The sequence below is a fragment of the Rhipicephalus sanguineus genome, unplaced genomic scaffold, assembly GCF_013339695.2.
Source record: "Rhipicephalus sanguineus isolate Rsan-2018 unplaced genomic scaffold, BIME_Rsan_1.4 Seq734, whole genome shotgun sequence".
In the NCBI taxonomy this organism is placed as follows: Eukaryota; Metazoa; Arthropoda; class Arachnida; order Ixodida; family Ixodidae; genus Rhipicephalus; species Rhipicephalus sanguineus.
Genome location: NW_023615870.1, coordinates 1 through 60,001, shown reverse-complemented (window position 1 = coordinate 60,001; position 60,001 = coordinate 1). Strand labels below are relative to the sequence as shown.

General features: G+C 46.9%; 1 protein-coding gene and 1 long non-coding RNA gene across 2 annotated transcripts; both read left to right on the top strand.

Annotated features, from left to right (window-relative positions):
• The first annotated feature begins 22,063 nt into the window (after window positions 1–22,063).
• LOC119378208 (uncharacterized) lies at window positions 22,064–23,458 on the top strand. The gene is made up of 3 exons (XR_005180956.2): window positions 22,064–22,150; window positions 22,735–22,950; window positions 23,404–23,458. It is a non-coding gene; the product is annotated as an uncharacterized LOC119378208 (long non-coding RNA).
• A 6,978-nt stretch (window positions 23,459–30,436) lies between these two features.
• On the top strand, window positions 30,437–42,955 carry LOC119378207 (cytoplasmic dynein 2 intermediate chain 2-like; the record flags this gene model as incomplete). The annotated part of the gene is made up of 5 exons (XM_049411723.1): window positions 30,437–30,613; window positions 31,257–31,387; window positions 31,929–32,082; window positions 36,236–36,340; window positions 42,786–42,955. Coding segments are annotated over exons 2-5 (540 nt in total), but the record flags the coding sequence as incomplete, so codon positions are not given.
• Window positions 42,956–60,001: the final 17,046 nt, after the last annotated feature.

The window sequence follows — 60,001 nt, the reverse complement described above, 5'->3', positions numbered from 1 at the left end:
TCCCCCTCCCCATGTGTAGGGTAGCAAACTGGACGCATTGTCTAGTTAACCTCCCTGCCTTTCCTACATTCCTTCTCTCTCTCTCTCTCTTAATATGATAAGGTTATAGTAAAAAAGTCCAGAGTTAGAGCTAATAATTGCGTATAAAAATTTCAATGCTTCGCTCTGATAACGCGAAAGTAGTGGTTCCGTGTTCGGTGACTGTTGAGTTCCTGCTTGAGCTTGTTGGTTTTCCATTTAGTACGTGTATGGCTGCGTGTAGAGGACACATACGAGGAAGGAACACAGTGACACATGTGGAGCGCTCCATGTGTGTCACTATACGTTCCTTCCTTGTCTGTGACCTTTATGCGCAGCAATACACGTAGTGATAGCGGAGCCTGTGTTTGCGAGAAGCCCTGGCTGTAATTTGGCAAACGGGATTGTAACCACGTATAGAATTTAACGTAGCGAATAATTCGATCAATCCTTACTGGCTGTCGAAAGGTTCGATTATATATTCGCCACTTTGTGCATATCCTTTGACATATTGTCCTTGAGGCACATAGAAGACCGGACGGACGGAGGACGGAAGCGGCAACGCGTGCATGAGCTCATATTCCCTACGAGCTGATGCTGCATAGGAATGCGCGAAGGCCCCTTATACGTGCTTTGTAATGTGTGCACGTACCATGTACTCGTATGTGTAACGTGTGCAGTGAACGCTGCCACCAGGGAGCGTGTGTTTGAAGGTACACTAATGGGACGAATCACTTGAGATGCCGCATAACACACACAAAAAAATAGTTCGACAGAACTGACTGTAGTGTCAGTCATCACTGTCAATGCGAATAGCATAACGAAGGCTCGACGACACTCCGTCAGTGTTGTGAAAGCGCGCCAAGTGTCTCAATGTGCTGGCTTGCACGAAGCAAATCCTTGACCAAACCATCAGCGTTGCCAATTGCTAGCCTCATGCATGGTTAGCTCAGTTGGTACAGCGACAGCCCAGGATAGGCGTCGGTCCCGATTTATAACCCCATACTCGGACCAATTTTTCGTCAAATTTGGGAGCTTTACTTTCTGAGAAATCCCTATGCATTTCCCTGTAGATATGTGCTACAAACGCGTGGATGCCAATGTTCCCTTTCCTATGAATACACGCCAACTAGCCTCCCCAAATGTCTGTTTCGTATACCCTGTTGAGCGCGTAAGTGCGATGAGCAAAATTGAAAAACACTTTCTTTCTTTCTTTCTTTCTTTCTTTCATCGGATCATCGCAGCGCCACCCCCCCTCCCTATTAAGTCAATGTATGGGGCATACCTTGCGCCCCCCCCCCCCCCCCCCGCGCACGCCTATGTTCCTCACGACGCCACCTGAACAGTCTGCTGGCGTAATGATTTGCGCCGAAAAGACGGGAAACGCCAGGAGAGGACAATAACGCGCTAATCCTTTGTATTTTCATAGGTTAATGTTTAGGGGCCATTTATCAACGCGTTGTATCGACAAATTAGAATACTATTGGATGTATGCGTCTCCTGGTCTGAGGACGCGCTTTTTGTAACACCTCCACCTGCTCGAAAAGCCTGCTTTCTCGATGCCGTTCGTAAGTGTCCTTCGTAGCGTCGAATCGTATACAGTGCAGCGGTGGGCTTCCGCGCGGAGACTGTAGGGGTGGTTGGTGTTGGAACGTGACGCCGCCAGCGTTGTTTCCACGACAGCTCCTATTGTGCCCAAAGCAGACTGCGTCGGATCGGTTCGAGGTGTCGGGATTCACCTATTGCCGTCCCGATGTATCCATGAGACGCACACGTTCTCACTGTTGCCGTCGGGGTCCACACTCAACTGGCGGTCACCGTCACTGGTGAGTAAGTCAATCACACACACATAATTTGGAGTTGCTGCCACTGCGGTTTGGACTCTGCTGACGGACACCTTCTCTGGCGAACAGTTTACAATCGACTCAGAAGAAAGCCTTCTAAAGGAAATGCATAAGAGACCTCGTGAGTTTTATTTGCTCGGGCACGGCAAAGCAAATTTCGTCACTTAGTTTGAAAACCCTGCGAATCCCGAGATATACAGCCTTCGAGCTCGGTAAGTTTGCTCCATTGCATCTGTTACTGCCTTGATCAAACACGGAAGCCTGTGTCGAGGAGGGTAAACGTTTCCAAATACTAGCGAGGCAGCAAGCTGTCAAGAGAGATGACAGATGCTTGAGTGTGCGAGATGTCATGTGACGATAAGGACACATTCTATTCGAGCTGCGTCATCCCTACGGACAATCGGGCAATGCAGACTGTCGCTGCGAGAACTGACGGCGCACGTTGGTTTTTTATCTTATTTTTTATCCATCCTCGGAGTTAAAACGAACGAGTTTCGGATGTCATAGAACATTAAAACTGCTATGTCCCTGGGCAGTTCATTAATTTGAACAGAGTACCCATCGAAGTCTTCAAACTGCATGCCTATAGGAACTGGGAGTCTCGTTGCCGTATCACTGAAATTTACCGATGATGTCCGGTTTTATTTTTTCGTTTTTTGTTTTGCGAAAATGGTACTTGTCATATAGTTGATGACTGCGATTCTCGAAAAGATAACTTTCTGTTTTAATTGCTACAGCCCGTTCAGCTATGCAGCGCTGAGAGGGCCGTTTACCGACAGAGTGCGCCAACTGTCTCTCGATAGCAGCGCCGCCTTGGTATCGAGGTGCTCTACGGGCGCTTCATATCCTGTATTTCTGGGGATGAGTAAAGGCATGCCACTTATGAACCATGAAGGTTTGGAAACACTATAAATAATAATTTGGTACTAAATTCTGTCTCGAAATGACGGACCTGATTCATCGCTGTTGTGGTGTCATTATGAGACGGAGCGAGGTTTGCTGTCTTTATGTTGCGAAAGGCATGGTGTTGCTCGTGAAGAAATAAGCAATCGTGCTGCGCGTGTTTATTCTGACTGCGCTTGCCTGCGGAGGCCGCAGCGATCTCAGGAACGCAGCGAACCGCTGCATCATGACGTCATGACACAACAACGTACTGGATACCGAAACTATGGACTGGTTAATAGAAACAAATATTATAGCAAATTACTGAGGGCGCTGCGACTCTTGCCAGAATTCCTAGCTCACTAGAGGATCTGGACATTTGCTTAAAGCAATGAGTAAAGGAATAACTAAAGTCGGAAATGCAAATTCAGCGCTCCTGCACCGAGGCGAACAGGACTCAAGTTTACTTACTTGATTTGGATCGCACAATTTTGCCAGAAAGTGCACACGAATAGCTTTGATACTGAACGTGTGTTGCCCCCACTGAAGAGAGTGGAGGACGTAGGACATGACTGTCTTAAAAAACAAACAAGAAAGAGATACAATGTAATGATCGACGGCACGCTGAAAACACGCCGACAGCGACATAAGCCATCATTTATCCGTGGTATGTTACGTAAAAATTACAGTTTAACATAAAAACGACGCCGACCGAGAGAGAGAGAGAGAGAGAAATGTTTTAATGAAAAGCTGGAGATGTTTGCCTGGCTATTCGCCTGACATGCTACTCCAGGTGCTCCAGGGTGATGATTATGATATATACACTGACAACCACACATACATACATAGACTACACTGTTTACAAAGTTTCGGTCAGGCTTGTGGCCCGCAAGAAAGTCAGCAGCGCTTTCGTTGCGCGTCACGCACAGGTGCTGTTTTGCCATGGGCCCAGAATGTGCCGCAGTTCTAAACACGAGTCCTGTTGAAGGTGCAAAGCCGAAAAATCAGACTTCCGAATTGCAAGACGGAACCTAGTAGACGAGAAGAATAAAACTCATCAGATGATACGGGAAGTGCGACCTACGAATTTCTTATCCGTTAAGGCAAGGAGAGATGTTCGGCCTTGCTGGTAAAGCACAGTTACAGATGTTAATCGTTGGGTGTTAAGCGCTCAAACGTAAGCGGGCGTTTTGTGTCTTCGTCCTTGTAGCAGGAACTGCGAAAGATTGTTTTTGTTTTATTTTGAAGTAGTTTGTGCTGAGTATTGGCAGGTGTGCAGGTTTTTAGCAAATGCCGTGTCCCTTAAGCGAGGAGCGGCAGCTGTAAGGGATACGCAACTCCACGTGTGTCAACGAACATATCTAGCAAGTCTATGCCAACTTCCAAAAGTCTGGTGCGGTCGTTTTTCCGTCACTTTTGCAAGCCTCATTGCACGTCACTTCGTAGCCAGCGCGTTATTTGCCACGTAGCCTACAGCCCACCAGTCCGCGAGTCAGTGGGGCCAGCTGGCCGCGCGCGCTGGAAACACCGCGCCGTGCGCGGTCGTTGCCAGAGCAACCGCTTCTGTGTGCCGCTCGCGAACCGATTATCGAAGCGCCCGGTAGGCCGCGTGCTGGATGCGCCCCTCAGCATGTTTTCCGCCGAACTGGTTCACTACGATGAGTTCAGACCGTCGGGCAAGGAGCTTAGGTACGTGTGTGTCCCTCTCTATCGTGCCAGCTTACAGGCCATTTCAATTACTAATTAAAAATAAAAAGAAAGGCTCGTACAAGCAGCGTTTAAGAAAACAAAAAACTATCCAGCTACAAACTGGCATGTTAAAAGCTATGGAAAGCGATGCTTTCGGGAAGTGGCTAATTAAATACTGTACGACTACACGTAGTGTGAGCAACTGCCTTGATTTCCATCATACGCCACGTGTAATCTCGTGCATTGTGTATACCAATGCACCTCACGGGTTAAAGATTTACTGACAGGCAGTGCTGGGCAGTATCGAAGATACATGTATCTTAGATACTATCTTAGATACTCTATGGGTATCTTGTATCTGTATCGCGATACGACTCCAAAGACGAGTATCTGTATCTGTATTTCCGATACATTCGATAATATATCGTGTATCTTAAGATACAAGATACTTCTATCGCAACACAACAGTGCGAAACAATAATCGCTGCCCAAGCACCGCTTCTCAAGCTGGTACTGGTGCCACTAAGCCATCTGAATAAGTCTAAGGGCAGTGACGTTATTTTATTTTTACGGCCGAGTCATTCAGTGAGGGTAGAAGATCAGGAAGACAAGCACGTGGAAGTCTTCGCGCAGCCCACGTACCTTTTGTTTTCTTGATTTCTTTTCTTTTTAGTTGCGCCAATGCCGCGACACTTGCTCTTAGCCACTGTACTGCGCCGCGTACTCCACTGCGTGCGGCGTCTATCGCGCAAAATCTGATGTTGTTGCAGTGTCGTTATTGAAGATTCTCTTGCGTCTTGCTCAGTAACGAAATGTGATGCGTGCAAGAATGGGATTGCTTTGCGTCGCGTGGATTTTACATATCAGCGATTTGAAGGATCTCGTGGATGTAAGTTTCACTTGCGTGCAATGAATTAACTTATATGCAAATAAGATTCTAACAACTTTAGCACCACTGGTACTGATGCTAGATCTAATAGAGCAAGGGTTTAACTAACAGAAAATATTTTGGCGCACCGTATTTTTACCTTCCATCTACATTTATTCAAAGAATTTATGAAATCATAATTTGTTTATTAGCACAAGTGCTTTCTTAGCTGTCATTTTGCATCACATACATTACCTAGGTCTCTGCGCTGTTTTTCCGGTCTGGTCACTGCAATATGTATTTTGTAACGCGTTCCCGAAGTAAGATTTCGGCTTTATTCTTCTGTCTGCTTTATTTCTACTACTGTTTACACATTTAGACGTTGCCAATGCGATTTTGAAAACAAATATATTATTATGGGGGCGTGCCTTGAGTATACAGTACAAAACATTCTGCTTACTGCTTAAGAAAATAACGAAATTGAGTTTGCATTATAATATTGGAAATCATTAGGAGCCATCTTAAAGAGGTTAGGAAGGGGATTCGAGGAACGTTGTTTTACTGAATGCTCCGTTTTATTCATGAGCGTCCCAACGAGCCGTTTCAGGCAACTTTCCGTAGGCACTGAATTTTCTATTGTCTCAAAAGGTAAGTCTACGATACTTCATGCTCATAGCTATTAAGGGCGCCGTCTGTATTGTGTTTCTGTACTCATTCAATGTGAATGTTTGATACACAACCACCTCTCTATTTTACTTGTATTTGTTTCCCTGTTTTAGGCAGTCTTAAATATTTTTCCTATTACTAATCGCCACGTAATAAGAGAGAGAATAACAATAAAAGAAAGGCGGGGAGGTTAACCAGGGCTGAGCCTGGTAGGCTACCCTGCACTGGGGAAGGGGGAGGGAGAAGAAAAGTTTGAGAGGAGTAAATGGGAGCTATAAGCGGCAATAGTGCGAATAGCGGCAGTGTCCTGCGACGCTTTGTGCAACTATACAATACGTCTGAGACATTTCTGTGTTGCACATGTTGTCTCGTTGAAGAAAAATTCTTAAAAGATTGCATGTTAGTGCGCATATCAACAAAGAATCCCTTACGCCAGCAGCTAAATAGAATCATGGAAATTCATTGCAATTTTGCGTCATCTACATATACACCAGGGGTATCAAACTCAGCTGATAGCCGGCGGGCCGCAGTCGCGACATTTAGCTCCAAGAGCCGGGACAGTGAAGATGGTGTGGTCGGAGAGAGTTTGAACAAAATGATGTTGCCATTTGAAAGGATCCCGCATCTCATATATAGGTCATTTCTGAAGGGAATTTGGAGTCAGGATTCGAGAAACGTCGTTACCGATGAACACAACGAGTGAAATCTGGATGCGGATTGAAATGCAGATTTTTTGTTCCACGGCTATGTTTCAGCACATGGTCACCGCAGGTTCCTCACGAAAGAAATGCTTGAGACCAGTCAGGTCTGTGTAGCTCAGGAACATACTTATTTACAAAATAAAAACAAATGGGACGGAGACGGTCATGTATGCGGGCCGGTACGCTAGCGAACGGTCTCAAACCCCGTATACACCACGCGTTCCCCCCTCAAAAAAAAAAAAAAAAAAAAAAAGCCGCTACCAGCGTTGTTGCAGCAAAAACGCCTGTTCGGATATACGGTATTGTGCAAACCTTCTTTTACGGACAAGGTAAAAGTCCACACCGTTATTTGCGCCGTCGTGCGAAGGCTTCCTATTGACGTTATTGTGATTATATGGTAACCCGCTAGCTGGTCGTCAAGCTGAGCAGCGACTCCATTCAAATGCAAAAATGACAAGCAAGAACCGCTGTCAGCGAAGTGTATAAAGAGTTGTCCTGCGAAGAAGCTAAAACAAGCCCCAATAAGTTGTTTTGGAAGGCAACTAATTCACTTTGAGCAAGAAGGGCAAAACTTTTGAGATAATAACAGACATTTCATTCAAGTGAAACAAAATAGGTCACAGTTAATTTTCGAGCAGACATTTTCGTGCATAGGCGTTTGCTGCTACATTATATGAATCTATAATAACAAATTTGAGAATGTATCGAAGTATCTTAAGATACAATTGCCAAGTATCGTATCGGATACAATTATTGCGGCAATATCTTGTATCTGTATCTCCAATACTTTTTGTTTGATTATCTTGTATCGTATCGCGATACAATTTCAAAGTATCTTTGCCCAGCCCTGCTGACAGGCAGGGGCGTAGCCAGAAACTTTTTCTGGGGGGGGGGGGGGGTTCAACCATACTTTATGTATGTTCGTGCATGCGTATGTATGTGTGTGTGCGTGTATATATACGCAAGCAAAATTGAAAATTTTCGGGAGGGGGGTTGAACCCCCCCCCCCCCCCCCCTTGGCTACGCCCCTGCTGAGAGGCATGAGTACGGTCCACTGTTAAAGGGAACACTCGAATTGAGCACCTTTCATTTTGCTGGCTTTCTAACAGCAAGCGGACAGGGAAACATTGCTCATGCGCTGCACTAGTCTGTCAAGAAGATGCAGAACTGTCAACCACCAGTAGTCTTATACAAATCTAAGCCACTTTATTTTTGCAAGAGAGCAAAATCCAAACATGCCCTGCACGCAAGTGTTCCCTTTAACAGTGGACCCGTCTGTACGTACTACTCACAAGTATAAGGTACGCCGGAATACAAGCGCCAGCTCAGGCAGAGGAATATTGTGACACGTCTACGCAGCGATGTCGCGAGTTAGAAGGCGATGTCTGGTTGGTTGTCGAGTGGAGAATGGTGAGTAGATGTGCAGGAAGGATATCAATTATATAAATGCATGTCAGGCTTGTGTACGTTTGTGTTACAGGGGCGCATACCCATTCTGGTGAATTGGCTAGAAAGAGGTTGGGATGGGGGACGTGGGGGGGAGGCTTGAATCCCCCCTGGCCACGCCTATGTTCTTAAGATTACCAGGTTATGTGTGCAATTATCTAACTCTGCTTTGCTGCTATAGTATCCACCGATGCAACCTCTTCGCTTTTCGGACACACGCTTGGACCACCTGCTAATCGACATCGTTGGTTCTCCTCCCCCGTCCCGCAGTGCCCAATACATCCTCACTTACGTGAACCGGAACTCCGTCTGACACGAAGCGTTCCCCTTACAGGACATAGCTACAACTTTGCCGCGGCGTTCACATTCGTCAGTGACTCGATTTCTCGTGTCGGCTGCCCGAACACCGTAACCACTGACCGTGGACACCAATTCGAATGCGATGTGTTCCTCGCGCTGAACGACTTTCGCTATTTCCAGACGGCAGCCCTCCACCCGTCGGCCAATTGTATGGTGGAGCGACTGCATCGTCAGCTACACTATAACTTCATCGCCCGTTGTGCTAATGCCTACTGAGTCGATGGACTTTCCATCGTCCTCCTCGCCATACGCTCCGCCTGTAAGGCCTCGGATGTACGGCAGTTGTGATGAATTAGGACGCGACTTTGCGGCTACATGGTGACCTTTTCGTCCATATGAGTTCAGCATCGCCTAAACATCTGCAGTATACGTTGAGCATCTCGGGCTGCTTTTCAGGCGGCTGCGACCACCACCTTCCCGTGGGCCCTGGCGTCTTTGCGAGCAAGAACCTCGACGCATCGACCCACGTCTTCGTCTCTCGCGAAGGTGTTATGACTAAGAGTCTAAGACCGTCCCTCGCGCCAAGTTACGGCGGCCCTTTTCCAGTCCTCCACCGAACTGAGAAGACGCTCCCAATCCGCGTGAACGGTATAGTGCTAGTGATAAAGCAATCGTCTTCGATAGCTTCCAGCCGGCGTTCGCGTCGAGTACATTCTTGTCTTCTCATGGACGCCACCCGGCATCTGCCCGTATACCTGTACAGCAACCCTAAGGCAACTCGTTAGAAATCGCGTTAGTGTGGTCCTGTTCAATGCACCAAGTGGTATATATAGACCTTTTTGTTGGTGTTTGTGGTCTAAACAACCATTTCTCACAGCCACTGTCGGTGCTAGCAATGCATAGGATGGCTATGAAAAAGGTAATAAACGACGGAATTGACGGGCAAGAGATTGTATATTAAAAATAAAATACATGTGCCGGGTAAAGAGTAGCAAAAAAAAAAAAAAATCCGGCAGATCCCATGCACGGTGGGAACAGATGCAATGCGAAGCAGTCCGAAGAGCTGCATACGCCGCATTGTTTATTTTGAGGCAAATCAAGGCATTCATGCCATGATATGTCGTTCACTCTAACATATTTGTCATGCATGCATGCATACATGCACATTGGGGTATATGTATACCATGCTAATGAAACGCATATTCTGGCATATATACCATGCATCAGGGGCGTAGCCAAGGGGGGGGTTGGGGGGGTTCAAACCCCCCCCGAAATTTTTCAGTTTTGCTTGCGTATATAGGCACGCACACATACAAACGCACGCACGAACATACATAAAGTATGGTTGAACCCCCCCCCCCCCCCCGAAAAAAATTTCTGGCTACGCCCCTGCCATGCATGACCGGTCATTTATGTTTTCTTATACTCATACCATGCTAATTTTGGTATATAACAAGTCACTGAAATGCCGCGAGAGCACCTAGAGCGCGCAATGTAAATAATGACGTCCATGATGTGCATTTCATGATTTTCATGTTGCGACCTGTCATTTACGTTCGTCATATTTTCTTGTCATGCTATACCAATTTTGACATGCAGGGTGTTTTTAACGCGATAGCGTTAAAGATCTCGTTTCGCTGAAATTCCGGTGTCGACGGCGTCGGCGTCTTTGGTTGTGAGCGAAAAAGCAGCGTTGGCCGTGAGCGAAAATTCGTGGCAGACGCAAATAAAGATAGGAGCCGCAGTGCGTATGCACTCTGGCTTTCGTTGCGGCACAGTTTAGGTCTTCACCGAGAAGCGAACGCAAGCTATCGATTGAGAAGGCGAAAGTGTCTGTGTGTTGTGTGTGTGTGCGTGCGTGCGTGCGTGTGTGCAGATATCGCTGTCGCGTTCAACTCTTAAAGGCGAAGCTTAAAGGTCCCCCAATGTTTTCTTTTTTTAGACAGTACAGGCTTTTTATAAATATTCTATGAAAGTCGCGCTCCAGTCGTTTGCACACACGTAATCGAGGCGGAAGTACTTTGCCGCAACATTGACGAGACTAATTAACAAAACCTCGTTAACTTTTTAATTATTGACTTGAGGGCAATTGTTTATATTAGAAAGTTGTAATGCCTGTCAATTTATGACATGCCATTTTTTTAGAAATCACGAAAGTTGCACGTAATTCGAGATATTCTTCAACGAAAATCGAAAGTGATCACGCCCGGCGCGCAGAAAGCGTGGCCTCTCTGTTACGTCCGACCGGAACTACCCGTGACAAGAAAACGTTTCATGACATATGCGACATATCTATCTATCTATCTATCTATCTATCTATCTATCTATCTATCTATCTATCTATCTATCTATCTATCTATCTATCTATCTATCTATCTATCTATCTATCTATCTATCTATCTATCTATCTATCTATCTATCTATCTATCTATCTATCTATCTATCTATCTATCTATCTATCTATCTATCTATCTATCTATCTATCTATCTATCTATCTATCTATCTATCTATCTATCTATCTATCTATCTATCTATCTATCTATCTATCTATCTATCTATCTATCTATCTATCTATCTATCTATCTATCTATCTATCTATCTATCTATCTATCTATCTATCCGCCTATAAGTCTCGGTGCTCTCTTGATCGCCTCCTTAACTTGGTGTAGACCAAGATTGGCGTGGGAGGGTAAGAGGATTTGACGTATATGAGTGTCGGGTCATAAGATGAATAACGTGAAAATCATGTCGCGTACGTCGTCAAAAACTTTTCTCCGGACACGTGTGGGACATACCCGTTTACCACGGGCCGAGGAATACGAGTTTGCGCCACAGGTGACTGAAAGTTTATATCTGCCCAGGAACGGCGAGAACAGACATTGGTAATTTAGATGCAAGAGCGTTAAGAAAAACCGACATCGGCAGCGTTGACCCGACGAATGCAAAGAATAAAAATTAGGATCCCAGCAAGAACTGAACCCAAGCATTCAGCGTGGCAGACAGACATTCCAAGGACATTCTACCACAGAACTACGCCACATTTGTTTGTTTGTTTACCCTAAGGAGACTGGCTCATACCCACGAGGGGGATTAACCACACTGACAATTATATATAAAACTTCAAAAAGAAAAAAATAAGCACGAAACGCGATGTAAATAAAAAAAGGAAAGAGTTAAGAAGTTAACAAAGCCATAGGATAACGATTGAAAAAATATATATGTAATAATAAAAAAGGAAAAAAAAGTTGGTTTCCGTGGTCGGTATCACTAGCAGCGTACTCTTCCTGTTGCTTGAAGGAACTTGTGTATCGCATTTATAATTGCACTGCGGCTTGCCCCAAACTGCGCCACATCTTGAAATTGCCTTGGAAAAAGACCCTGTGCAGGATTATGAAGGAAAAACGGCGCTAAAAACGGACGAGCACCAAGGAAGGGACGACGCAGGCGCTCGTCCGTTTTATTGCGATAGCAATTATATGGGCAGTCTCGGCTGGTTTTTGCCGTCGCCGGCGTCATGCACCGTATATGTATATCTATGTGTGTATATATAAAAGTCCCAAAGAAAAATAACTCAGGAAAATGCTTCCGAAGCGCGGAATCGAACCAGCGACCTCTCGTTCTGCAGCGTGTGGCGCTAACCACTACGCCACAAAGCGCAGACCCTTCAGGTGGCTAACGGCGAGCGTTATATACACACCCTTTACCGCAGTACTCAGAGACCGGAAGGCGCTTAGGGTTTCTTCATTACCAGCGAGATGGAGCGAAGAGCACAACGGGCGCATTTAAAAGTCGTCGGCCAGCTCGCTCGCTTCTTCTAATATTTGCGCAGGGAGAACCTTAGCCTTCCTCTGTCTGCTCGCGCGGTAGTTGCTGCCGGAGGGCAGATGTTTCTGCAGCGTAGCAGCGTGGCAGTACTCAGAGACGGCAGGTGCTTATAAGCGTTTCTTCATTACCAGTGAGATGGCGCGAGGAGCGCAACGGGCGCATTTAAAAGTCGTCGCCAGCTCGCTCGCTTCTTCTAATATTTGCGCAGGGAGAACCTTGCCCTTCCGCTGTCTGTTCGCGCGGTAGTTGCTGCCGGGGGGCAGATGTTTCTGCAGCGTAGCAGCGTGTCAATCACGGGCCGCTTTTTTTGCTATCGCATTCATTGCTTCGCCCTTGCGGCGAAACTGTGACTTTTTAGTGTCACTTGGTGTTGACTTAGTGGTCCTCGTCCATTTTTAGCGCTCTTTTTCCTTCACAATGATGAATCACCAAAAGCTTTTCTTCTAGGACCCTGTGCAGGCTTAATGTCTTTGCAGCGTCAATTGTGGTTGCAGCGCTGGCTATCTAATTTTATAACAAAGCAATAAACATTATATGTATATGTACTCCTACGACACAGGAGTCATGCCGGGTTAACGTCAATTGTGGTTCCAGTGTTGGTTCCGCTTTCATAGGTCTAATAAACATTACATTTGTGTTCCTATGATTCAGCAAGCTATATTCAAGCGTTTCTCGACCCCGGAGGAATACGCTAACGAATGTTACGTATGATATTCACATCATCGCACCGTAATGTGCCCTTCGTTTCGATAATACTGACGTCTGTGCTCTAACGTGAGTGCAGATGCTACGTCAGACCATATGTTACCTTCTAATCGCCGGTGTTGTCAACGTGCATGACAAGCCCACGATGTGCACACGACTACTACACTTATAAAAACACGTCGATCCACCTCGTAACGCTTTGCTCAAAGCAGAAAAAAAAGCAGCATAGAACTACTCGCTGACTGCTTCGCATGAAAAGGATTCCCACAAGGCGTGGGATCTGCCGATTTTTCATGTCACGACGCGTTAATCGTGTTCGTCGCACACTCATATCTTCCTAAGCAAATTATGGCGTGTACCAAGTGAAGGAGACGACCGCGAGAGCGCCCAGACGTATACGCATATATATAGATAGACAGAAAGCGCCAAAGTGCCTCTGGTTCACCAAGGAATGCTTCGCATTTAATATACTACAGGTTTATACCTTACAGTGGCCCGTCGTCATCATCATTTTGCTCCCCTTAAACGCGCTTCTGCGTCATGCTTGAACTCCTCGAGTCACGAGCTCTCCTGAATGTGTCAATGGCTACTGTAGCTGGGCGAGTTGGCACAGGATCTTCCAAGATACTGCGCCGCAGGGCAGGACACAAAAAGTGAGAGACTGCACTACTCCGTCTCTTCTTTGTGTCCTATCGTGTTGCGTAGTTTGTTACAGGACTGGCCTGATCATTTGCCTACCCGCTTGCCTAGCCCACGAGAGTTCTAACTAGAAGCTCAGTACGGCAAAAAGGTATATTAGAGAGAATATAGACTGAGACCCCGAGGAAATGGATCATGCGCTTATGGGCTTCATTGGCAACCAATACAAGTGCACTTGCTAGGAACCCACTACGCTATAAATCATTGTAATTTTACTGAGACCCCGAGGAAGTGGATCATGCGCTTATGGGCTTCCTTGGCAACCATTACAAATGCACTTGCGAGGAACCCACTACGCTATAAATCATTGTAATTTTTGAGAAGTAGGGCAGCAGGCACTGTGCCATTTTTCGTCATTCTACGGAGAGCGTTGGTACCTGCTAAACGCATGTAAGGCATTATGCGCACTTTGTTGACGCTGTGCCTGATGACGATGAAGAATTATGGCAGATCCCTTTGTAATGGGTTCGAAGCATTCAACAACCTACTCGTTGCGCAATTCGCATTGTGTGACGCCTGTTTACAGAATTCGCGTTGTGCGACGCTTGGTGCTTATTTTACTCTTCAACCACGCTATATTACACATGCTAATGTGGTTCCTTCCCGACATGAAGCCTGTATAGGAGCTTTTTGCAAAGCAGTTTCAAGCACCGGCATGGCTCAGAGGTTGAATACTGGGCTCCCACGCAGAGGCCCGGGTTCGAACCTCGTTCCATCCTGGAATTTTTTTCTTCGTTTTTTTCTTATTTCGAGCGATACTGGTTACGGACACCGGCGGCGGCAGCGGCGGCGGCGGCGGCGGCGGACAACTACGGCGCCAAAAACGGCCGGTGAAATGATCTCATAACAGCTTTCGCTGTAAAACAAGGTGCCTAGATTGCATCAAGGAGTTCTTAACAGTGCTACAAGCTTCGCTATATACCACGCTTATTGAATAACTTCCGCTCGACAATGCAATTCTAACGTTACAGCAGCGTAAAGTGCAGCATTTATCATTTACCAGCAATGAGTTGCACAAGCAGCAGTTTACAAAAGGCGTAGTCACCTTGCAGCAGTTTTATGTTTTATTTTTCGTCACCTTTGCAGGTACTAAGCGTTAAGACAGTTGGCGCTTATGCCTGGATGTACTCAGCGTTAAGACACAGTTGGCGTTAGTAGCGAAACATTTCGTGTCACCCGACATGTGCGCCCCTGTGGAGACTTTAAGGCGCTGGCAGTGTAAGGGCTGTAACTTTTGTTGAACTTTCGTCCCGTGGCCTTATAATCGCCGGCGCGACTGTTCAAGTGTTCAGTATATATGTTCCGTTGTCTTTAGAAAATGTTCTTAGTTAAACCATAAAAGGCCCTGCCCTCCACGCGAACGCACAAACTGGGTCGCACAACTGACACTGTCAAGACACGTACTTCGCATATGCGCTATAGCACTATAGAGCAGCAGTAGCAGGGCTATCTGGGCACGTTACGACAAGCGATTGCTGGGATAGAACGAAATGTTAAAAAGCAGGCGAGATAAAGTGTAGCAAGCTACTGCGGAGGCAGCTAGGCATCCAGGTCGAGTTCTCGCCGCTCGACGAGCTTCTTCCAGAGTGCAGCTACTCGAGTACGGGTGCGTCTTTCGAAGACGAGCAAGCTGAAGAAGACATCGTCGCGCAAGATTTCTCCCAGCACCCAGAGACGCTGTCTCCGATGTAGCGCTGCGCACGACGTACGGAAAATGTGTTCCAGGAGTTCCGTTCGCCATTTCTCAAAGTCAGCGCATGCTGTATGGAAATCGGCTTTGATGTCGGTGACCAACTGGCGCCATTCCTCTGTTGCCTTGCTCGGAAGTATTTCCTGGGAAGCTCCGGCTTCCTCCTTGGGGCAGCGCCGACAATCGGCCAGCGTTTGTCTGAGCCTTTTGTTAAGGCTTGATTGAAGCTGTTCGTAGACTTCCACCCACTGCGACTCGATTTCCTCGTTGATGTCATCGATCTCGTCTATGACGATGTAACGCCTTGAGCGTATGCGTGGATCCAGGCTGTCCTCGTAGGCTTCTCCTTCAAGAAACTCTTCCTCGGCCTCCATATCCACAGCGTCTCGATTAAGCTGCGAGATCAAGCTTAAGAGCGCGATGACGTCATCCGATGACTGCGACATGGGCGGCGTTGGAGATGACTCTGTCGCGAAGCTTTTTCCTTTCTGAAAAATCTTGGAAAGGTCACGCCTCATTTCGTTCAGCGTGTCGCTTGCTTGGGCCAGAGCATCGCGAACTCTTTGCCGACTCGCCTCGGACGCTGAAAGATCGAGGCTGCTTTGTTCTTCTCCTTGACGGCTCGTGTGGCCGCTCGAGTCCAGGTTGCACTCCTGTTTCTCTTCTCCTTCTGAAACCTCAGGGCTCTTTGCGTAGGCCGCAGGCGAGGTCTTGCGAATGGTGCTCGAAGGTGCGCTCTTTGGGGCGTCAACTGCAGCTCGGACATCACTTTCCTGTAGGCTGGCTTTCTCGTTGAAGCAATTCACCAGGCGGCAGACTAAGCCGCTCTTCCGGGGACCGTACGCAGATTTCGTATTCATGGTCTGCTCCTCTGTCCGCGTCGCTTCGACGCTGGCGCAATGCAGGAAGCACTGACAGCGCAGCATGACGCGAACTTGCAGGTCCGTGGGCGGCCGGCAGTTGCACGAGCGCACGGCCGTGGTGGGCGTCGGCAAGCTCTTCGTGGATTCGCCGAATGCTCGTGGTTGCGTCCATGTCGGGTAACCTTCGCCGGAGCTTCGCGGTCGGGAAGACGAGCTGCTGCCACTCGCATTCAGGCCAGTAGTCTTCTCTGGCGACGGAGTCTTGGGGGCCATAGCCCGCAACTTCTCCTTCAGCTCGCTCAGGAGCCGCCCGTGCGCGGCGGCGGTGGCTTCCGGCTGATGGCTGGTCGCCGAGCCGCCCGACGCGCCGACGCCCGGGGCGTCCTTTACGGCACGGTCTCCGAGGAGCGCCTTGGTGCTACTGGCCATCCCGTGTTCGAATCGCCGTCTGCTGCTGCTTCGTCTCCTCGTGCTCCGTGCTGCGCGAGGAACGTGCGTTCACGAGCCGGCCGCCGTAATGACGACGATGATGATGATGATGATGATGCTCCTGGGATGATTGGCACCTACCCACTCAGGGAGACCGGCCAAGAGTCGGGCGGATGATATAGTCTGAAAATTTTAAGTGCTAATTAATACAGGTTACAGAGCCAGTTACAGAGTCAAACAAGGGTTACCTTGTTTGGGAATTGGCACCACCTTCCCCGCCTTCCAGTCGCTGGTCAGAACAACGCATTCTAAAGGCTGCTTGAAAAGTTCAACCAAAATGACGGACGAGAAGGTGACAGCGCATTTAAAAAACTGAGCACATATTCTATCGGTGCCAGGGGCAAATATCTATAAATTTTCTATGAGTTTTGTTATTTCAACCCAGCCAATTATTATGGAATTCATCGCGGAAAACGTGGTGCTATTAAATACGGGTGAAACAACAGACTGATGGTTAGAAAGCGCGCGTTTAAAAACGTCATGCAGAGCAACACAGCACATGTAAGATGATATGACGTTCCCTGTTTCGTCAAAAAGTTGGATGTCTCGCTTTGGTTTGCCCCTAACCAACTCTCAAAATTTGGGCGGTTTCTTTCGAAGTAGCGAAGGAAGGGTGTTTGAAAGAAAAGGTGCGTTTGGCAGCCTCAATCTCACGCTTATACCCAGAAGCGCAAACTTAATCAGCTTCCCATCGCACAGATTTATCACTTGACACCGCTTGTTGGTAAATTCTTTTTTTTTTCTTGTGGGAAAGCACTTTTCTTCTGTAAATTGCCCAGTTACACAATTAGCATCTAATTACCCAATTAGTCTCATTGTCTAATGAATAACTGATTCATTCGAAATTTGTTGTGCGCTTATTTTGCAACATGCTTAACGCGCTGCGCAACGTCTTTAGTCCTTCTTATGTAAAAGTATTTTTACATTTGGCGTCAAACTGAAAAAAAAAAAAATGCAGAACGTCGAAAATATGACAATTTTCGCACGCGAAGAAAAAGAAAAGGAGTCGTCTTGGATTTCAATCAAGCATCTCCAAGATCATCTACTGTCATCGGTTATCTGTTATCTAGAAAAACACGTTGCATCGTTTTGTTGCGAGTACAAAACAAAGCAATGAACAGCGATGTGCATGCTGCGGTGTTTTCTACAGTGCTGCGCCTCGCAAGCTTCAAGTTTATTATGCGCCCTACGTTTGGGCCGCGAACTAATAAGCACGCTCAAGTGCAACACATGGAATTCAAGTGCTTCATATAAAAAAAAAAAATAAAAAGGCGTGACTGCCTCTCTAACTACAGCGGCTGACTGGATACGGCGTTTTCCCGCTGAACACCACGTCGCCGGTTCAGCATTATGCTACGGTGGCCATATTTCAACGGAAAAGAATGAAAAGACACGAAGTACTTATGCTGCATAAAAAAAAAAAAGTCGGACAGGTAATATTGTATAATCCACTGTCTTCTATACTACGGCTTTGCTACAAAGCCTCGATGTTGCTTTGAGGCAATAATGACATTTTTATATCAACCAAACAACCAACCGTTAGCATTAACGAAATCAGTTCATTCTTCTCGCAATGTCGTTTACACCACTTGTATCGTAAGGTGCATGATGCAAATGAAAGGCTTTGCAGCACGAAAAACGTCTGATGGGAGGTTGCGAAGGCCGTCAAAAACGATATTGCGTCTCGTACGCAGTTTCGTGGCATGGGAGCATCGTGTTTTGGGATGGCTGCTACTCGGCGCATTCATTAAGAAGCAACTCTCTCAGTGCAAAAAAAAAATGAAAAAAAAATGGCGGAGCCTGCACTAAGCACTAAGTAGCGCAAGCCTTGAAACAGCGAAACAGGACGATTCTGAAGACTAATCTGGTTGCTTCTAGGTTGTTTCTAGGCCTTAGCTAGGTGACGAGGGTTGTTTCTAGGTTGCTTCTAGATAGTTGCTAGGCTTTAGCTAGGTGATGCTACGTTGTTTCTACGTTGATTGCCAGCGCAGAGAGGTTAGGGTTAAACCACACACAGTCACAGACACGACACGGATGTCCAAACTCCAGAGACAGAAACTCGCGCTGAAACCAAGCGGTCGCACCTCTCATAGATCTAAGGGCCCATCGTCGTTGGCGAAAGCCTTCCATTGCTTCGGGGTCTTCTCGCAGCCGCCGGTCTTTCCCGTTCCCTAGTGATTGGGCTAACTGTTGCCTTCTTCGTTTTTAGTGGACCAGTGGTGAGTAGTGGGATTTACCCAATTTCTGTGGCACATACCCGTTTATGAATCGTGATACGGCATGCATATTACGGCAGCTTAAACAGCTTCGTTGTTGATAAATCTATGAATCCTTAAAGGTAAAGAAGAGATAGGGAAAACATTCCAGAAACCTCATCACTATATATATATATATATATATATATATATATATATATATATATATATATATATATATATATATATATATATATATATATATATATATATATATATATTGAAACTCCTCCGCGAAAACACCCTATACAGGCGTCATGTCAGGCAAGGAATCGCGTTATCATATGTAATATGGCGTGGTAGAAGAGTAAAATAACAACCACGCGTCACACAATGTGAATTGCGCAAAGAGTGGGTCGTTGAATGCTTCCAACTCATTATAGAGGGCTCAGCCTAATTATTCGTCGTCATCAGCCACAGAATTAACAAAGTGCACATAACGCCTTACAGATGTGAAGCGGGTACGTCACATTTCCGCAGAATGACGAATAATGACATAGTGGGTGCTTCCCTACTTCACAAAAATCACGATGATTTATGGCGTAGTCGGTACCTTGCAAGTGTATACTTGTACAATTTCCCCAAGAGAGTTTACAATGGGATCTAGAAAGGCCGCTCTTCCAGCTTTCGATGTGACTGTGCTGCTTTTTCCGCGCATTCCTGGCGTCTTTTTTTTTTCTTTTCTTTACTTACACTGGAACACCACAGAGGGACGTGTTTGGAACAACGTGTTTGGACCTGTAGCGTAGCTAGGAATTTTTAGGGGCGAAGCTCCTTAAGGCGGCACCCGTTCGTCCCTCGTAGTCGTAGTCGTAGTAGTAGTGCGTAACAAGTCTTACGCTTTGACCTCCAAGGTGGTGCCGGTGGAAGATTTTTCCTGTGCGTTGTTGAACAATAAAAAATTCGCAGCGTGCGCGTTAACTAAAAGCCGAATTCTTCTGTCTCTCATTCCCCATTAGCAGCCATTGGCATGTTCCAGTAGGAAACGTTAGTAGAAGTAGAAGTGTAAGTGTTAGCTAAAAGCCGACTTCTTCTGTCTCTCATTCCCATTAGCAGCCATTGTTTACCTCCAAGGTAGTGCCTGGTGAGATTTCTCCTGTGCGTGATTAAACAATAAAAATTTTGTTCAAAACGCCGTTGATTGATGAAATAAACCTACGAAAGACGCCAGATGTTTTGTAAAAGCAAAACGAAAGAACGCCAGATGTTTCTAAAGCAAAGCGAAAAGACGCCAGCTGCTTAACGAAAGACGCCACATGTTTTCTAAAGCAATGGTTTTCTAAACAATGAAAATTCACAGCGTACATGTAAAATTAAAGTGAGCTGCAAGTCGTCATAACTCATCGAACCTTTAGTATAAACGCGCCCGATCTCACGTCGGTGATGATGTACTGGGCAGAATTCACGGAAGATTCAGGGTTTACCGATGAACCTCCGCAGCTTCGCCCACTCATCATCATTCACTCCGTGGATATGCTGTGATTTTTTTTTCAGGGCGGGTGTGGGGTGGGGTGTTCAACGATACGTTATGTATGTTCGTGCGTGCGTTTGTACGTGTGCATGGATATATACACATGCAAAATTGAAAAAATTCGGGGAGGGGGGAAGGGCGGGGGGAAGGGCACAGGAATGAATAAATGCGTCTAATGATTGAGGAATGGCATATCATAATATTGGTAGCGTATGCGTGAGGCAGCCGTCGATTTGAGCATTAACTTGCATAACGAAGACATCAAATGCCTTAACAGTTATATTTCACGTAGACCCTCATGCGTGCCGGATTGGTAGGTTCGCCTATTGTCTGGGCATGCGCAGATAAGTTTTCGTGCCTTCTTTCTTTTCCGCCATTGTGTGATGTTGCAGTTGTTAGTCGTGTTTCGTGGTGCCTTGACTTCTTTCTTGTGTCCGTGTTTGCACGCCCTGTCTTTTATAAGAATAATTGGGGTTTAACGCCCTAAAACCACGATTTGATTATGAGAGACGCCGTAGTGGAGGGCTCCGGAAGTTTTGACCACCTGGTGTTCTTTAACATGCACCTAAATCTAAGTACACGAGCCTCAAGCAATTTCGCCTCCATCGAAAATGCGGCCGCCGCGGCCGAGATTCGATCCCGCGACCTGCGGGTCAGCAGTCGAGCGCCCTGTCTTTTAGAATGAAGAAGGAGAAGTGGGATTTCCGTCTTTTACATTAAAAAAAGGAAAAAAAAAACTCATGGGGTTCCTTATGCATTCACCTAAGGCAACATCGAAGGCGCAAGCCACCTTTCTTTTTTGTTCTCAGTCGATGTATTCATTCTACCCCGCCACGCTCTGAAAGCTCTGCGCACCTAGCGCGGTTTTGCACTGCCTCCAGGAGTGGAGGCGACTCACCTGGTTTTGCACTGCCTCCGTGGTCGACCCATCTTTGACCATGCTATGACGTCATCTGATGACGAGATCATGTGAAGTGACGTCACGTCAGAATGTGTGACGTCATGATGACGTCACAAATTTCGGCGATATGTGACGTCATGTGGTGACGTCATCACTTGATTTTCTGCATCACTCGTGTCGTCCCCGACGCCGCAGGACGCCGCCGACGCCGACGGTCAATCCGCCTTTTCCATTTTCCTGTGCTGCCCTCTGCCGGCTTGGAAGGGTATTGGTAGGGACCGGGACAACCGCTTTTGCCAGAACGAAAGCCTCCAGGATGGAGAGGCGTTTTGCAACTCTTCTGCTAGGGGAAGAGTGCATGCGCCGTGTCATCGTGAAAGAGGCGGATTATCGCGTTTGATGAGGTATCTAAGGCTTTCGACTTAATATAATATACGATGTTAATTCTTCTGCCGGGGTGGATATAAAGCAGTGATGGAAGAAGAAGAAGAGGAAGAAGAAAAAGAAGAAGAAAAAGAAGAAGAAGAAGCGATACTTTCGCCTTTTACATAAAATATAATATACGACGTTAATTCTTAGTTATTTGTTCATGCGCATGAACTGGTAATAATTCAAGACAGCCTACAACCAGCTCAGAAGCATGTCTAAACGTCATCTTCTTCAGACACACTTCTGAGAGTTTAGGCGCAACCTGCACTGCGAGCGTGCGTTATTTGCTAAAGGCTCATCATCATCGTCATTAACTGTTCCAGAGAGGTCCAGCACAGCTGCGCCCAGACTGAGCCGCAGACCACGAGGGAGACGGGTATCCAGGGAAGCCGCTGCTGCGACGCCGAGGTATTTTAACTCTGCGTTTATACAGTGCCTGAGCGCGTTTTGCGAGCTGGGAAATTCAGTTAGCGTGTAATATTCAGAGAGGGCCACACGGCGCCGTTCCTTCCGCCAGTTGACCGAGAAGGCTTAAGTTGGAGACACTGCACCCCCCAAGAAGGCCCAGCCGGTCGTTTGCATTGTAGCAGAGGTAAATATTGTATAGCTATACTTCGCGTAAACTATAGAGGTCGCTACATATTTATTTAGTACAGCAGTGGTTCCAACCTCTTTAGAGAGATTTCGACAGCAGTGCTTCACCTATCCTTGGCGCTTGTCAAGCACCTGTCACCGACAGTTGGCGACATAGACGTCTCTTGCTCTGACGTCTTTGCTCTGCCGAGAAATGTAATTTATTATTGCTGACAAGGACAGCTCTGCGGACACTTCTTGTGGAATACCGGTCGTGATTGCGCCATGACCTTATTTATCATGTCGGGCATCCATACAGCTACCAAGTTATTCCTGTTTGCATGCTACAAAACAATTTTATAGATGACCTTGCCGACTAATCAAGCGATTTCTCCATACTGACAATGACCACTGCGCAGGTGCAAGCGTCGCCGCAAGGCGTGCCTGCTGTGGAGGCCAGGGCGTACGATTGGCCGTCCCTCGCAACGTTCATGCGGCAGGCCTACCCCAGAATGATGCAGGAGCTTGAGAATTCTTCGCGCAGCAGCAGGGCCTTCCGTGGCTACAGGCTGCTGGCCGACACTTGCGAAGGCAGCGAGTCCCGGCTGTATCGCGACATCACTTTTCCCCGAGAGGTTGGTGCGAGTTTTATCGGGCAAGCATCACAGCATTGCGGGTAACTCAACCTTGGATGGAAGGTGCTCGTACAGCACAGCCTTTCCCTGTGCGCACATCGAGCGAATTCGCAGTTGTGACGTTGGTGATGTTGTCACAAGAAAATTGAGCAAAATGGCCGACTATAACGAGCTACCTCTAAGCGAAAGCGTGCGGTTGAGCTGCAACTTAACATTTGGTAATATTGGTCATAAACCTTTCTCATATTAGTGATATGACTGATATACTTTTCTTTTTCAGCTGAAGTATCTCCTTATCTTAAAGCAAATGATGAAAGCAGTTTGTAAAACGTGTCGGCATCATCGTGCTATGGTCTTGGTTGATAAAATTGAACTTTGAGTATCCTCACGAATTATCCGTGTGCCTGTGATCCTCGGTCATGTTTGGCTCACGAATTGTGTACTTCTTTACAGCTTCACTGCACGGATTCCTCCTGGAACTCCACTGGATCCGTCATAGCACTTTCATATCCTTTTGATAATGCCAATCAGTAGCGCGTCAGAGGGAGGTCGGTCAATCGTGTACCGTAAGCACAGGACTACGTGCAGTTCGCGGCCTGCACATTTCTCTCGGTATTGCTCATTCTTGCCTTGCAAGTCCAGTGCGATTCTCGATCGTGATCGTGACGATTTCTCTTCAGGTCACACGAGAGGCCAACATGGAAGAAAATGACGAGCTTTTCATCCATTTGCCTATGATAGAACTACAGTAAAACCTCAGTGATACGAACACGGCCCGTACGAATTTCGGGGTGATACGAATTTTCCTGTGGTCCCGGCCAAGTCCCATTAGCCTGCAGTGTAATGTAGTACGGTTGTTGCGAACCGAATTTCACCCTGCGACGTTTGATACGAACGTACACTATAGCGCAGACGTAGTACAGGTGCTGCCCGCGCTGTCGCGGAAACCACGTGCGGTCGCGGAAATAGCGAGTTTTAGTATAGCGGATAACAGCAAACGCAAGGATTTAGCGTTAGCGTTAGCGTTGCGTGCTCCTAACCGCGCATGAGCAGAACGTAAACGTAGCCCGAGCTCTTACGTACGAACGCTATTTCTGGAATATAGCGTTCAACGCTAACGCACGCAAGAGATCCCGTACGTAGGGCAAGATGGCGGTGCCTGTTGAAGTTAGAGCCGTCCACTTCGAATCTTTGTAGCCGTCGTCCTGCATTATTAAACTCATTCATTCCCTAGTAATGATCGTATTTGATTTATATTTGAGTAATGAGGCTTCGCCAACCGTGTGCCGCCGATAAAAGAGCTCCGTTTTTGAGATACAAAGTGGATTTGCGCTGCAGAAGGCTTAGCAAGATTTGTTGGCAAGGTTCGCTCATGTTTGCTGTAGCAGCGCAGAGATGGCGACGCTCTCTTTAGTCGCCTCTTTCCAAGATACGGCCACAAGTCAAGCAGATACATGTCAGGCGTCGTTTCCCTTCATGCCTTTCGCGGCAGTGCATGAATGTGACGCGTGATGCGTCCCAGCTTAAAAAGGCCAGGTAATAGGGGTCTTGAAGAATTCTCGAACGCGGCATGTCGACAGAAACCAATGTGTCAGAACTCAACACTTCTGCAAACGCGACATGGAGACGCAACAGTGGTGACTTTGGATCAGCTCGACTCGGTGGCGCTTTTGTGGATTCTACAGTGCATTTGGTGGTTTTATGTCTAGATGGCACTGTATGTGCTTGCGTTAGCGTTAGCGGGAATGCCTTCCGCTGTACTAAAAGACCACCAGTTGACACGCAGTGCGTTCCGTTTTAGCGTTAGCGTTGAGACGCACGCTAACGCTTACGTAAGCGTTTCCCGCTATACTAAAACTCGCTAATACTGGCTGCGCGACCATCGGCGGTGCATCGTTGCCTCCGAAATTGTGCGCGCAAATCTTGGAGACTTAAATGCGCTTTCGTGTTCAGATTACAGATGGCGTTGACGTGGTGCTTCTTTTTCTCTCTCTCTCTTTTTCTTTTAAACGCGTCGACGCGTGCTGCTGTGCTCGAGGCAGCAGCGTCGTTGTAGTACTTTGTTAACACGTGCCTGCTACGTCGATGCAAGCCATGTCCACGCAATCAGGCGTCCTATGAAAGGGGGACGAGGATCCCAAAAGGCGAAGTGGACGTTCCTGGTCTTGGCAAAGGCGCTAGGCCTCGCTACGTACGCGCACACCTGCCAACTCCGATTTGCACTGGAGACTACCGAATTTTTAGCAAACCTCCCACTTGTGTGAGCACGGCCATAATTCTTCCGAAAAACAACCCCCACACCACCGCGATAATAAAATAACAGCAACAATGTACAGTGGTTCTAAAATTTTCTGGCGTTCATCTATCGCGGGCCAAACGCTTCTTAGGTCACTTTCGCCGCAGTACTCCGTTGTCATGCGGAAACGTGTACTAAGATTAGCAAGGGGTTACTAGCGATCAGGGGTCACAACACATCTGGTTCATTAATTACACACGCGGTATATTTGTAAGTACAAGTATAATAGCTGACATCAAAACACTTCAATGGCAATAGTTCAGAGCTGTTCATGACGCCGCTGCGACCCTGAGAAACAATAAATCAAAACACATGCCAACCTTCATTTTTCGCATACTTTTTTGCCATGTCTTCAGGTGATACGAGTTTCGGGTGATACGAATATTTTTGGTGACCCTGCGAGATTCGTATCGCCGAGGTTTTACTGTAGTTTGTTCATGCGATGAGAAGTATTGTTCGAGTTTTAAAAAAATGTTCAAGAAACGGAATTGGCAGCCATTAATTTATGTAGTCAAATGCGCTTTTACCGAGCTGTACTATTTGTTTGCCGAATGTCGCTTCTTTATATTTCCGTGCGAGTAGTGGATCTGTGCAGATATGTATATGCATAACGTTGTACGCGCCTGCTCTAAGTAAAGTCGAACCCTGTGCTATGCGGGATGAGCTCAGAAACAAACGATTGAACAAACAAGCAAAAAGTAATAAAAAAGGAAGTATTTGTAGTCAAAATTGACCCGTGTATACTGGAGCAAAATGAAGTACGGAAGTTACGGTACACATGCGTGAGAGTGAGCGGTTTAGGTGCGTGTTTTGAAGTGTGTAACGTTCAGCTAACTTTCTGAAGCCGCTTTGTTGAGCTATGGTAGCCGCTCGTGTCTGCCGTATTTAAATGTACTTACATTCATTGAACTTATGAAATGTCACCTTCGAGTTTACGCTCGGCCATTTTTTTTTTTAATCTATGAACAAGATGTTCTAGTTAGAAGTGCACAGCGCTAGAAGACGAATCATTTTAAAAGAAAAAAAAAAGAAATGGGAATAATTAACACGGTGTTTCAGTCTATAGCTATGAATATTACAATATTAGTCCTCGTTTGTTCAAAGAATGCCGAGGAAGAGAAATTACTGATATTGTGGCCTCAACTAGTATAATGTGCTATATTGATAAAAAAGCCAGAGCTGCGTCTTGCTTTCTCGCTTTCTCCGGCGTCAATTCGTACTGTCAAATTTATTCGGCTATGTGTCAACATCCATTATGGTCCCAGTGAACTGACTGACCTATCGGAGCCTTCCGATACAAGCAATGGTGTCTAACGTCCCGAACCAGCGCAGTCGGTTTCTAGTGCCGCCGTATATGTTGTCGAAAGCTCCGGACTTATTTTGACCTCCTGAAGTTCTTTAACATTGCACCTAAACAATGGTGCACGAGTGTTTGCGCACTTCTTTCCCACGGGGATGTTGTCACGGTGACCTACTATCGAACTGGTCACCTAATTCGCAGTAACAAAAAGATACGCACTGGCGAGTTCTCTGTTACGTAGTACTTGGAGGATAACAGATGAACGCGAGGTGTCGCTGGAGCCAACGTTTTGGTAAGCGGCCTAGTCTTCTTCAGTGCTGCGACTGCCTACCTTAGCGCGTGTATTATGTGTGTGCTTCGTACCCTCTCCCCGAACCCAAGCAAAAGAGGAGGAGAGGGCATGTGCGAAGATCGGGGTGGGGGTGGGGGCGAGGAGGGGCCGGCGTGCCGAACTGGGTCAGTCAAAAGGAGAGAGAAAGCAGTTAGTAAACAAAAGCGAGAGAGAGAGGGAGAGAGAGCGAGGGGTGATGGTGGTAATATCCATAAGATGGTGGGTTCGCGTCGAAAGGGTAGAAGTGGAGGTAGGTGTTTCGTTCGCTAAATCATGGTTGTCAAAAGTAAGCAGCACTTGACAATGATAATTTCACGGTGGTAAGTACCACGCAGCATGCGACGAAGCGGAAAATCATAGGCGCAACATCAAGATATGGGAATACAGTAGAATGGGTCAGAGAACGAACAGTTGTAGTCGATGTTCTAGTCGATATGAAGCGAAAAGAATGTAGCCGGGCTCGCCGCATAATGCGTAGAACAGAAAACAGGTGGTCAGCTAAAGCAGCGGAATGGATACAAGAGATGAGAAACGCAGCCGAGGTCGGCCGAGAGTTGGATAGGGTGATGAACTTAAGTTCTGAGGCATAAAATGGAATCGGCTCGCCCTGAAAAGGTTGAATTCCAGATCAGTTGGAGCGGCCTTCGTACCGCAGTGGACATAGAACGAGCTGAGGATGGTGATACCAGTGTACTGTGCTCTGCTGTGAAACTTTGGTCACCAACTTTCCTGACATGGGGTGTCGATTGCACGTTTGCAGACGCTGCCTTCCCCTTCCCTCATAGACGCGCCTTTAAAAAAAAAAGTTACCATTGAATGGCCCGTTTCCAAGGATTATGGGGACTTCTAATTATTGCACGGAGTCTCTCAAAAGAACGGATATCTCTGACGACAGCAGAAACAATGCGACAGCTTTTGGTCCGGAACGCAGCGGAAGATTTTAGCGTCGGCTGGAGGGCAAAGACAAGTTCTAAGTATTTTTTTTTACTAGTTGCAGATGTTCTTTGAAATTCATATGCTAATTATAGATGCTTTTTAATTAACGCCCGGAGTTCGGCATAAGACATAAGATTTAACGACGCGCATTGAAAACGAACCCCCCCCCCCCCAAGGCATAACCATTGTGTCACTTGGTTTCACGTCAATTTCACATCTCAGTTTCCACAGTCTTGTCTATGCTGTGCTGACGTCATCGGAATTTTCGTAAGTGTCAGCTTAATATTATTCGTAGGAAATAAACTTAGTCGACGCGCTTCTCACGTGAAGCCAAAAGTGCGTCTGGGCATTTTTCCTTTCTTCCGGACATCCTTGCTCTCTGTTAGTTTCAGCGTTTTTACTTGAAACACGTGTACAAAGTGTGTCGACATGTTTCTTTTGTGACTCTGACATGTTCTCGTACTCATTCAGAATGGAACCCGGAGGGTGAAAAGACGGATTTCAATACGGCTCTTTCTTCGGAATCATCGGCACAGACTGCAGCGGCCACATTTTACTCCTAATTTAAGAGCAACAATTAAAAGCAAGTCCGTAAAAGAAAGAAAGAAACGGCCTCATGTGAATTTCAAAATAAGTGAGAAAGAGAAACAAATAATGGTGCCTCGGGTGTTCAAGTGTGGCGACTATGTAACCCACAAGAGGGCGTAGAAAAAAAGTCAAATTCTTATTCTCTCAGGCTAAGACAATGCAGTTGAGATTCCATGCTCGATGAGCAACATAACGTGTGCCGACAGAGCGTGTATTTTGGGCAAGCTTACTTGTCTAACCAAACCAACAGTGGTGCCACGGCGTTGCGCCGCTAAGCACAAGTTCGCGGGCTCGATTCCCTGCCACGATTACCTCACTTCGATGGGCGCCAAATGCAAAAGCGCCCGTGTGCTTAGATTTAGGTGCACGTTATAGAAGTGGTCCAGGGGCCCATTTCAGAAAACTTCTCTTTTGTAAATGCGTTTTCCAATTGGTCAGTCGGCTTTGCTAATGATATGTCCGGGACCGTGATTGGCTGAAATATGTTCTTAGGAAAATTTTTAGCGTAAGACGTTTTTGTGAATACGGGTCCAGATTAATCCCGAGCCCTCCGCTCCGGCGCGTCTCACAATCGTATCGCACTGGCGCGTAAAACTCCAGAACTTAATTTCCTACCACAACTGTCTACTTCAGTTGGATGCGAACCGGGGCCCGTTTTCACATTAGGCACCAGGGCTAGCGTTGTTCGTAAGAGCGGTTTGAAGTGAATCCGAATGCTGCACATAATTCTAGCAATGGCGGCTGCCCAGTGACACGTAGGCAGGCCCGTAGCCAGGAATTTTTGTCGGGGGGGGGGGGGGGGGCACTTGCTGAAAGCCTTGACTGTTTGTGAAAAACGCCTATTTTCATTATTTATTTTCGGTAAAACACCATGTATCATATAAAAATTTCGGGGGGGGGGGGGGGGGGGGGGCTTCCCACTGGCTACGGGCCTGCACGTAGATAACTTATATATGAACACATTTGGTACCAGGTTTCTGGCGTAGCCTAGCCAGGGCGAGTTTGTTAAGAAATATTTAAAAACTTTTTCATGCTCACTTCTACACATAGCTTTCATGTCAAAACGCACAGACGGCAGCAAGCAGGCACCAAAATTTAGATGCGACTTCAGCGACGAATTTGCAAGCAGCTTCGCGATGACCCTACGAACCATGATTCATGGATGTTCTCGAGCCGCGTATACAGATTGTTTCTGAGTGAGTCTGTTGTTTCGTAAACATCGAGAAGGAATAGCCTGATTCATGTCGGAGAAGCAAACTTGTGCAACTAACATATTCGGGGCAAACTCACGGAGGTTCACCGCAGTGCGAAGCCCGCCATTGCATGCCTGCTTAACTGTGCAACTAATGCGGCGAACGTTATTTTGCTGTTCGTTACAGTTAATGCTTGGCCCGGCGCTTGGCTTACGTGATTTTTGCGCACACCGCAAGTCATTTAGCAAAGTGTTCAGCTGTTTGTTCACTAAGATACATGGCTACACTACAGGGGCGTAGCCAAGGGGGGGGGGGGGGTGGTTGGGGGGTTCAAACCCCCCCCCCCGAAATTTTTCAGTTTTGCTTGCGTATATAGGCACGCACACATACAAACGCACGCACGAACATACATAAAGTATGGTTGAACCCCCCCCCCCCCCCGAAAAAAATTTCTGGCTACGCCCCTGCTACACTAGTTCAGTGCGTTCAGTATGGTCGAAGAAGACGAGGTTTATTTGAGAGCGCAATTCTCTATGGAATGTTGCCCGTTTCTCTGTTTAACTTTTTACGAATGTTCGCAGCTTGTTGCACGTCTACTTTATAGTCAATTCTGCCAACTACCTTATAACTATGCGAACGAACCTTTATAGTGTAATAATGGACAGATTAACTTGTTCAGCAACGGCCTCATAACGAAAAATAAATTATGATCGTGGCTAAAATACATCCATAGCGTCTCGTCAGTCCGCACTCTATACGTACTCGCGTTTCCTGGTTTTGTATCTCATATCGCGCATCGTACACAGTGACGTCCTCCTTGACAATGGCTTCTAGCACATGTGGAGCCGCTAATCACGAAGAATGGTGCACACACGAAGCCGGGGTGCTCCTCTGGAATCCGCATCGACCATCGAACATTTCCAACCAAAACGGCGGTTTTCTCACCACTGACAGCTGTGTCACCTCCGTCGCTTTTCACCCCCAGAGGGCGTCGGTTTTGGTGGCAGGCACGGTGCACGGTGAGTAGGTGCATCGATCCCGTTTCATATTTCGCGTCTTCTCCGTGCAAGCCAGTTCGATTCGCGTGAGGCGATGAAGGGGGCGCTATAATGCAGTCGACACCGTGACATCTGATATGTTTCCATTTCATACACATCGAGTCTTTTATGCGAAAGCCAAACATACCGCATGGCGTATGTGTATTTCAGAAATAGCAGCCCAATGTAGACAGCCTTGTCTCGAAAGAGTATAGCGGACACGCCTTTTCTTCATTTATGGTCATTTCTTTGTCGCGTATATAGGAGTAGGGTCGCCAAAGTTATGAGAGCGCGATTCTCCTATCATTGCGCAATGTTTCTTCAATGGCAGTGATGGAGATTTAGTTTTCTTTTCGGCAATACGCAGTCGTATCATAAACATAAATACTGGGGCACTGCGACGGCGCGGTTTATGATGAAACTTTGTGTCATATGCACGTTGCCCAGTAAAAGTACTTACTCCATGCGTGTGCGAAGCTGGGGTGATTGATTTTGGGGTCACCGTGGCCAGCAGTGCAAACAACGGTTAGAAGACTTCTCACGCCGTCGCAAACTCATGTTTTCCATTGGCTTCCCTGGAATACTATATTCTGCTAGAGAAAAGTGTCGAATATATATGCTGCAGGAGACATCCTGCTCTGGGACATGCAAAACGCAAGCGATCAGTGGGCCTCGTCTCCAACAGTGATGCATGACAATCACCGAGACTTGGTCAAGTGCACTGACTGGATCGGACACGCTCAAGAATCGAACTGCGTAAGTTGTGAGGAGGAGCATGAAATTAATATTTATTCATTTAGCCCCGATTTTATAGACCCCGTGATACGTGATCGAAATGCTAAGTAGCACAAGACTCATAATAAGATCGGTGCTCGTAACAGGAACTATACTGATAAGTTTATGACGTAGGCGGCCAAGCCACGCCCCCTCCCCTCTCTTTTTCACACACCATAAGATGTACTTCACGGCGCCACGTCTTCGATATAGGGATACTGGTTCCTGGTTGGAAACACGTGCTGTGCGGTTATCGCTACATATAAGTCCGGGCCGGAGAAGAGGCAGGTTAGAGGGGAAGCTCATGGGAGAGTGGCCTTTCAGGTGCGCCTTGTACTCTTAAATGGTGCCAGCTAAAAAGAATCGACTTCAATTGCTTAGAGAAAAAAAGAAAACTGGCTATATCGGACTCACAAGAATAGGCACGAAGTCCACTTAACGCTTTGCTTATGCAACGACAATGTGTCACGGATTGTGGCAACAATTTTTGCGTTTTGTTTTTGTGTGTTTCGATCCTCTCAAGCTGCTGAGCTGTGGGTTGGACGGCCTGGTTATCCAATGGAGGTACGATTCCCGAAAGAGTCACCTAGAAGCCATCAACTACTTCTTAGTGCTTGCCGAAAACGTACGACTCCACAAACAGATTCCCAGCGGAGCAAGCGGCGCACATGTCGGAGGTAAGTCGGTGTTTTCTTCAATCACCAAGTGTTTTGAGCTAGTAGTGCACGCATCTACATGTCGTTCGTCGCGATACAATCCGCGACCGTGCTTACGTACTCGTTTAAATTTCCCGTTACCTTGGTTACTCAGTAGTAAAACGCGAAAACAGGCAATTCTTCGGCAACGTAATGGGACACAGATGGTCAGTGTCCTATTGCCCCCTCCACCTGCTCTCCTCCTCTCTCGGAAAAACTAGCGTTGTGTATCCGTATTATACTTCTTATTAGCGTATGCCCGGACACTTCCGCAAATGGATCGGGTTAGCTCACCTTGAAGATCTTGAAGAAGACGCTTCAACGTCTCGGGCGAGTACTTGTGTCCTGCGGGAAGCATCTTCATCTCACAAGCATGCATGTGTGGCTTGGAGTTGAAGGCCTTATATGTATATACGTAAATACATCAATGTTAATTGTACTATAGTACACCAGCTTTTTCGGAGAATCGAGGTGACTTGGCTGCGAAAGTTGTCTTCTCCTAATAATCTGCGACTATTTTCGTGTTACTAATTCTGACGAACTTTTTACGTTGATTGCCAACAGCGCACGAGAGGCGCCCTCGATGTTGCTGTCATTTCGCTCTAGAAAATAAAACTTTTTATGGCGCTAGCACCCAATGATATGGTTTTCAATGAGCAGAGCGTTGGCACGAATGGCACGAAACCCCTATAAAAAATAAAAACTCATATAAAAAGGAGGGAACGGTGCGAGTTAAGAGTTGTACAGGATACATATGATATCGGAGCATAAGTTGATTTATGATAAGGACCAATTAAGTCAGCTAACTGTCCGGATAATTCATGAAAATTGTTTGAATGAGTTCACTTTAAAACGGCTTTGCTTTTGAACAGTTCGGATCGTTGCGGCAGATGTCGGAGCAGATCTCAAACACGCGCTTCTTTCTACGTGGCTTCTGCGATCCGCTTCAGCAGCACGACGGCGAGCTGCCGGAGTTGATCGCAAACACCACGCAGTTAAGCGCAGCTCAACTCGTCGAGTGCACTTAAATTACTTGAACAAGTTCATTGAAAGATCAGACTGTTTTCTTGTGGTTATGAGCCATCAAGATGACACGTGCCCACTACAGAATTATTTTTTTTTTCACTCGAAAGTCTACCCAAGTGAACAGAAATTTCACCAAACGCTAGTGGCTAGCACCATAAAAGACACTTAAATGGAACATTAAGGTCGCCTAAAGATTTTTTTCTTCAATCTAGGGCACCTAGTTGCCTCGAAAGTCTGGTTCGTAATAGTCAAAGGTCACGATATCCCCGGACGTCAAAGTAAAAATAAGGGGGGGGGGGACTGCTTTAATTCCGAGTTTTTGGTACAACAGGACCCTGCTGCATTATTTTTCGAGACGGAAAAAATGGCTCTATGAGCGTATATACGGTCATTAGGAACGTCTTAGCAGTGTGTGTGTACTTCCAGCGGTGTACTTACGCGTTCAGCTGCTCGCAAGGAGAGTGCTCCATTAAGTGATTGAGCTGCGTAGGTTGAAGCAGTGTGTAATCTCTGAAGCGTTACAAGTAGATTACAGTGGAAGCAATAGCAACTGCCGCGTGCACGTGGACGTCGACTTGTTGCTTTCTCAGTGCTGGGATCCAAGAGCATGCGATCTTTGACTCATCGCATCGCTTTTGGCCTCCATCACCCACTGCCCACTAGGCTATGGGTGAAACGCTCCTTGACGCAACACTGTCGAGTATACGTCGTCCCTTTTACTCCACAAACGTTTGAAGAGGGCCCGTGTTTGTTGCGAGTTAAGCGGAGGAATGCTCATGATGAAGGGGACGTAGACGACAGTAAATAAACAGTGGACACTAGATCGCTCTGTCATTTACTTCTTGAATGACGCACCAATCAACGCGTTCTTTATCAGTATTATCTGTCTGAAGTTAGTCCCCTCTGCAGCAGCGCCCATTGAGCATAAGGGCTATGCATCCTTCTTGACAGACAAGAGAACAAATATAAAAACACCGTGAGATACTATCGAAATTATATTTATAATATGAAGAGCGAAGAATAAAAAAAATTACACCATCTCCCACTAAAGGGAACCATGTGGGGATGCGAAGCAGCGTATGGGTCGACTTAAAGTTCCGTTCATCACGGGCACCTCGCCCGATGTTACCGCGTCCTTGCAAGCGGAGCACACCACGAGTTCGCTGTAGTTGCTGTTGCTGTTACTCGTCCCGAACTCTTGTTGGAGCACGCCACGCGAGTTCATCGCCACGCCACGCGGGAGCACGTGGGTTAATCGCGCGCCTGCAGAATATCGTCAATATCGTTCCCCGACGCCATCACGTGATTGCTGAGAGATTGTAAGGGGGGGGGGAGGACACAGTGTCTTACCCAGCCCCTTACACAGGCCCGAACGCGCTAGCGCGTGCCAGCATACATGGTTCCCGAGCGGACGGTCGCCAATGGAAGGACGGACACAGCCCCGAGCAAAAGCCGCTTCGCATCTAAAAGACGGGGTGGAAAAAAGGAAAGGCGAGGAAACACGAAGTAAACCTAATTGCCGCAACACATGAGTCATGTGTTGCGGCAATGAGGTTTACTTCGTGTTTCCTCGCCTCGTCGAAAAGGTGGTAGAGTCATGTGACATGACTCTAGCACCTATTCGTGACGGACAAGGCAAACACGAAGTAACTGCCTCCAAGAGTTCTTTGCTCATTGGTCCCTGTCATGGCTGAATTTCCATTTTTTCCTTCTTGCGTCAATTTTCGTTCATTGCCTTTATATTTTCTGTTATCACGGTCGCGTCCGTTTTCCTCTTGCTCTGCACCTCGTCTTTCGTTTTATCTTTTAAATGAGGCAAGCAAGAACACCTTATCCCCTCTTTTGCTGCCAAATTACTCACTCACTGCCGTACGAACCGTCTTCACTGGTCACACATGACAAAAAAAAAAAAAAATTGGCTCAAAGCGTGCACTAAGCCGCGCAAAGCTCGATACACGGCGAAGCTGAGCGTTCTCATGCTTATTTAGTGCTCTGTCTAGGCAGAACTTGGCTGTATCGAGGTTTAACGTGGCTTGGACTTGGCTGTAACGTTGTTGAATTTTTGCTCTAACTTGGTTTGAACTGTTGCTTGAGCTTGGCTGTAGCGGGGTTGAACTTTGGCTTTACGGCGCATGAGAGCGAGAAGCTTCTGGCTATGGCCAGTCTTCGTCGTTCGAGTAGAAGAGCCGGACGGCATCGGGCGCCTTCCATCGTCGTTGGCGTACGCCTTCCATCGTTTCGGGGCTTTCTTGAAGCCGCCGTTGGCTTACCCGCTACCTATAGTATTCTGTCGTTCTACGTACTCGGGGTCTTCGGCTCGCCGCCGTCGAATCGCAGTCGTTTGTTGTTGGGCTAAGTGTTGCCTTCTTCATTTTCAGTGGACCAGTGGTGAGCAGTGCGATTTACCTAATTTCTGTGGCACATACCCGTTTATGATGATGACAGTTTTTTGGTTCGTAGGATAAGGAACGATTTACTATAAACAGCTTCGCTGTTAAAACTCCTCACTGCATCATGCTTTCCCTACTAGTATAACGTTATGACGGTACAGTTCTGGTCAACACATTATAGCTTGCTTTGTACTTTTTAAACTACAGAACTGAAACGAATTTTCTTCGTTCTCCACTCGTGCCCAACTATGAGAATTGTGGCTGCCGTACTGCTAAGCGCGCTCGTGCGCCGCAGCCCAATGTACTCAGCACATGGTCAAGGCGAGTGACGCCAACTATCAGGAGACCGGCGCCTGCCGGGCATCGAGCTCCTCGAGCGACTTGAGGCGTAATCGACTAATCCGACAGAGCCGCCGGAAGAAATGCAGCGGATTAAGAAAAACAAGACCGTTCAACCGCCTTCGGCCGCCAGTCTTCCTTAGCGCCGCACCCGTCTGTTTCCATCAACGTCACGTTGGAAAACTCGCGTCCGCGGAGAAAACAAGTTGGACAGGGCGTCCAGTAAACGCGCTCCACGATCTAAGCCTGTGCTCGAAAGAGAGCGTACACCCGCTTGCAGGGAGTTATTTGTAGAACATTTCAGATGGGCGAGACGACGGCAGCTGCTATTTTGCATCTCGCGAAGAGCACTCGCGTATTCTCTCTCGTTTCTCTTTCAGTTACGTCGCTTGCCAAGAACAATTTCGACGACGAGGTCTTCGTGATGGGAACTGAAGGAGGCGGAGTTCTTCAGGGATCGCTCAGTCTGTCGAGGCCGATAGCACGTAAGACTTTTCACATCATGTATGCCATTCCAAAGCGGCATATGCCTTCCAGAAGCAGTAACCTGGATTCCCCGAGAGAACTATAGTGTTGTTGTGCGCGTAAGCTAATTTTGCGTGTGCAACATCTGCCTTCAGTACTGAGTGTTTGCGGACGATGTGAAAACAATGAGGAAACGTACTTCTGAAAAGTGGAAACGGCGTTCTAAAGCTAAAGCCGGCCGGCCGCCGCCATCTCGCTAGAGGAATCGAACCGATTAACGTTGTATAGAATATGGCGGAGAACAGAAAGCGATTTGTTTTTTCTAGCTATCACAAGGCGTTTTCTTCTGGCGTCTAGGTAAAACATAAAGCGTTGTCTTCTAGCTTCCAGCGGCTTTAACAATTGCGATTTTGTCATATACATTCTAAGAAAAAAAGGTTCCTTTGGCTCTTTTATGTGAGTCCTGACTTGCCACATACATGACTTTCTTTAAAAAGACACGCGAACTCTCTTTAGAGGTCATTATACTCTCGCCAAAGAGTTCTGGAACTCAAAAGAGAGTTAGTGTGTTTCTTTGAAGAAAGTCATATTCGTGCCATGTCAGGACTCACCCAAAAGGGTAACACACTTTTTTTTTCTTGTAGTGTAGATAATACTCGAGGTGTCTGTATCACCAGTTTTATCACGAATTCTGAATTTCATGGTAAACTGCATGAAACATCCTGATACCGGTAATCAGTAAATAATATTTAGCCAACAACAACCACCTGTTATTTTGCAGTTAGCCTATGACTTACACTAGTATATCAATTAAAAGCCGCTGAACCGAAATAGGTCTGCAGCTTGTGGCGGCACGCTTCAAGGGTGAAGTACGTACGTAGGAAAACGCTGGCTTCACCATTGCTGGTGAGAATCAGTGGGGGCTGCCAGAAAAGTAATCTTCTTTTTAAACCTCCTGACTAGAACAAATGTGGAAGTAAATTAATGGCGCCGCAGGTCCGAGTCATCAGCTCGAAAGAAAAGTGCCTGGGGTTTGGTTGGACTATGCTGCTATAGCCGCCATGAGGCTGCTTTGAGGACGCTCGGAAATTTCTTCGTAAATTCGTGAGTGCGTGTGCGAGGGACTAAGTCTCTACAAAAAAATTACGCTTGGCTTCAACGAAAAGGTCCTTGTCTTCTGATGCCATACAGTGAACTACCGTGACTGCTTCTTCCCATGTTTGAAGTGGTGAGTAGTCGTTGAACAAGCTGGGGCCAACGTTTGTACAAGAGGGCTGGTCTTCGTCAAGGCGTTCTTCAGGTCTCCTTGGCAAAATGTTGGCTCAAGCGACACTCCTTGTTCGACGACTTCTTAGCCTTCGTCTTCCTTAAAACAGCATGTAGTCTTGTCTGGATCCCACTATATTTGTCATTTGTATATTCAGAAACGCATATACTGTATATGTTACATATACTTTTAAATTATTTATCGCTCGGCTTATCTTCTCTGGCTACAGATTGGTGTTCTTGTTCAGGCCTTCGCATGCAAACATAAATCCATTACCGGGTGAAAATATTGTTAGCGCCGTAAGCAGGTTGCCAAGACGCAGGTGTCCTGAAAACAAATTATTTTATTCAGTGGAAGCTGTCGCGCAATAATTCTTGAAGTCGCCCCGGAGGGCGTTTTGACCCACCCATCCACCCACCGCATTCTGTTTGATATACCTACCGCATCTGATGTATCAAGTTCATTCGATATATGATGAGGAAAGAGCGAACGCACTGATTCGCTACAACCTAATTCGTTCTAGTTTTCCCCTCCTTCGTCCCACTAGATTTACTTTCATTATGATATGGGGCACCTAAATTCGAAGTCTGCGGGCTGACACATACACTGACGTTAGTTACAGTATTGGCCTGTCCGTGAAGTTGATCAGTGATGCGGTTGGTATCGAGGACTGAGGTGCTATGCTGGATGGCCCGAGCTTCTCGTGAACACGAGTTTGCTCCGAGCTCGCACTACTGTGCGAGCTCGGAAGACAGTGCGGAGCGCGCGAAAGCAGCGTTGTGAAAAACTGCTACAAAACGCGCATGTCGTCACAAACGCATGTGCGAACGCATCAGTGCCGCCACTCAGCCAACACTTCAACAGTGCAGCAACGCCAGTGTGACTGTCGCACTATCTCTTTGCCAACTGAACATCGCGCCTCCCATAGGCGTGTTCGTGAGCGTTTGTCCTCTTTCGCTCAAGTTCTTTCGTTCCACTGCAGCATGGAAATGTCCACTCTCGAAGGCTAAAGGGCGCACACGCAGCAGTCTCGTGCAGCTCGTTTCGCTTCTTTCGAATATTACAGATAAATAAATGGACAGGTTACTGCTACTTACATTACACGTTTGACGATTTTTCTGCAGTAACGAATCGGTAGAAACAATGTCTCCACAAGCAGGTAAATAGTATAAATAGTAACATTTCTCGCCGCAAATGCCACCATGGGCACTTGCTTCATGACTGTGAGTGGTACGTCGTGAGCGCGGTGAAAATGAATACGACACATCGTAGCCACGTGATATAATTTTTACTTCATCGTGCGTGTGTGCATAGTCTGTGCGATTAAACTCATAGATGAATCGTGCCGCTCACTGGCGTTGCGGCGTAAGCACTGCTCCTCGGCAAGAGCAAATGCGGTGGGCAGACCTGATCTTCGCCGCGGGCGTCTGTCAATCAAACTGATTGACGCGCGAACTCGGGTACAAACTCGTTGATTCGAAAAGAACCCAGTTCAACTCGTGACTGCCATAGTGCTGGTGTGCCTGTCAAGCGTTTCATGCGGTGGACGCTAAGCAGCAGCTTCTTTGCATATAAAATAATTTGGCCAACTTGCACTACTTGTGCAAGGCCGGAGCCATCGGAGGAGCTTGTGATCACCAAGCTTCTTCCATTTTTTACGTGGCTCGTCTATTCAGTCTGCGCAGTCTGCTTCAAAGTGAAGACCACGTCACTTCGGTCTCAGTTTCGAGGCTATTAATGATGTAGGTCTTATTTAACACGATATTGAATAGTTCTGTCACAATTGGTGATCTTTTATTTACACGACATTCATTACTCATGTTTAATTAGCAAGACTTTAATTAGTATGCAGCTAATCAGCACAATCGTAATTAGCATCACATTGGTGAGTAAGGTTCTAATTCGCTTGGTTTTAAATAGCGCGCCCATAATTAGCGTCGTATTAGTGTGGTCTTAATTAGATAAGTTTAAACTTTACACGGCTTCATTAGCATAATCTTAGATGTGACTTAATTAGCTCGGTCCTAGCATGACCTGGCTTAATTAGCTTGGTCATAGCATGTCTTGACTTAATTAGCTAGGTATACCGCCCAGCCAATTAGCCAATCAGCCGGGCGCACGTGCTCGGGGAGCGAGCACACGATAAATGAGAGAACGAAGAGGGTGCGCGCTGAGGAACGCACTAGAATGTACAGGCCGACCATGATGATCACACACGTGGCCTCGACGATTAGCTCCGGCCGCGGTGTTGTAAAGCGCTCGGCCGGAGCTAATCTCAGAGTCCACGGTGCTGATTATTCTAAGGGATACTTAGTGCAGATATTAAGCACCTGAAAATAAATTTAAATAGCCCGTACCTCTAAAAAATATCGTTAGTAAACGTTTCTGACACTTGTCTTGCATGGGTACACTTCTGCACTGAGTGGAACGACAAACAAATTAAAGAAGACGCCTGTGGTTTGAAGGCACCACCCAACTTTGCCGACCGCCCTTGACGTGACGCCGCGTTCTATCGTAACCAATCGAACGCAGCGCGCGCTGAGGGAAGGATTTGACCTTTTCGTACTGGTAGCTCGTTCAAAAGAGAGTGTCGCCAGAGCTCCGAAACATTTCGAGTTTCGCCAAACTCGGGCCATCCTGCACATCACCCCTGGAATCGAACTTTAGCGAACCAACACGTTCACGTCTTCGAAAGACTGCGATGACGTGCAGGTAACGTTATTTATTTATTTATTTATTTATTTATTTATTTATTTATTTATTTATTTATTTATTTATTTATAGGTCCCGAAGGTCCCGCTTGGCAACGTTACAAAGTTATGGACGGATAAATGATCGCCTGCCAGTTTAGCTAGCGTGACAGGTTCGCGATTACAGCGATTTCGGGAAAAAAGTGCATACGTTCCAACCTGCAGGCGTCTACAGCAAAAAAGAAGGGAGAGAGAGCGAGAGAGAGACCGCTGAAAGGTATAGTAGTATGGACAAGCACAGGATAAGCTAGCTACATTCTACATTCGGAATGGCCAAGGTGAGAAATACGGGGACGTGGAGTTATGTGTCCGTTACCTGGTGGCAATTAATAAAAGAATCTAAGAGGAGTTACTTAATGGAAATGCGTGACGCTTGGGCAGATATGCAACGCTGCATTTTAAGGATACAGATGCTTAAGCGCAAACGGTATTCGTTGAGTATAAATCGTGTCGCAGGGCTGAGTACGGCCTCAAGTGTGCTGTAGAAGTTTGCTTGATGAGGATCAAATGCAGTACAAGCGTATTGGAGTTTTGGTCGAATGAAAGTTTTATAGGCCAGTAACCTCACAGCGGAGGGTGCTAGGGATGAATTACGGGGCGAGTAGGCAAGCAAACGGTTTGCAGACATTATTATGCGGATGACGTGTTGAGTCCAGGTTGTTCGCGACAAATGGAGAAACCTAAGCATAAACACAGTAGACTTCAGTTCGACTTGCGTTATAAAACAGTTATCTTGGAAATACAAGGAAAAAGTAGTTTCTTTGACGATGGAAGGAAATTAATCACGTCTTATTTGCGTTCAAGGACATTAGCGAGCCATTTCATCATTTCTCTATTCGGAAAAGGTCATCCTGGAGAGTATGGGCATCAGACTTTTGTGGCCTTACACATTACGCATTCATCTGCAAAAAGCGGCTGTTACACGAGACGCTAGACGGAAAGAGACTTTGCGGCACGCCAGTAATTACTGGGGATAGGGTACGTGAGTGTGAATTGGCGAAAACAAATTGTTTGCAGTTGGTAAGAAGGCCTCGAATCAAACCAAGAACAGTCGGATTAAGATGAGGTGCGAAAGATAGTGCAAAAGGCGCGCGTGTGAGAAACTTTACCGCACGCATTCTCAAAGCCTAAAGAAACAAAAAAGGTTGATGGGACATTATGGTCAAAATAAGAATGTAGACAGAAAAAAAAGGCAGTTGTGTGCGTCAAGACTGTTACGTAAGGAAACTGCTCGGCTAACAGTTGGGCGGGCCTTCGTTGGCGTAGACAGGCTTTATAACATGTCTGAGCGTTCATTAGATTTTGTGCTTATGCATCAAGTAAAAAAAAGCTTTAGCAAAGCGTTTCTTACAGTGCGCTACGCTCAGATTTCATGCTTTGAGAAGTTGCAGGGAAGCCGCCATGGTGGTTTAGTAGTTATGGTGCTCGACTGCTGACCCGAAGGTCGCGGGATCGAATCCCAGCTGCAGCGGCCGCATTTTTGATGGTGGCGAAAATGCTTGAGGCCCGTATATTTTGATTTAGGTGTAGGTGCACGTTAAGGAACCCCGGTGGTCGAAATTTCTGGAACCGTCCACTACGGCGTCCCTCATCATATCGTGGCTTTGGGATGGTAAACCCCCAACATATTAAGCTGCAGGCAAATACTGATTCCGCACTTCGATAAGACGCGAGCGAAGCACTGACAGCTTATGTGCAAATATTGTTGGGGTATTACGTTCCACAACCACGATATGGTTATGAAATCTGGGGTTCTTTAACTAACGTACATGCACCTAAATAAGCACGAGTGACTCTAGCAGTTTGTCTTTATTGAAATGCGGATGCCGCGGCCGGGACTCGATCCCACGACCTTTGGGTCAGTAGTCGAGCACCATAACCAGAGATCAACGCGGCGGGTGACAAAGTACTCCTAGGTGACAAACAATGAGATACTTATTCAAAGTAGCCTGCGCCAGACAGTGGAATTCTGTCACATTCACTTGGTTACTTGCATGGCAACCTGGCACTGCAACAATCACTGCATATACTGTCGTCGTATTTCTCGGAATTGCTGCTAAAAGAAAATTAATTTCTTTTGACACTTCATTGTTGCCGCTCTTTAAGTTCTTTTTTTTTCGATTTGGAACATGCACCAACTGTAGCAGCTTCCTTGACAGCTCCTTGGTGTTCACGTGGCTTGATATTGGTTATAAAATTTGTTTTCATTTCGATGAATACCTGAGTGACGAGTCTAGTGTTTGCCCCGTCGATTCTTGGTTTCTCTTGTCATGCAGCTCAACCTCCCAAATTCCAGGCTCTCAGCTGTATGCAAAAAAAGAAGAAAAAAAAAACATTGTATTCCGACAAGCACAAAAGGCCGCATTTCTTTGTGTGTTTTAGGAAGGTGTTCTATACAAGGAATGCTGAAACGTTTTTTTTTTGTTTGTTTCTTCTGCTTCGTTACAGCCGTAGTCGATGGACACGCGTCGCTAGAGCGCACCTACAGCTGTCCCGTCGTGGCAAGATTCCCTCCCCACCGTGGTCACACGCTGGACGTCCACTCGTCTCCCTTCGAAAGGAATGTGTTTGCGTCAGGAGGCATCGACAGAGAAGTCAAGGTGTACAGCCTGCTACAGGTAATCCTACCTGGGATGCTATGCAGGATGGCCCGAGTTTGGCGGAACTCGGAATCCCTAATAACGAACTAATAGTACGAAAAGGTCAAATCCAGCCCTCAGCGCGCGCCGCGTTCCATTGGTTACGATGGAACGATGCGTTACATCAAGGGCGGTTGCCAATGGTGGGTGGCGTCTTCAAAGCAGCGGCATCTTTCACTTGTTTGTCGTTCCACTGAGTGCAGAAGTGCACCCATGTAAGAAAAGTGTCAGAAATTTTTAGTAACCATATTTTTTTGGAGGTACGGACTGTTTAAATTGATCTTCAAGTGTTTAATGCTTGCACTAAATATGCTTCAGAATAATTAGTGCCGTAGCCTCCTAGATTAGCTCCGGCCGAACGCCTTTCAGCAGCGCGCGGCCGCACCTAATCGCCGAGGCCACATGTGATCATCGTGATTGGCCTCCATACCTCTAGCGCGTTGCTCGGCCGGCGCGCGCGCTCTTCGTCCTCTTCATCTTCTGATCACTCCCCCAACACGTGCGCCCGGCTGATCAGCTAATTAGCTAGGCGCTAGACCTAACTAAAAAACCAAGACATGCTATGACCAAGCTAATTAAGCCAAGTCATGCTAAGAGCGAGCTTATTAAGCCACGTCTTGCTAAGAACATGCCGATTAGGACCATGCTAATTAAGATCACACTAATGAAGCCGTGTCATGCTAAGGCCGGGCTAATTAAAACGATGCTAATTAAGACATGCTATTCACGACCAAGCTAATCAAGACCTTGTTAACTCAGTGTTAAGACTATGCTAATTAAAACCATACTGATTCAGACAAGTCTATTCAAAACCATGTTAACTGGGACTGACTAATTAAGATAAAGTTAATTAATGCCATGAAAATTGATACCGAGCTGACGCGGTTGTCACTCCGAAGCAGACTGAGCAGACCGAGCTGACTGAGCTGACGTTCGGCCACGTAAAAAGCTGGAAGTAACTGCTAATTAGCGCCCACCACATGAAACGCTTGACAGTCACACTGGCACTATGACAGTCCCGAGTTCAACTGGGGCCTTCTCAGAATCAACAAGTTTGAAGCCGAGCTCGCGTGCCAAGCAGTTTGGTTGACAGGCGCCCACGGCAAGGCTCGGGCCCGCCCACGGCAAGGTTCGAGCCCGCCCACCACGTTTGCTCTTGCCGAGTTGCAGTACTCACGTTGCAGCGCGAGTACTATACGAGCTCATAGCTGCACGATTCAGCTATGAGTTGCGACGTAACTTCATAAGATTTGACGTAACACATAATAATCGACGTAATATTCGATTGAAATGAAACAAGCTATACGAAAGTGCGTGTGCGCCCTTGTTGCCTTCAAGTGGAAATGTCCATGCTCCAGGTGGAACGAAAGAACTTGAACGAAAGAGAATAACCGCCCACGAACACGCCTGTGGGGAGGCGCGATGTTAAGTTGGCAAAGAGATAGTGCGACAGTCACGCTGACGTTGCTGCACTGTTAAAATGTTGACTGAGTGGCGGCGCTGACGCGTTCGCACGCGGTGCTCCTTTGAAAAACCCCCGCAAATTGGCGCACACGCGTTTGCGACTATACACTGTAACCACTTTACACCCGTATGGGTGTAACTTGGTGTCTATAACTCACACCCTTACACCCCAAAAAATAGTGTACCAAGCAGGATTACACCTATACAATGGGTGTAATTTCAAACTTTCACCCAATGGGTGTGGTTGGGTGTAAAAGCATATTACACCCAAATGCGAAAAAAGGGTGAGGGTGTAAAAGCACATTACACCCAAACGAGAAAAAGGGCGTTAGGGTGTTTATGCACAATTACAACCCAAACACCCAGGCAAAAATTTCCATAATTCGAGTGGTTCCCCCCTCCCAGTTGGCTCCCACTGAAACGCTAGAAAGCTTACCCTTTAGCTAGTCCTTTCCCAGGGCGCATGACCTATTATAGTGGCTCCTGCCACAGAGGGACAATCCTGGCAGCAGCACTGATTTTATGGTGCATATGAAGCACGGCATATATGGCCCTTACATATACAGTGCAATCGTGACTGAATACAAATCATCACTTAAAATGTGTTGACACATATTGCAAGATGTTCATACAATTACCCAATAGTACAAAATAAAGTCAAGCTTTAATAAACACAGAGCTCGTACATCCGAGACAATTCCTACGATACTCAATGACCTTTCTCGAGTGTGCATAGCGGCCTCGTGTATGCCGCAAGCAAGGAGCACAAATGACATGGAGCACAAATGACCAAGGCGTTTGTGTCAAATATGACGCAAGGGCGTTATTTCCACTTCATAATGGGGAATTCAATTTAACATGCTTCATTGTAACACAGCCGTATAGTGCAATATGGGTCTTAGAACAAGCGACACCCGTGCGAAGTGGGTGTGTAATAGATAAAAACGCCCTCGAAAAGGTAGCAGTTACAGAGAGAAGCACAAATGAACCTTCTTCCCTGTCAGCCCCCTTGGGGCACTACAGGCACCTGGTCCCTTTGGGGCGCACCCCAGAATGCATTTTTCTCACTGTAGTTGCCCTTCCCAAGAAGGGAAATATTGGTGCCACTTCTTATACCTGCACTTATGCAGTTGATAAAATAAGGTGCCATCGTCTTAAATGAGCTGCAAACATCAGTGTATGTGTTTGGAATCAACTGGAACACACAAGGTACGGTCTGGGTCGTTCTCCTGTTAGAGCTAGTTCAGAAATGTGCAATCCCTTGATGAGAAAGTGGATTGATAAAGTTTCAAATTCCAGCAGGGACCATACCATTGTGCCTGTTGTCGACTTTCTTAGTAGGGTAAACACTGCCATCACACAGCTGTATCTGATACACGAGCAGGGCATCAATGCCCCGTGACAACTCACGCAACATTATAACAATACCTGCCAAGTTGGAGAAACGGAATCCGGGAGATCTACTCAACGGGGGGGGGGGGGGGGGGGGGGGTACGAAGTATGCCGACCGCGGGGGGGGGGGGGGCAGGGGGTATTGCGATAGCAATTATATGGACACTGTCAGCGGGATTTTGCGGTCGCCGCTGATCTGTCAGAGTCCGAACCGATAACATCGCGTACGCATCCGTTTCTGTTTCACGTGCGAGTAAATGCGCGCTGCGCTAGGGACGACGCGGTTGAAGCAGAGATGAAACGACCCGGCCGTCATCGTCGCGCGCGAAGGGCACATGCGATCACATCGCTCCGCGCGCGAGGCCTGTCGTCGCTTGCTTACCAGTTATTTCGTCGGGCAAGGGACATAAGGGGCGCCGTTGAGACGGGGACGGTCGCGAGCGCTGGCGAACACGCTATCTCGACAGACATCGGTAACGGCTACCCTTTTAAGTGCTGGGCTCTCCACTAAATTTTGTGTCACTACTGCTAAAGCAGTAGTGACACAAAATTTTGAAGGCGAGATAACTTGTGGGATAGATTTTTGTGTACACAAACGCATCATCTACGAAATATTAACGGCTGATATAACCTATAACACATTTAGGATCAATTTTTAAATTGCGTGTAGCGCATCTGTACGCGAAACGTCCCACCTCGCGTCACCGTGAAGCACGGGGCGCGCAATGCACTGGACGCGCGGGGCAAAACTGGATTTCCGGGAGATTTCTCTATGACCCGTACAACCGGGAGAAACGTTCAAAATCCGGGAGTCTCCCGGGTAATCCGGGAGACTTGGCAGGTATGATTATAAGGACTCAGAATGTCATTTTCCACAGCAGGCCTCCATATTATCTCTTTTCTGGGAAAGTACATGAGTGAAGTAGAAAACTGTGCACATTGCTGAATTTATGAAATCTTTCCCACTTTCTCAAAAGCAATGTATTGTGGCTCCAACACAAAAAAGTGAGCAATCGGGCCATGACGCGCACGTTGCAGCGCATGCTGAATGCGGTAATATGCAGGAAATGCATGGGAATAGGGACGTTATGACCACGACAGCACTGCAGAAGCATTACCTACGTAACAACAGTAGAATCAAATTTTACACGGGCATGTTCAGAGAAATTTAAAGATTATCCCTTTCCAAGCAAAACAACAGAATCATTGGTAATTGAATAAAAACGAGTATTTATTTCTTTTAACAAATATTGACAAAACTTAAAGCTTGTCATATAGCTCAAGAATAAATTTTAAAACAATATTCGATGCACTGATTTCACTGACAAGTACTGGCAGTTTTGTTAAGCTCAAGTTTCAATAGCAAAAGATCTCAATTATTAAAAACTACTGCAAAAAAGTCACAAAGTCCTTTGAATATAAAAACTAAGCCAATAACCACAAAGTGGAATGACCTGCGAAAACATGTTGAAATCGGCAGAGACAAAAAAATGGCTGTATTAAAATGTCACAAGAAAAGTGAGCAAGAAATTGAAATGAAATACTAGTACCGCCATAGTATTCGTTTTCTCTATAATGTAAAATAAATAATACTCGTTACCATATGAAATATAACCTTATGGCTTAAGCTCGAGTTAATCACAGGTGGCGACATACTTAAGCAGAAGCTAAGGCCTATTTTCTAGGCTTTCTTGAAAATGTTCAGGAGCTTTACTACTTGTGTCCTCGGAGTCATTACCCACTGGCCAAGAAGGAGCCAATCAACAGCGACGAGAATGTTGAACGCCTTGTGATGGCAGTCGATATTTAACAGCCAATGTACTGCCATGAGTGCAGCTACTCATTCTTCGGCATTGGACACACTGAAGAGCAGTTCTTTGTCCACATGGAGGAAAAGCTTGCTTGCATAGGGAAGATCGGGGCGATCGTACACAATGCAAGATGTTATTGGGAACGCTGTCTTCCTGCATGATAAAAATAAAAAAAATCATTGTCTGGAAGGCGCTACGCAGACTTCAAATATTTGTTTCAGTAATAGCACGGTTCTGGTGCCGTCTACTATCGTGAGTAATATGAGCTCGAACATGCGAGCACGTGGAAATAGCCTTAAAACTGAGATAGGGTGATACGTGGATGGCGCTGCCGAAACTGGAGGGGAGAGGGTGGGGGGGCGCTGTTCCGCTGGCTGTTGGTACTCACGATGCTTTTCCGCTCGCTAGCGTTGCTGCGAGATGTCGGCTGATTGCGCGCCAATGACCCGCTGGGTCATCCACGCAAACGTCCCTGACATTGCGCTCGACCCTCTCCAATTGTATTGTAAAAAATTGTGGACGTTCATATCAGTGCACTATTTGCCCTCGGAAAGTATTTTGTGGAAAAAAAATTTCTTGTCTGTTACAGTGATTGAATTTTGCCGTAGTGGGTGAAACATAGGTTGCGAAAAAATATTCTAAAAAATACAATACTTTACGGAACGCCTTAAATATCTGCTGTTTACTTGAAAAGAATGGCACTATCTTATTATCACCCATGACGACCTTACTTTGTCTCACGATGTGCTTTGTGGTGAAGCATGCTGCAATTCTGCGCCCATTTTGATTATTTTTAAAAATTCTATTCTACGTATTACAGACAAAATAGGACTATATCACATGGCTGATAGTTGGCAGTAAGCATGTAAAAAAAAAAGTATTGAAGTCGATGACCAAGTAGTTTTCGAAGTGGAAGGGGCGCAAACATTGAAAAATGTGTGAATGCTCCACGTTTAGGCACATGTAGAGTTGATGAGTCCACGTAAAAAATGCACGCTTGGTCTCGTTGGGAAGAGTAAACAAAGGAGATGTATTTGTGAAAGTTTCATCGGAGTGTTTTTTTGTTTTTGGCGAGAAACAAAATTTATGTTGAGCGTTCGCGGCGTGCCTGGGCGCGGGCCCGTAAGTCGGCTTCACTGCTCCGCCACTGTTACTTGGGGCAACGGAAGTATGCAGCGCCCACGCGGGTGGCAAGGTCGTGTGATGCTGTGAGTTTTTCACGTTTCGACACGCATTCTTCGGCTTTCCGCAGTGCCGCCGACGAAGTGTCAGGGAAAACGAGTGATGGTTCGTTTAAAATATATTATTATATAATAAAAGTGGCTAACAGGCACCGGGAATACACTTATAATTCTTTTTTTATGGGCAGCTCGCTTGAACGTGACTCGCGCCATTCGTGCCTCGGAGCCGAATGGTGCTACGTATTCTTACGCTCGGATCTTCGGCAGAGGCGAACTTTGCTCCGGTGATCGCGTCGCCGAGCGAGCACGCGGCACTCGAAGGTTCGTCTTTCGGCCGTATCCCTTGGCAGAGCGTAAGATAAACATTGCGAATGGTAAGTATACTGCTATGGTGTCATATTTTAGACGGAGAGCCTGTACAACGGAAACCGAAAGCGATAAGTACACAAAAGGACGAAGCCGCCTTTAATGCGGCTTCGTCCTTTTAAATGTCTATCGCCTTCGCTTAGTAATCGCAAGGCGATTACTAAGATGAAAGCATCGCACGCAGCGTGGCAGAAAGTTGAGCTCTCAGCAAGGTTTGAGTCTACAATCTCCCTCAAAGGTACGCGCACGTTTCACCTTTTCGTGCCATCATCACTGACCACTCTTAATGCCGGGCTCACCACCTACTCAGCAACACAGGCATTTCAAGTGGCGAAGACCATACGTCGGCAACGGAAGTAAGAACTGCAACCTCCGCAGAGATTGAAAACACAACCCAAGCTCTGCGCCTGTCGTACGTGTGCATGCAGTGACGTGGCAATGAAATCGTGCTCTGCTCCGACTACTAACCGGCAGCCCTCATTGCCCTTCTGAAACATTCTGCCAGCCATATACACTGCTTGCAAGTTTTCAGCAACGTGAAAACTCACAGCAGCACACGATCGTGCCACCCGCGCGGGCGCTGCATACTTCCGTTGCCCCAAGGAACAGTGGCGGAGCAGTGAAGCCGACTTACGGACCCGCGCCCAGGCACGCCGCGAACGCTCAACATAAATTTTTGTTTCTCGCCAAAAACAAAAAAACACTCCGATGAAACTTTCACAAATACATCTCCTTTGTTTACTCTTCCCAACGAGACCAAGCGTGCATTTTTACTTGGACTGCATCACCACTCTACACGTGCCTAAGGTGGAGCCTTACACACATTTTTCAATGTTTGCGCCCCTTCCACTTCGAAACTACTCGGTCATCGACTTCAATACTTTTTTGACACGCTTACTGCCAACTATCCAGCCATGTGATATAGTCCTATTTTGTCTGTAATATTTGTAGAATTTTTAAAAAATAATCAAAATGGGCGCAGAATTACTGCATTGCTTCACCACAAAGCACATCGTAAGACAACGTAGTGGTCGTCAATGGGTGATAATAAGATAGTGCCATTCATTTTCAAGTAAACAGCAGATATTTAAGGCGTTCCGTAAAGTATTGTATTTTTTAGAGTATTTTTTCGCAACCTATGTTTCACCCACTACGGCAAAATTCAAATCACTGTAACAGACAAGAAAAATTTTTTTTCCAAAAAATACTTTCGGAGGACAAATAGTGCACTGGTATGAACGTCAACAATTTTTTACAATACAATTGGAGAGGGTCGAGCGCAATGTCTGGGACGTTTGGCGTGGAATGACCCAATAGCGTGACTTCACAATAACGCCATGATGACGCCGCAAATATTGGTTACCTCTTACGTCGTGATGACGTCACTGTGTGGCGTAATCGTTCGCTCTGAGGAGGTCACGTGGTTTCTCTGACGGACGCGGACGGATCGAAGCAGCAAAAGCAAGTGTCCCATTTACAGCGGAGGCACACCTTGTGTTACTTGCGGCGTTCGTAAATAGGAAGCGACGTTCGCGTGATATGAACTACACGGTAAAATAACTACCCCGGATGGCTTTCGTCTTCGAGCGCATCTATAGGCAAATGTATAAAGAACCCTGCGAGTTTTTTTTTTTTTTTTTTTTTTCTTCAACGCAGTGCATAAGCACACTTGTTGGCATTACTCGAGCGCGGATGGCGCTCCATGGCTCATTAAGCGGTAAGGTCCCTGCTAAGCGGAAGCACGCGCAGTGCAGTCTTGTGGCTCTCTCGTCCGTCTTGCTTTCTTTTTTTTTTTTTTCGTACATCCTATGGGACACAGAAAGCTAATCGAAAAATATGCCAGGGATCTAACACTGCTGCCAAACGTGAAAGAATAACCGTTGCAGAGTTGCCTCAATCGCTAAATCCGCGCAGCATTGTAGAAGCCGCGGGATGCACCGAAGCAGATTATGCGCGGCAGGAAAGAATGCGTGCCAGAGAACCGCGATGTGAAGCGCGCCGTGGTAGCGGAGCTACGGATTCATTGTGATCACCTGGATTTCCCTTACGTGCACGAGTCTTCGTTGCACTGCGCCTCCCGTCGAAGCGGGGCCGCCGTAGCCGGCAATCGTACCCGCGTCCTCGAGCTTAGCAGCGAGAGTCAGACACCTTATCTGCTAAGCCACCTCACCGTGCCGAGACTGACGAGCTTGCGCTTGGTAGCTTTATGTCCAGCATAAATGTTAACCGTTAACTGTTCATACGCAAGCAAATTTTATTTACTTATTTACTAAGGCGAAAGCCATAGATGCCTCAACAAACGCGAAAACTGACCGTCGGCGGCGTCCCGCGTGGGCGGTGTCTACACGAGTGATGCAAAAAAATCATCACCCTATGACGTCATCATGACGTCGTAGATCACCGAAATTTGCGACGTCATCGCATGACATCGTCGCTTGGTCAAAGATGGGCCAATCACGGAGGCAATGCAAAACCACGTTAGGTGCAGAAGGCTTTCGGAGGGGGGAGGGGGTTATGAATACAATCGAATAAGAAGAAAAAGAAGATGGCTTTCGCCTTCGAGTCGTATCAGGCGAATGCAGAAGCAGCGGCCGTGGCATAAGGGACACTGCGAGTTTTTTTTTTTACTTATTCATTTTCTTGTCAATTGAAGGCTTTCTTTCTTTCTTTTTTCTTTCAGCCTTGTGGGAGCGTATTATGAAAGCTTCCTTTTAAATTTGAACTACGTACGAATAAAAGTACTGGGCTATATAATCTCATGGCCTTACATGTATTCAGTATTCTGTAAGCTCGTTCGCATAAGATCCTCTGTTGCACGTACGTACACTTCTTTGCTGCACACTTCTAATCTCGGACACAACATAAATACACACGAAGGAGCGTTCTTCCCTAGGGGTAGAATCTGATAATTGTCTTCATTTTCTACTTCTCTCTTTCTCGCGCGCATTGGCCGGAATCCCAGCACGAAAGGCAAAGCGGACAGCACGCATGGGCTTCCTCTACCCTTGACCGACTTGGACCGTTTATCGGCGCGGTGCCCGATGAAGCCCACGAGCGAATCTAAAACAGAAGAAAAAAAAAAACCGTCCTTCTCCTCTGCCGTCACAACCGCGCGCTGTCCGCAACAGCCAATGAGCATCGCGCTGTTGCCCCGAGGCGCGGTCGTTACTTTTTCTGCGCCATAATTCATTAATTGCATGCCCGGCCACAGCCGGCTACGACCGCCGTACCACTGCGTGACAGCTCAGTGTCGAGGCCGCGCCGTGAAGCTCGCATGAGCGGCTCGCCTGTTGTATATAGATGGGCGTGTAATAGGTATGGCAGGAGGGCAGTACAGCGTTTGGCGCGAAAGATCTTCCTCCGTGGTGCGCGATGCTGTTCGGCGTTGCGTTTGCTGTATGTGGCGCGCCTCTGTGCGCTGGTGCTGCTGTCCTGTTTTGCTCGTTGAATCAACGGCAGCGAGGCTGTATTACGCCCGCATCGTGAAACCGTTGTGACGTACTATTAAGGCGAAAGCCTTATATGCCAAGGTTGTACGCGCCTCATCAGACGAAAAATCCGACGTGAACACGAAACGGTACGAGAAAAATACCACGTGACCTCTCAAGCGTGGCTCGAGGCGCGCTTGAGAGGTTGTGTTCCCGTGACTCGGAGTACGCCTTCAAGTCGTCTTAACTGCGTAAGGGACCCCAGAAATTTTGTACGCGCAGTACGTTCTATAACGAAAAAAAGCAATCAAAGTTCGTGTGTCTACATCTGTGGCGCTGCCGTGCATCGGCGTCGTAAAATTTCAAGTAATTTCGAGAAACAGTTCGCACGAGTGAAATTTCAGGCAAGTACGCATTTGTTTTTCGAGATTGAAGTAAAGATATAGGGGTAAGTAGGTGGGAGATGGGAGGTAATAATAGTACGAGAATTTCGCTAAAGTGTAGATGCTTTCAGGTTCCTCAGGTGCTGATAAGAGGCACAAAAAGATTGTTACTAATATGCCGACTCACAAATCGGTAAAGCGCCAAAGTGGCATAAGAAAGCAAAGCACAAGAAAAATAATTTGGCATTACGAAATACGGTGTGAACTTGTGCTGACGGATGTAGCTTGAAGAACAGAAATATAGTAAACCAACCGAGAAAAAGAAGAATTTCGGGAACGTTTTAGTTATTTTGTATATTACGAAGAAGGCGGCATTTAAGTGTGTATCAACAATTCGTAAACGCTTTCAAAGACAAAGTGTTCGCTTGCTCGTTTTTTTTTTTCTTTGAAGGTTCACGAAAGAGCTCTTATGCAAATGTGTTCGTCCGAGAAATTCCAGCCAATCCTGACTGTAGACACAGCGTTAGCGAAGGCGACTATCCAGTAAGAGAACACTTCCGAAAGAGAAGCCTCGCGAATACGACCCCTCCACTGCAGCAGGATACATTACAGCGCGGACAGGTATGCGCTAAATATACGGTTACCGAGCTAAACCAAGGACGTTCTTCCAAGCCGAGAGAAAAACCTACCGAACCGGACCGTGCGCGAAGCAAAACCAAAGGTTGCGCCCTCTTCTGGCTCGGGGACCAATAAACGATAACAGCGAGGTTTGTGTGTGCATCACAGGCCTCCACACGAATGACATCACTAATCGGGGAAGGCCCTACCTACGTGGGCACGTGCGGGCACACAAAACGACCTCGCCGCGGTGTGGCATTCGAAAGAACTGGTTCTGCAGACGGGGCGAGATCTTTGTTACGCAACCGCGTCCCTCTCTTACTAATCATGAACACTTGCGGTTGGCTGAAGGGAGGGGGCGCCGCCGTCACGTCTTGCGTGTAACGTGACAGGCATGCCATGCAGTATTAGGAAACGGTACAGCGTGCTGAAATGTACAGTGGCGTTCAATATGAGTTGCAACACGGTGGCCATGGTTTAAAGGGCCCCATGCCTAGACTGTATCACCGGCAAACGCAAAGTTGGTTCACGAAATACCAGTAGTCGAAACAGTGTTTACGTCCCTGCTCGTTTTCAATGTCGGCGTCACCGTGCAGTGTTGGCGCCACTTCGGCCATGGACAGCACGTTGCAACTCATATTGGGCGCGACTGTACAGCACTCATGCAGTACCAGCTTTGCCAGATATAGTGTTTACTGGGAAGACTGTTCCCCCCCTTTTTTTTTTTTGCAACAAACACAGGTAATGCATTGGCTACAGCAGTGTTTTCTTATAACAATTTAAATTTCACTTTTCCGCAATGGTCTAAACAACGCCGCCTCTCATAGCCCAGTACGCAACTTTGATATGTAAAACAGCGTCAATCAATGAATCAATCAATCAGTCAAGTTCTTCCGGTAATCAAGACTAAGCACAAGTGTAAATGAAAAAGCCTAAAGCAATATTTCCCACGAGCTCAAACAAATGAAAACACTTCGGCACACTAATTCTCACGACTCTGGGGGCGATTATCAATCTTTTTTGACCCACAAGGCGCACGTCAAGGTAAAGTGCTCGCCAAAATTGTACGGTGTTTCTCTAGAACGAGATCTGTCAGGATATGGCTACGATTTAAACTTTCAAAGTCTGATGTACAATCACAGCGATTCCCCATAATGACACTCATGTCAACATGTCGTTTGTACTCACGCAAAAACACCCAGTCCTGGAGTGACAGTCGATCAACTTGACCTCATGAAGCTGACACGCGTGTGCGCCCTAACTCTCTCAGTAATGAGTGTATTGAGAGAGAAAAACACTGGACACCATTGGCGGAGGCGCGCTTCAGCACTTTCCAGTGACTCTACTGCACGTGCGTGCTCGGCGCCGTGCGGCGGCGTCCTTCTGCGCCACATTCTGGTCACGTCTGTCCGCCGTTCGGGGAATGTCAAGCCTCTCCTCTGTCTCACAAACGCATCTCGAAACACGCACGCACCACAAGAGGGAGAAACGAGAGCGGAGCAATCCCCCCCACCGGCGTGGGATATTGCTCAACGACATCTTGCTGCGCACAGGTTACACGCGCGCGGAGCCCCACAGTTCTCACTTTCGCGGAAATTCCGGCGCGATCGAAATCGACCCGGTCGCCGCGATATCGAGCCGTGTGCGTCGTCTTCCGCGATACCCAGACCAGCCGTTGTTTCTTTACACTCCGTCAACTTGGTAAAAGCAGTCCACCAGGGGTGTATAACCAGATTTTTTTTGTGTGTGGGGGGGGGGGGGGAGGAGGGGGTTGCATGTGTTTGTATGTGTACGTACAGCTGCCTAAATCTTTAACTGGCATATGCACAGCGGCGACATTTTTGTGTCAGCGCCATATGATGGAGCGCAGTTGCAAAAAATTGTTTTTTGCGCATCTGCTTGGTGGGCATACACTTGCCCTCACCCTTGTTGGAGCCTAATTCAGTCATGTGGCGAAGACACAGAAAGAAACTGTCGCTCGCGCACGCTATATGTATAGTTAAAGTTAAATATACAGTATGTAAAGTATGTAAAGTTAAATATACATATACAAAATGTAAATATTTCGGCGTGTATAGGGGGAGGGTAAGTCCCCTCGCCCCTTGGATACGCCAATGCATTTCACGCGTGCAGTTCTACGTTAAAGGAGACGCCTATTATTTGCCCAAACACACTCCGCATAAGCGTGAACGCACCCTTTGGCTCTGTCTGAGTGTTCTCGTGGCTCGAATGTTCTATACGCACACGTGATGCGTCAAAGATTTACGATGACTCGACGAAGACTCGCAAACGACTTGTAGACGACTTGAAGACATAGAATTTTGTTGCGGCAATACCTATTTGCAGACTAGTTGGTTCATACTGAAATCTAGAATTGCTGAGCAAGAAGGAAGAAGGGAGACAGGATCGGATGCGCTATGTCCTATCTACCTTATTCCTTCTTTCTGCTTGCGAAGCAAGTCTACATTTCAGACTTACAGAATATTTGTGGACTACCTAGAAGACCTGTAGCCATTTATAGGCGTATAAGTTTTCATTTTCCCACTAAGCCCCCCCCCCCTTCCCTCGTAGTTGGTGGTGGTGGTAGTGGTTCGTAAGGAAAGGAAAAAAGGCACCTAATTTCTGTCTATCCGCCTCGTGCGCTGCTGCTTTGAGTTGTACTGGTGGCGCCACCAACGGCGAACGGTGGCGAAAGGTGGATACGCGCGGCTCATAGAAGCCGTGGGCAAAGCGCCCGTTACGCGCCGTTTTTCTATTCATTTTTCATTCTGGTTTGATATTTGTACTGCCGACGCTGCTCCACTAGACAACCATGCATGCCGTCTGTTACGTCGATTGTTCTATATTATTTGTTTTAAAATGACAGGCCCGTTTTCTTATGCGCGCGCGCGATGCACTGCGTACGTTTCTTACGTGCATGTGTCCAAGTTGTTTGCGTGATCTGCTAACACAGGTGAAATAAAAACTGTTGCAATACAAAACAGCATTCTTGTTTTATTGAACACCCCAAACAGTACAACAACAATGACTATTACGGCTGTATGCCTGCTTAAGAAACGCCATGTTATCTTCGCCCAACTCTCGTAGCACTCAACTAGGCCAAAAAACCGAAATCTAACTTGCTGAACGTTTTAACAGCCGTCACACAGCTGCATAATAATGCGTGCAAGTACATTAGCAAATGACCAACAAACATTCACACAGCGTTTTTCTTTTTTGTTCACAGACCGTGTTAACATATGAGAAAGTTCTAACTGCATTGCAATCACATATTTCGGAATATCTAATCACTTTCACCATTCAAACCCCAATCCTCTAACACATGCGCTTTAAATTGAGCATGGCATTACTCAGACTTATATAGGAAATGCGCACGCGTGGCATTACTCAGATTTATATACATGCCTTGCACGTGACGTCACAGACAGGTGCTCTGCGCTGGAGCCCCAACATGGCGGCCACCGTGACTTTTTTATCTCATTAGAGTGTGTCAGTGTAGAAGAGGACACCCAGGTGTTCGGTCCCCGCTTTCTTTTTTTCGCCGGCCGCGCCAAGGGAGAACACAAAGGAACGCGGAGGTTTTGGTGTGAAGGATGCCTGGGTGCACCGGCAGTAATCTGATGGCGAGCCGTCACCGTTTCTTGCTCGGCGCGTTCGAACAAAAGCTCACGGAGCGTCTCAACCCGCTAGTCCCCCAAGATGGCGGCCACGGTGACGTCAGTGCAAGCTATGTATAGGAAATGCGCACGCGTGTAACGTATCTCGTATGCTAGATTCTCCTTTGGTACATGCAGCTCAACATAAAATGCGATTCTAGAAGTAATGTTCGTGGAGTAGCGAGCATATAGAAGGGCAACTACTTACAGCTTCACTTACCTTTGCAAAAACGGTATTGCAATTGCAATTCAATATTAACCGACACAACAACGATAACAACACACTTGTTGCACACAGGCGTACCAGGTTGACGCGCGAGGTCAAGCATGGTATTTTAAGTGTAGCACAATCGTGCGCGTACAGTACGCTAGAATATTCTGGCACAATGTCGTCAAGCTTGCAGTCACTTCAGCGGTTCCCACGATGTAGCACCAGTTGACGTCCTCCCGTCATCAAACTGCTACGACGCCGAGAACTACACACACAGCTGACTTGGAAAAACGCGGTCTTGCAGGAGGCCATCTTGTCCCGCAACCAACGGACAAAAGTACACAACTGAGGCGTCTGAAACATTGCCGTTGATGAGATGGCAGCTGAACGAAATCAGGGCTCATCGTCCGACGTGTGGCCACCGCCTTAACACAGTATTAACGTTGCAACGTTCAAGGAAGACGCGACTAAAGCGACGAGCCCAACCGGTCTCGTCGGTGCGCTACTGCACAGTGCGGAGCGCGCACTCTTACGGCCACCGAAAGAAATAAAAGAAAGTGGAGAGAGGGGTAACCTTGGAGCATGCCATATCCGTGGAAGCAAGAGGAAGTGTTGCGTCGTCGGTGTGGCGTATTGTCGAGAGATGGCGCTAGTTTATTTTTGCGCAACGGAATCGCAAACTTTATTCAAAATGCATGGGATCCTATTGGGGGTTGGGAGAGGGTGCAACCGCCTGAGCCGAGCGGTGGCGCCACCATACCGATGCACGAGGCGGATAGGCGACACGGCGCCGTAGATGACTTGAGGGAGACTTGCACTCCCCGGGATCCCCCTCCGCTTTCATCCTCTTACCCACAGTGCGACGCTGTTCCGATGTCCTCGAGCAGTGAGAGGCACATAGCAGTGATCGCACGAAATCCTTACCCTTTTCTAAAAAGAAGCATCACTGTAGCCCGGCTTTCACAGTGTAAGATCATCTAGAACTTGGTACTCTAGTATTTGCACGATATAGTCAATCTTATCTATAGGGCGACTTCGATTTAAAGAGGCCCCCTCTTTTTGGGCGCCATATGAGTTCACCACCGCCGAACCCCCAATTTCGAAATCCAAGAGAGAAGGGGGAACAAAAAAGAAATGTCCAACACGAAAGCGTTTCATATACCGGGCTCCATGAATTGACTGACATCACTTCCGTCACGGAAATGACATTAATGAATGATCACATTCGTTCTTTAAAAAATTGCGGGCAGTTTGCAGTAGTCGCGCAAAGCTTGACATAGCGAAGCACGGGCCCGTCGCCGCTCGTACTCGCCGTCGACCGACGGGGCGTGGCTTAGCTACTGCGCATGAGCGGCTTGGCCAGGTGGTTCGGTATCTGGTCGCTAGACGACGCGATGCTTGCTTCCTCATTCTGTCGACCTTTTAAATGCGAAGCATTTCTTAGCGAACTTCTGCGACTTTGAGCGTATCTATCTATCTATCTATCTATCTATCTATCTATCTATCTATCTATCTATCTATCTATCTATCTATCTATCTATCTATCTATCTATCTATCTAGCCGCCTACGACTTTGTGCTCTCCTGGCCGTTTCGTTAATCGGATGTATACCAAAATTGGTGTGTCATAACACGGCCTTATTACGAACATAAATGACAGGTCATATCATGAAAATCATGACACGCATGTCATGAACAGCATGATTTACATTCCACGGCCTCCGTTAATCGGATGTGTACCGAAATTGGTGTGTCATAACATGGCCTTATCACGAACATAAATGACAGGTCATATCATGAAAATCGTGACACGCATGTCATGAACAGCATGATTTACATTCAACGGCCTTTGGGCTCTCGCGGCCGTTCCATTAATTTCATATATACCAAAATTGGTACAGCGTGACAAGAGTTCATGACGAACATAATGACAGGTCCTAACATGCAAATCATGACGCGCATGTCATGTGCAGCATGATTTACATGCCATGGTCTCAGGGCGCTCGCGGCCGTTTAAATGAAGGGATACATACAAAAACTGGTATGACGAGACATGTCTGTATGACGAACATAACTGACACGTGGTAACATGAAAATCATGATATGCATGTCATGTATGACATGATTTACATGCCACGCTCATGGCGCACTCGCGGCCGTTTCGCTAGATTTATATACACCAAAATTGGTACTGTGCGATGTGACTTTATGAAGAACATGAATGACAGGTGGTAGCGTGAAAACCATGACATCCATGACATGTATGTCATGATTTACATGCCACGCTCATGGTGCATTCACGTCCGTTTCGCTTGCGTGATATACACCAAAATTGGTGTTACGCGACACTACAGTATGACGAACGTAAGTGCGACGTGGTAGCATGAAAATCATGACATGCAAGTCATGTACGACCTGATTTACATGCCACGCTCATGATGCGCTAGCGGCAGTTTCAGTAGATTGATATACACCAAAATTGGTATTGCGCGATGTGACTGTATGAAGAACATGAA